We start from the raw sequence: 72,089 nt of genomic DNA on the forward strand, positions 1-72,089 counted from the left end.
TTTTATTTTTTGTCTAGTATCGAGAGAGATCATGATTTTATTAAATAGATAGTGAATTAAAAAATGGAATGCCCAACTCCAATACCATGAGAGAAAAGTGGGAAAAATAACATAAGCTAAATAAAAAAAGTTGCACAAATATTATATTATGCTTCTGTGGTAGCGGGAAAAGCGAGACCGGGTGACTAGGACCTAATCCCACTTTAGCCAACACATCGAGAATACAAAAAAGCCTAGGGAGATAGGTCACTTTGGCTACTTCTTGTTGGAAAGAGAGACAAGGATTATCTCTTAGGTTTTCTATTCCTCTTGTTGCAAATGATGAGAAAAAATAGGGTTGAATTGATCAACTAGACTAGGAGATGAAGAATGAAGCATAAATGAACTTAGATTTTTGAACAAACTTGCAGATTTGAAACTGAGATACTGAAAGCATGAAAGTGGGAGAATTATAGACATGTACCTGATGCTACAAATTGAAATAAACTGACCTGGACTAGGGTGCCATGCCACTATCCTGTTTTTGCAGACAGGAGGCTGCAACTGAAAGACTGCAAATCTGATGACCTGAAGCTGCAACATGCTAAAAATCATTGAAAAGTAGAGGGAACATGGCACCATGCCACTATCCTAGGTAGGACCAAGGTGCCACACCCCTATCCCAGGCAGATTAGGGCAGATCTGATGATTCTGGGTGGTTCCTGTGCCTTTTGCTGAGCTGAAAGTGCCTCCGGGTACCTGTTTTTGCACTTGCAACTGAAAAGGGAAGGTTTGGGTGGCTATATGGGGTTTTGCCTTAGTCAAAACCCTATTTTGGTGATTTCCACCTCCACAAATAGCCGATAATGTACTGAAAATGTGTGTGCTAGAACCTTCTGTGTATGCAAGATCCTAAAGTGAATGCAAACAATCTAGAGCAACCCTAAATGCTTGTAATTGACAAAGTAAATGCTCTAAATCAACGATGCAAAGTGATCTAAAGCATGAATGTAAGTATGCAAGCTGATGTAAAGAAGCTCATACAAAGACATGGAAATAACATGAAATCATACCAATCCCCAAGGGAAAGATATCGCCACTAGATCTCCTATTACTCTTCAATGTCTTCAAGGCTCCTAATTGATGATGAACGCTTGACAAATGCTTGATGAATGTTGTTGAATGTTGTTGAAGACTCAACATAGGCTTCTCTTTCACTACATAGAAGGCTCCTTATGCTCACTCCAACAACCTTTTCCTCTATCTTATGAGATATCCCTTCAAATGAAGAAAGAGAGCTCTTATGCATGAAACCCTAGATCTTAATTTTGACTTAATTCCGCCTTTAGGCCGACCTAGGAATTGAATTTCCTGCCAATCTTTTGTGGTTAAGCATTATAATATCATAGAATTGTGCTCTCGAAATTTCGGGAAAATAACCGAGGACCATGTGCATTCCCGCCACGGTCCAACCAACTTTTCACCAAATTTTCAGGGCCGTTAGATATGATGATATTAGAGCGAATCCCAAAGTTACAATTGATTTCAAGGTGTTTTGATATGCACTTAAAGGTTGAAATAAGACATAATTAGGGTTTATGATTAAATGATTCATTGGAGGAATAAGATGAAAAGGGGCACACTTAGGGTAAAGGGCCCAATTTTATGATGTGGCGAGTGATGAAATATGACTTTAGATTTAATTAAATTAATTAATTAAATGCTTAAAGGGAAATTACAATGCAAGATGCAAACACACTAAGACGGGTGCTAAGCTAAGTGTGGAATTGTACCACCCTAGCAAGGGTGTTACAATTTACAACACTACACTTCTCTCATCTTCGTTCAATACAAATTTTATATATATATATATATATATATATATATATATATATATATATATATATATATATATATATATATATATATATATATATATATATATATATATATATATATATATATATATATATATATGACTTTCATATCCTATATTATAGGAGGGTTGTTCTACCCCCTATAACCACTCCTAAGTTTATGAGTTGTTAAAACAATTAATACAAACTAATATTCATACAATCTTGATATATTATCCTACACATAATATTTAACAAGCTTAATATTCCTAACACCCATAATAGCTTCATTAGTTGTTACTCAACACACTTTTATTTTAACATAAAACACATAATTATTCTAACCCATGTGAACACTAGCATAATTTCCTAACTTATGGCCTAGAATTAAAATGACTCTAGTGAAGGAGACAACATTCCCATTTAATTTTTTATAACAATCCTAATTGTCCCTTTCCTAACTTATGGCCTAGAATTAAAATGACCCAAGTGAAGGGGAGACAACTTTTCCATTTAATTTTTATAACAATCCTAATTGTCCCTTAGATTGTGCTAAAAAATGATGCCAAGGTTAAATACAATTATGTAAGGTGAAAACTAATGGATTGTGGTAAGGCCTTCATGAACACAATATAAGAGCTGACTCACAAACGTATTGTTATTCTATGAAATCACTTATTATTAACCATTAAGGCTTGATTTTAGTGTGTAAATAGTACCTAGTTTGTAAAGTAGACTACTACAAGAACATAGGGTTGTGCTATAGGATAAATAAAACCAAAATTATAAGGGTATTATTATTATTATTAATATTATTAAAGTGTGTATATATTCATATAATATTATAATGTCTGACTTACGTATTGCCCATACTTTAAGCAAGTTTGTTATTGTTGTTATATGTCTTTTGAAGTTCAAATGATTTTTATGTGGCATTATAGAGATATCTTGGTAATTGTCATCCTATGGTATGATGTGATGAAATTTTCTTATATTGATCATGATGTTATGCATTATTTATGCCTATGGATATGATTATGACAATTTATCTTTAGAGGACACTATTGTTAAGGTGTGTTTTTAAGATGGGTGATATTTTAGTGTCTAGTTAACTAGAGATGGTCGATAGCTGGGACCATTGTATGTAGAGGTAGTACAAGAATCTTATTCATGGTAATGTGTCATATCAACATATTGAGTTGATTTATTAGAGTAAAATTATTTATATTGGTGTTTTATTTTATTTGAGTGACCTTTGTTCATTATGGAAACTATCTATCAAGGTTGAGTATCCTTGAGGGTTACACCTCATTGATAGGTGTGGCAAAATCTTCCTTTGTAGCATTTGTATGGATTATGTTAACCTAGGAAAATGCAAGTTCTCATCTTGATATTTGAAATCTTAAGAGAAGTACATGGAACTTCAATCCCATCTGGAAGTAGATACCTAGGTAGTCCTTAAGTGAAGGATACCCTTGTGAGCTAGGTTTGTAAGGGAGGACCCCAAGAATAGCTCCAAAGATTGAGGTTGTTCTGGAAATAGATTATCTCCCTCTTTATTATTCTTTGTCATGTGAGGTTGAATTCTACATCAAATGACCATGATCTCATCTTTCACTTAATATGCCCCCATTATATAACTTTGAGCCATTGAAAAGCAACTCATCATTGTCAATCTTATTTACTCTAAAGGTTGTAGTATTTGGATTTCCAAAATCTACTTCAATCTTGGATGAGATTTTAGAGCCACTATGGATGCAATGTGTTGATTGTACATTGATAATTTGGTCTCAATTCATATATGACTTTGTCTGTAGGTTTATGGATCACTTTATGTGACATATAACTAGGTTAACTCAACCAATATTTGTGAATCCTTGTGATGTGTGGATTATGTGTACTTGGATGTAAGATGACCCCACATGTTTGAATTAAGTTTGATATAGGTGCAAATAGTCAACTATCATTGGTATAGTGTAGGTGACAAATGCTAAGTGTTATCCATTATATCTTAAGGATTAACCAACTTTCACTATAGCATGGAGGTAAATGATGCTTAGAGCTACCCATGATATGATGTAGAGATGGTTTAGACAACTATCACTAGTGTTGTGCAAGTGGTACATATGCTAAGAGGTAATCATTGTATCTTAGGGTCTAACCAATTATTGCTTGCAACATAGAGGCAATGGATGCCAAGAGCTATCCATGATATAATATGGCTTAGCTATTTTTTGTCATAGGTGGTGCTGGAAAATGGTGCAACATGGGATGTAATGATATTCTTTTTTTAAAAAATGGGATGTACTTGTGGACTTATGTGTTAGTGAATTGAAAGGAGGGGAAGATGCTTACAATAAGGTTGCAAACACTTCCTTTTGCTACATGATTTCTATACATACTTCTGAGGTTGTTAAATCATTTGCATTATGTATATATTGGGTGATTGAGCTAATCACACTATGTATATGTGATGCATGCACAAGTCATCATATTGTGTAAATGAGATGTACATATGAATTAGTCACACATGCATACGACATATTTATAAGCTAGTCATTGTGTTTACTTGTGGTGTGTGTATAAACTAGTCACATTGTGTATATTTGATGTATGTCTAAGCTAATCATTGTATGTACTTGTGATGTGTATATTAACTAATCACTGTGTGAACATGGGATGCTAGAATGATATGATCCCTAGGTGGTTTTGGATTTGTTCATACATTAACAATTGATAGGGAACCAACACTTGATAAGAATGTGTTTGTTGTTATTCCATTATAGTTTGATAATTAATTTAAAATCACAAGTTCCGTGAATAATTATGGTTTAAAATTGAAACTATAAGAGGAACTATGGGGCCTCTAACTTTGAAAAATGGATACATAAGCATGGTCATCACAAATGAATCTTCAAAAGATTAAGGTGTCGGTCTATGAATAACCTTAACATTGGGAATTTACCACTTTTTAATGTAAGCATATTAGGGGTGGCGTAAAATCATTGCCACAATTACAATTGAAGAAGTTATAAAGTTGACAATTCTAAATTAGATGGAAGATCTTTGGTCAACTAAATTATAACTAATTGTGAAAATAAAAATATTACTAACTAAAGAATGGTTATTACAAACGAATCATATCTAAAGAATAATACAATTTTAAATTATGAAACGAACATAAACTATATCATTATGTAGTAGCTATGAGAATGGGAAAATTTTTGATTAAATAATTTCCAATTGTTTATGATGTTGCAAACATTTGTATTGAGAGTAATACTTATGATTATGATATTCTTTACAATCATGAATGTGACTGAAATACTATGAAGAATTATTTTCATAAGAAGAAAATGAAAGCATGTTATGATTGTTTATTTACCACTCAAAAAGATAAATTCTATTTTAACATCTGTTTGTTATGATTTTCTTAAATTAAGGAATACTAGAATTTTTAACGATTCCTTACTATTAATTCATTTTTTTAATATGTTTTTGATTAATAAAGCAGTGAGAACAAGGGCACTGACCTTTTATATAGCAGAACTATTAAAAATCATAGCAAAAAAACAGTACTATAACAGCAATTAACATCAACCATCATAAAAAAGGAAACAAGTCTTTAGAAATCAGAAAATAAAAACTGTTAACTAAAACACAAGAATAAAATTTAGTGGTTATTATGTTCTGTAAACTTGGTGACAACATCACAGTTCTTCTAAACTGTGATATAAAGATGATAAGTAAATTAATTACATTATTATTGAAACTACCATATTCAAACAAATAATTGATGAAAGCTGCAAGAGCTTCCACTTTGCCACAATGGTGAATGAACAGATCAATAACCATAATGGTAAAAGTTTGCATATGACTTGAATCATACCGTAACTTCAGATATTAATATAGTCTTTATTTATGCTGGATCAGGCTATAGATCATAGTATTTCTTTTTTGGATCTTTTTGCTGAGGTTAGAGGATGTGGTTGGGACACTTGAATTTTGCAACTTGGATCAAGATGCTTGCAAAAGCTATTCCAAGGGCACATTTGCTGCTAAGGATAGTGGCATCTGAATGCATATCAAAATTCAAATTTCTTCCAACTCCTTATCTATTCGGGATCTTTAACATTTGGATACAAAAGCCAAACATAAAATTCAAATTTCTTCCAGCTCCTTATCTATTCTGGAAATTTAACACTTTGATACAAAAGCCAAACATAAATGCAAAGAACGCAGTAAAGAGCACAAGAACTGCAACAACAGGACCCATGAAATCCTTGTTAAATCCGAAAGTTTCTTCCACATACTGGTTTAGTGGTTGTCCTGGCTTCTTCCCATCTACTTCTATGAGATCAGTGACGTCTCCATACTGAGAAATAATGAGTCCATAAACTGACCATGCCACTGGACAGATCCAGTAGTACCAAATCCAATATTTTGGGATACTCTGCATCAGTATAGAGAAAATTAATCTCTTGTTATTGCTACATGGTAATGTTGTAAATGCGAATTCACTAACATTAGTTGTACATTTTCTTTTGATTTAATAGAAGTTATCATTTTGGTTTAAATAGCATATTCTAAGCTTTGACTTGTTTAGTGACTCATCTAAAATTATATTATGTTTTTCAGTAGAACCCACCTATTAGCGTGATTGTGTGATTTCAGATGAGTCACTTAAATAAATCAAAATAGCTTCTGAAATTACATTGCCTTCTCAAATAAATGAACCACCTTAATAAATCAAAACTTAAAATATACTGTTTAAACTTATGAAAAATTATCATAATATTCTGAAATTTAAAACAAACTAAATAGCACACATACAATTGCCTCTAAGACAACAAAATCCTTGGAAGATTTTTCTTTGCCAACAAAATATGAAGACAACGTTGGTTACCTTTCTAGGAATGAAGAAGCCTGAAAAGAGATTGAATAGAGAATAGAAGGCTGCACCGACAACTGCAGCCATTTGCTGGTTAGGTGTAACAGAGACTGCCATCATGCCATAATAGGTAAAATAGAGAAATGAAAGGAAACTTATGAGTAAGAACAAGAAGAATTTGCGAGCCACCCATTCAAAGCCAATCATGCTGTAAACAAGAATGACATAAGCAATTGTTTGGACAAGCACATATGGTATCTCAATGGCCACCTGTTCAATCATATAAGTAGTATTAATAATGGCATATGTTGCTCAAATGTGAAAGATTTGGAAAGAGGCAGAATGTGTCCCTAATACTTTGAAGAGGAACATAAGCAAAGGAAGAATGTAAAAAAAAAACTGCATGCCTGTGCCAAAGCATATGGCATAGCAGAGTACATTCCTGCTCCCCTTTCTCTGTAGAAAACTGTTCTCTCAATTGCAACCACAGGCTGCGCTGTTGCACTATTGAGTGCTCCTACGAACAGAACTGCTGAATACATGCCCCCAATGATGCTAAGGAGATTTACATTGGTATCTCTGCCATTCAAACACAATGGTTTTTAATATCTTCAATACTAGAGGCAGGTGGAATGCATTTAAAACTGTAACTGATTTGTCTTGACTATGTTGTCTATTAGGCAAATACATTTGACCAGAATTAGGAATCAAAAGAGGGTTTTGAAAGAACCACAAAACCTAGTTATCAAGAAAGACTACAGCATGAAATTAGAACCTGCAACGAAACTGACCTTAAGACTAAAAATAAAACATACCGTTTTGCACCAGCTTTCCAAAATATAGATCCGAATATACTACCAATAATAATAGTTGATATAATTCTGACACAATTGTATTCTGGATTTCTCCAGTACGAACACCTTTGCTTCCACAGGCAAGACTTGAACTGTGCAAAGAATGATTGTGAATATCGGTCAGGGAAATAAAGATCACTTGCACCAGAAGTTGGAGTACTAAGCTCTTTTGCTAATAAATGAGTCCTCCTGCGTCGCGAAGTTTTGCATGGTCAATATGGGTGATTTGAAAAAAAGCAAAGAAACAGCTTAAATAGAGATGTAAAGAGATTTCATGTTTCAACTGTTGTACTCACTTGCACAGAGTTGAGTTCTTGTAGAGTTCAGCAAAGTCTACTCCCTCACGAAGTTCAACAGCAGTAGAACTCACTTCTAGCATCCATGTAGCAGGATTATATTTATCCTTTATTTTTGTTATTCCAGGAATAGCCTGTGACATAGCACATCGATAAGATTAAGATTTCGAGATTGTTAGATTTAAACATTCTAAGTATTGATTTGTTTAGGTGGTTCATTTATAGAAAACGCAAGTGTGAATTCAAATGAACCACTTTAAAAATCAACGTTTAAAATATGTTAAGTCCATCCCTTTTAAATCACCGTTGATATAGAACTTCAGATGATCTGATAATTTTCTGTTTTAATCTAATAGTGAACAATTTTCTATAAGAATAGAATATCGTGATAAACAAAATATTTCTTTAATATTTAAAGAATGCATAGAAAATTCACTTCTAGTCCCTTCCTACCCATGTGAATAGTTATTTCCAATTAATCTTCCTCTAATGCTCTACTGAACTTACCTCAAAATACTCAATCACCTTAGCAGAGTTTTGACCTAAGGGTCCTGCATAAATGACTTGGCCACCTCTTTTCATTAGGAGCAGCTGCACCCGGAGTGGACCAGATATTAATGTCAATCTTTTAAACAAACAGAAGACTAAAATGTAGCTATTTTAAGAATTGTTCACCTCGTCAAAAGCTTCAAAAATGTCAATGCTAGGTTGGTGAATAGTACAGACAACAGTTCTTCCTGTATCAACTGTATTACGTATAGTCCTCATTACTATAGCTGCTGCCCTGGCATCTAGTCCTGAAGTTGGCTCATCCATAAAAATAATTGATGGATTTGCAACGAGCTCCACAGCGATTGTTAATCGTTTTCTTTGTTCTGTTGACAGCCCAGTCACACCAGGCAGACCTACCAGTCCATTCCTTAAATTATCCAACTCTACCAGTTCCATAACCTCATCAACAAAAGCCTACAATAATTTGAATTAGTGGGGTCTGCAAGAGATAAGGAATTTTTACAAAACAAATCAAGTTAGAGTTGATGAATGAGTGAGAAATAGAGTCCATGACCTACAATTTTGGTGTTGTCATCAATCTCCTTTGGAAGGCGAAGAAATGCAGAATATATTAATGACTCTCTTACTGTTACTTGTGGAGAATGTATATCATTCTGCTCACAATAACCAGAGATTCGAGCAAATGTTTCTTGCTTTTTGGGAAATCCAGATATTCTAATATCTCCCTCAATATATCCACCGGTTTTCCTTCCAGCCAATACATCCATAAGTGTTGTCTTTCCAGCCCCACTGACCCCCATTAAAGCAGTGAGAACTCCTGGCCTAAATACCCCGGTCACATCATGAAGTAGTCGGAGTCTGTCCTCTGTTACTCCCTGGTTTTTCATTTCCTGAAGAAACATCAATGCTATAACTTTCAGTCAGACTAAGAGATCAAGGAACTTACTTAGCTGATTATTCATGATGCATGTTAGCAGTTTGATTAGCCTCTTTTATGTAATCTTCTTTCTTTATCTCTGATATTATTAGTGTAGTTCAACTAGTCTCTTTTTAGCTGGTCTAATACATTCTTTGGATTATAAGTCATTTAGAACTAGCTTACCCAGTAGCTTAGGGATACTGTAGACATTTAAATGTCAAAAGACATACAATAGAGCTAACACATGCAATCAACTGTCACCCTATCGAATGGGCTTAAGAGTTCAAAATGAGTCATACCGGAGGCATGTCAACGGAGTAATCCACGCCAATGAAAGACAATACCAATGGTGTGAATGGAAGAATCATTCCTTGCTTTGGAGAAACACCAGCTACTGCTTCCAAATCTACAGAATTTATCTCTGATTTTATTGTTTTGCTATTCATGCGATGGATCTGCATTTCTACTGCATAACCAAACAGCACTGAGTGGAGTATCATACGGAAGATTTTGATAACTATTGAATAATAATTTAGCTATCATAGGCCTAAAGAAATTTTGCATCTTGATCACTGTGTGTCTCTTATAATGATTCCCTATAATTTAGAGACTTGCCAAGTGAATTGCCAAGTGAAAAATTGTCTGCTCTTGAATTTTATAATGGAAGAATACATACATTCTAAAAGTGAGAAAAAGTATTCTTACCCGTATTATTTCCATCTTTTGAGGGAAGCCGTTGAAAGGATCTTCTTTTGGATCTTGATGGAAGAAATTGGGGTTCTTGATCCTCTGTGATATCATCGGACCCTGTCCCTTGTTTAGCCAACTTTTCTTCTGAGAGTACAGCCTGATGCTCTCCAGGTGCTTCTCGAAATGAAAGACCATTGTCAGAATGCAAAAAGTTACAGTTCTCCATTAAATGAAGGAAGTATGAAATAAATGTCTGAAAATTATAGTGAACTCACGTTTCAGATATGCAAGAAACATTGTGAATAAGAAGTTGAAGAGGACTGAAAAGCCCAATGAAGCGGCAATTCCTATCCAATACCAGTATCCTCTAGGGATGATGCTACGCCTCTCAAGAACACCAAGTGCCAAGTTTGGTGAAGCATCTGTGCTCTGTAATACAAAATAGATTCAAATAAAGAAAACAATGTGAGAAAGGAGGCAAGTACTTAATCTTGATTCTGTTCTTTCAGTACCTTTATTCATCTGAGTGCTCAAAGAAAACTAAGATTGTATTTTGCTAATCTTGCAACTGAATTGTTACAGTCTTAACTATACATGCTGTTGGTTGAAGTTCTAATAGATAAAGCCTTACTTTATTCCATCTGGGAGAAAGCATCTCATTCAAAACAATGGCATTTTGGGCGTACACTAATGGGGAGCACCAGTAACCCCACTTCCACCAATTGGGAAGACTATCTGCAAAGAAGTCAAAAAATTTGAAGTAGATGAGGTCAAAGAAATATCCTTTTACATTGACACTTTGAAGAATGAATAAGAAGGTTGATAGACCTTTAGGAATAATGAATCCTCCAAGCATGAAAATTATGAGCAAACTGAGTGCTCCTGCAGTATTAGCCATTGCATGTGTCCTGCAGATTCCTGCTAGCATTCTGAACATAGACGATGACATCTGATGCACGCAAAATAGTAGAAGTAATTGCCGGAAAAACCTGCATTGGCAATGGTTCTGTTCAAGTGAGAGAGAAAGCGAAACATAAATAGTAAAATCCTCAATAAAAACATAATTCTTGGTGGGACATTGGCTGAAATTCATTTGGTCCAAGTTTATAAAAAGGGTCAAAAGAGTCATATGAATCACAGACAAGGAAATAGAAGTGTCTGAAATATATTTTGGACAAATTCTTGAATTTAGTGGATACAACCATGTAGTAAGAAAATAAAATAAAAGATCCAATCAATCCATTTTCACTACAACAAATCCCAAAAAATTCTTGTAAAGACCATTGGACAGTTCTCACGGCAAATTCTGGTACTCATCTAGGAATTTTTTTTTCAAATATATAATTAGTAAACAAAATGAAAAAGAGAACGGGTGAAAATCTTCAGGCCTACCTCCCAGGTTCAGGAGCAAATCCTATTCCGTAGTAAGTTATGACCACCCAAACGGTTGATTCGAGAAGTGAGATTGGAATACTCAACAATAAGGTGGGGAGAGAGAAAGACCATGCAGGATATAGCAGAAGGTCTCGTTGCTTAAAAAATACTGGTAGTCTGGCAAGTGTGAATTGGAGCTCAGAAGCGCCATTGAACATGTTTACAAGCAGGGTGAAAAAAAGGGCTCCAAGATATAAGTTTGCATCTTCTTCGTTTCTCTGGTGCATTCGAGTTCTCAGGAACATTGTAACTGCTACAAATGCTAGAAAAGTAATCTGCATAATCAAGCAGGCTCCATGAGGCCTATTTACAACAAGGATAATCCATTATTGTGGGCAGGTTATCAATGGACATAAAAAGCTTACTTGTAAAGTCTTGAATATGTAAATGAACGAATTACGTTTGAAGAGAAGCCATTCTTTATCAAAGCAGGCCTTGAACAGCTCCATTTTTGGGACTGCGTATTTGTTCAAAATCAATGATGCTTTGTGGCTTGTAAGCTTGTCATATGGAGCTGCTAATTGGGTGGAGAGTGTTGTTCCTACATGAAATCTCTTATACATCTCCACAAATTCCTTCACAGAGATATAGCGATATGGCATTTCCCTGTCAGCCCAATAATGCTCTTGGTCCTTGAGTGAAGTTACCTGCAAATGTCACGTAAGTCACATCTGTACACCTTGGAGAAAGACAATGAAAGCGAAAACCTTGGAAAGATTTCAGTTTGATCTTTTGGTTAAGAATCCACATCAACAACCAAAAAAGGGCACACGATACATAAACAAAGAAAATTCGATGTAGGAAAGGGAAATCCATTGCCAATTTGAATAGAATTGTAATTAATTATTCATTCCATGTTTAAAAAAAATTATTCTGTATTCAATAAGTTCAAATTTAGTATACCGAGGTTCTAAAAATATGTATACCTCTTGTAAAAAATCTGCTGTGCCCTTTCTCTCAGGGCATTTAAATCCACAACTCTCAAAAAATTCAAGAACATTTTCTCTTGGTCCATAGTAGACAATTTGCCCTTCTGAAAGGAGCATAACGTCATCAAATAATTCATATGTTTCTGGAGCAGGCTGAAGCAAAGACATGAGAATGGTTGCATTCATATTGGTACAAAATTGCTGCAGGCACTTCACGATTTGATACGTTGTAGAACTATCTAGGCCTGTGGATATTTCGTCCATCAAAAGAGTTGTTGTTGGTCCGACAATCATCTCACCTACAATCAAGCAATTTTCTTAATTTTTTTTTCAAAGATTGCAGTCTGAAACACAGAAAAACACGGTAAGTTAGAATTGAGTGCACTGCTTGAGCTGCATACCAGTTGTAACACGTTTCTTCTGTCCACCAGAAATTCCCCTAAACATTTCATCTCCTACAATAGTATCTGCACAAATATCCAAACCAAGTATCTGTTTCCAAGTTGACATTAGTTAAAGCAATCCTGCATTTTTTGAATCAGAAAACTGAGTCTTATATTCCGACTCAGTAAGGACAGCGAGAATGCCAATGAGCTTAGTGAAACACATATGCTATGTAGAGAATAATATTTTTCTATCCTGACTTCTTAAGGAGAGCAAGAATAAGCTTATATGATATTTATTAACATGAATTTGATTCTTTGTAAGACTTGCCAACGATCTGATAGACTGATAGGCACTCCTGTATTGATAATTGAACTTGAAGACATATTTAATCATACAAATAAAACAATTGTACCAGTTTCTTATTTCAGAAAAGTACCCTGAAATTGACAAATTCACCTACCTTGAGAGTATAATCAGTCTGAAGGCTACTTCGGACACCTCCCAGGGATGTTGCCTGCAAATACAAAGCAAGAATATAATTCATATCAATGTTGTGGATGTCTACTCGTGCAATATTGAACAATCAGGCAAATATGAAATTTATTTCAAATTTTGTCTATCAGTTCTGGAAAGAGGGAAAAAATATACAATCTTGTCAGGCCTCAGCTTAACATCACCGTCAACATAGTTGCTAAGCAGTTTTTTTATGGAGCCATACAAGAAATTAACATCGCACAAACTAGTTCTAGTTTTTCATTTTGTCTGCTATTAAAATATCCTATTTGATTAATTGTGTAATAGTAAAAACAGAGGAAGGCAATGAAAAATGCCCACTTTCATGAAAAGGTCTACTTCAGCCTCTGGTAAAATTCCAACTTCTTTCTCCCTTCTAACCACTTCAGAAAGCAAATCTGTTCACAAACTCAACATAATAAGACTCGTTCTTTCATGTTTAGAGACATAAAATCCTCTGCAATTAAACGTTATTTAACTTAATAATGTTCTAAGAATATGGTATAGCTGGGATTTCTCACCATATCTACTTCCAACACCTTGACACCTGGCAGAGAAATCCAATGTCTCTCGGACAGTCATCAGTGGTACATGCCGATCATTCTGACTTATATAAGCAGCTGTCTTCTGAGGGACAAAATCCTTCATTGAATGGCCATTATAAGTTATACAACCATTTACCTGCAGTTATAACTAAGTAAGGAGCAAAACAAAGAAATCATCTGAATTTAATGCCTGTGAATGTGATTAGGACAAACGTTTGACCTTTAAGTCCTTCTCTAATCTTCCAGCCAAAGCTAACAGTAAAGTAGTCTTTCCAGATCCAGGCGGGCCTAATAACAAGGTCATTCTGCACCAGTCATATCCAATTTGGTTACAGATGTAAAGAGATTCAGCTCTCCTTTTTTTTATTCATTCTATTAGTCAATCGAAAATTCTTAGCTACTTATCACTTATCACCTAGATGGCTTTAGGATTCCGCTAACACCGTTGAGGATTGTGAGTTCAGTCTTCTTTGTCAGTGACAATCCAACCGTACCCAAAATTCCCTGTAATTCATTCATTGAGCAATCTAAATTATTCTATATTTTTAGGCCAGTTCAAAATTTCTTTCATTCTAAAATATAGAAATTTGAAAACAAAGAAGAACAATGCCTTGTCTAGAGATGCTCTGTCTAATAAGAACATTCCAAATGTAATCTTACATACCTCTATAAAGTTCCTACTTGAGTTCCAAAGTGTAGGAAGCGATTTTTTACCGACCAAGCACTTTGCCTCTACTGTCAAATCTTCAAATCGAACTTCTACTGTGGGGAGCACAATCCCAACTCTATACTCGCCAAAAAAAATTGGCTAATCAGAAATACAATGGGGAAGCTGAAAGAAAGTTTTAGTTGGATATAGTTATAAGCATGGTATGATATTCCTATTCCTGTTTTTGGATTTGATTTTGTGATATTTTTCATCAATGTTTCAGATAACATTTTATATTAGAAGACAATTAAAAAAGAATAAGAAGTTCTCTAACATCTTAATATAGATCATGGAGTGTGATCTGAAAACATTGATAAAAAAATTCACTCAATCAAATTCAAAAACAACAACAATAGTATCTCAAGAATTGTAAAAATCTACTAACATTTATTTATGATATTTCAAACAAATTGTAAAACTACAACTAGCTAATACTTAATCCCGGCTAGCTAATACTTAATCCCTTCTCCAATGAAATAAAATGGGAGACCAGGCAAAAATAGCAAGCTAAAAAAGTACAAACCAGTCACCATGCATCACAACAAATAAGTTCTCTAAGCACCCAATTGAAGATTTGAAACTGATACAACTCAACTTACCTATCAACACGAGCTCTCAATCTCCCCAAAAACTTCTCATTATCCTCTTCAGTTAACTTGAAGACCTTCTCAATGAAATTGTGTTTCTCTGTGGGTGCCATGCTCGTAACATCAACTTCCTTGAGAATTCTCTTAGCTTCGCCTTCCCCTTCCTCATTACAAGTCTCAAACACAAGACTGGTTCTCAAGCGGTCATATGTTGGCAGCTTCTCAATGGCTGCCCATTTCAGAGCCTCTTCATCATCATTCACACGTTCTCTGCTTGATGAACCCAACAAGTTAAACTCTTTTGCTATTCCCCAGCTATTCCTACTACTTAAGCTTCTCAAGCTTCTCAAGCTCAAACTTCTTGATGATAATTTTCTGAGGGATTCCCCCCTCTCTAAATTTTCCATCCTTCTACTCTCAAAACTCCCTATGATCTTCCTATATCTATTGTGTTATTTGCACCACTGAGAGATTACAGATTTATTTCTACAACCTTTCAAACTACAAAAATCTAGTATTGATATTTCTTCAGCCTTGGCTTATACATTTGTGTAATACTAAACCTTGATTCACAGCTTCCCACTCAATCTCATGCATGCATTTGATATGTTTTGTTTATATTGCTCATGAATCTGATTCATTGTTTGAATTAAATATAGGAAAAGCTGGTTGTAACGCTCATCCAATTTTTACATGTATTTTTTCTTTATGTTTGTATGTAGTGGATGAAGACCTAAAACAATACCAGTCAACACTACACTTCAATATTATACAATCAGACAAGGCCGGCTAAAATTTTAATTTTGTTTCAGTCCAATTCGGTCTTCCCTCATCACTCATGAAAATTTTAGTTGTTTGGCATTTTTAACAAAGCTACGTACAAATGTCAGTCACTCCCAACAATTTATTTCCTTTTCTATTAAAATTTAGTGTTTGTAGTTATAGGGTTTACAATTTTGACATATTTATATTATATAGTTAATAATTAGTTATGTAAATTTAGTGTTTGGTATGGTATATGTGGTTATATGATCTAGTTTTGTGACATTTTTATATTATGTAGTCAATAAAGCTCATATGAATATTAAAAAGTAATTAAATGTTGGTCAAGATAGACCAACACATGAATACATAAGAACTTATGAATGTTATATAAAAATACAAATACTTTCAAGAAACAAATGAAACAATTTAATTTTTTGTTTGGTGTAAATTATTATAACCATCTTGTTAGTATAAAAATGGTGTTTTGCCTAGCTAGTTCATCACTTAGGTCCTCTTCACATATGTTATTGAAGTTTACGTAGGCTACACATAGGACAACTATCACTTTATGTTTCAAGCCATAAGAGTAAGACACATGGCATAATCTTATGCAATCCCATGTTCAACTTGGCTTATATAACCAAGGGGCATCCTTAGTAATTCAATTTAATCTATTGTAATCTATCAAATGAATGTCCTTTGATAGATTGACATTATTCTTTCATAATTGATGTCTCTTGTGCTTTCATCAAGTGCCTAGATCTTGGGGCTACCATCTTAAGCCAAATCTTGCATGGTATAGAGCATTGCACTAGTAGTTCAACCCACCATTTTGCACCCCGCCCCCCTCATAGACATTGTTTTTTATTTTTGCACTCCAACTTTGCAACCTCATAACTCAGTAATCCAATCTTTTTTTTTTGAGCAAGTTTTTTAATTTGGTGTGTACTTTTATGCATTTTGCATTGGTTCATTTTTAATTTTTTTGGGTGCTTAGTTTTTTTTTTTTTAAATTATAGATTCTCACAGGGGTTATTGAACAATTCTCATTTTGAGAACTTATGAGGCTATGTTCTTATTCTTATAGTAACATTTTTATGTGTCAGTTTTTAAAAAATTCATGATTTTTTTTTGTGATTTATAGTGGTTTAATCAAATTGATCCCATTTTGTGTAAATATTTGTACTTTGAGCTTGTGGTCAAACTTGACATCTATATGTACCCGGATAAAGTCTTGCTCATTATTTTTGACATCTAGCAACTGTAATTACATTAAGCATAAAGTTCCAAATCATATATTGTTGGGGGGTATCATGTTTGTGTAATTTGGGAGGGGGAGATAATTATGCTTTTGTTAGATCAAATATCTTGATTGGTCTATTGTGTGACCAAAGTTAAGAAGTTAATCATGGGTATCAAAAAGTATCCTATTGTAATCATATTGAATAGAGGGAACTATAAGCCTTGGGGAGATGGAAACCTAACTCATTGTAGGTGGCTTAATCTTTTTCCATGTCTCTATGTACTAGCTCATAAACCATCATCATAGTGGAAGGGAGTTGTATGGGACATAAAAAGTGAATATATCCTATGATTAATTGGTTGTAGTTGTGATATTAACATACAAATGCCCACTGATGGTATTGTGTCCCCTCGTGACCTTATGACCAAACTTTGTGAGATATATAGAGAATTGAATGAAGCTCTATTCCCAAAGGATTTTGTTGTGAATTATCTTATTCCACTTGATGATTTTTGACTAATTGATGATAAAGCAACTACAATTCTTGTTGAATGGGGACATTATTATTGTCTTGACGATAAAGAGAATTGTCCTCATCCTATATAGACTTTGAATTAGACTTCAATATTTATGGCCCCTAATCCAAATCTCATCTCCTTCATGACGACACTAAGATCTCATAAGTGTCGTTGAATGACATGCACTAAGATCTCTTCTCCTTCATCTATTATTGCTTCTAATGACACTTATGTTGAGATACAATTTTGGCTTCTTGTGATTCAATGCAACATGACGCACATTGTCTTCCAAGGATGTCTATATGTGATGCAGAGAGAACTTCAAGACTCCTCTAACCTTAGCTCTCAACTAGGCTGCAACAAAACTTATAGACGCAAAACCCGGGAATAAAACATGCCTTTGAAAATGAAAATAGTATAGAATACTTCATCCATCATTAGACAAAAAAGCAAGCTAAATTAAAATACAAAAAATAAACTCAGATCTGTAGAGGAAACGATAAATATCAAGAAAACTAAGTCATATCATTCCAAACTAAATCATATCGTTCCTTCATATTCAACAAAATAAAGATTACACAAAACCACACGAAAATAAATATTTTTCCACACCAAACGAATAAACTTTTTCCTCCAAACAAAAACAAAAACCCCTCCCGAAAGAGAGAGGAAAAGCCAAAACTAGCATATGCCAAAAATGGATGTCTGGTTACAACCCGAAAAAGGGTATGAGACAGAAGAAAGGCAACACAAATAGTTAGTGGGACCAATTATAGATTTCCAGTTACAATATCTTCCCTTCCTCTAAAAGGTTTTGAATCTACTAATTTAGAAGAGTCAAATCTTGTATAAATTTTCAGCCATAATTTTCCTTCCAACAAAGTAGATATTTTTACAAATCATCATATTTTTTCTTCTTTCGCTTCCAACCTCTTGTTAGGACAAAGATCCTCTTCCTTTGTTTATTTGTTCATTTTCTCTTTTTCTTTCCCCTTGAAGGCTTAGTAGACCCCCTCCACTGAAAATAATCATCGCTCTTTGCATCACTCCTACTAGTTGTTATTACACCATAATTGAACATATCTCTATTAGCAACAACAATGGAGGAAAACTGAGAGGGGAGAGGAGGGGGTAAATCCGTTTTCACTGGGTCTATAAACTTAATCACAAAAATAGATATGATAAACTGCATCAATAACAAAGATAAGCAAAATTATAACTCAACACACAACACCAAGATTTTGACATGGAAAACCCGGCTAAGGGAAAAACCATGGTGGGAACCTACCCACAATAAGATGATACTCTGTAGTAGTATGTGAAATTACAATGGGGAATGCACATGCATTCAAACACACTGCCTAGAGTTCACTGATCAAAAGATAATGATCCAGAAGGCTACAACCCTCAGGGAAGTCTCACTGACTTACAACAAGATTCAAACTAGAATCTGGAAGAAATGAACTAAAAGAATAACATCTCCAAATGCCTGATTATAGCTCCCATTAAGCACAATTGTCTGCTCTGCAACACCAATCTCTTCTCAATCACAATGCCAAAGGATGAATCAATTGATCACACATACACCACACTCTGATAATGTAGACACAACCATGATACTTAATTTACATGACTATATCACCTATTTATACAATTCATCAACCTTGACAACAAGGTCGGCTAAACCCTCAACTCATAATTACAAATTACATCAAACGATACAAAGATCGACCACCAGACCAATATAATGATATACATGACATAACATGGACCTAAATCAAATCTCCAAGCATGCAACAACACCAAAAATCATGCCAAGATCAATCACAACACGCTACACCATCAGGAAAACACATAACACGAAGAACATCGCCTGTTCAACAAGATCACCAAAAAATTGCATGACGATCAATGCAGATCATCAGAATAAATAGGACACAACTAGGAAACACCAGCAAGCATGTTTCAACAACAGCTGCACCAACACCACTTATCAAATCTTCATCAATCAACATCTGAAACTCAAGAACACTCAACCAACAACAAATATCACGAAGAAAAGATAACTCATGGAGCACCAAATCATGAACCATCAGAAATGAAGATACACAAGACCATCCCAAACAATTTACCAAAATGTCAAATCAAGATCTAATCACACCGAAATATACCAGAGGAAATACTGAACTCTGCAAAGCACTGATCAGATAAACAAACTGCAAAACCGACTCATATGATATGATCAATTAAGCTTCTCGGATCACCAACACTAGTACAGAAGAATATAATAATATTAAAGATACTCCATACATCAAACCATAATTATAATAAACCAATCTGTTGTCACCGGAGCAGGAATATGTTGACATCAATGACAACAACATATCCTAGCAGCAACAATGTCCAACAATCTCCCCCTTTGGCATTGATGGCAACACATGAATGTGAAAAATAATCAATACAAAGAAAGAAACGTCTCCAACAAACTCCCCTTAAGATCAAGCAGGTAAAACAATTTTTCACATGCTTCTCTCCCCCTTTGACAACAATGCCAAAGACAAAATACAGATAATGCTTCTCTCCCCGGAACTCATCCTCATGAATCTCTCCCCCTAAAACACATAACCAGACTACTCCACCAGAGGAGAAACACCAACTTATCAATCCGGATAAAGAGATAAGACCTCTCCCTGAATCATTCTTATTCTCTACCTATGGAAGTGTTGATCTTCTACTCCTTTTTCATCGCCAACGAGATTCTCTAAACAGTCTTCTAATTTTTTTTGACAACTTGTGTTCTCTAAAAACATTAAATATTTATCACATATGGAACTCCCAAAGACCTTTGTCTCTATTGCAGTTTCCTCTCCAACGTGGACTACTTCCACTACTACAACATTTTGGGTCTCCTCTTGTGATTAGCTGCATTCCTTCTCATTGTAGTCTTCCAACTCTTTTCTTTCTACATCGTAATATTCAATGGCTTCCCCTTCACATATGGAGCTCTCAAAGACCTTTGTCTCTATTGCAACTTCCTCTCCAATATGGACTGCTTCCATTGCTACAACAATTTGGGCCTCCTCTTGTTATAGGTAGCATTTTTTCTCATTGTAGTCTTCCAACTCTTCTATTTGTGCAACATAATATTCAATACATTCCTCTTCTTTGGGGTAACACAATTCAATAGCTCCATCAAACTCATCTATCTCTTCATTTGTATCTCGTTCATCTATCTCTTTATCTTCGTTCCATTCATCTATTTGTGCTCTTTGTACCTCTTGGAAGACCATATTTAAGGGTCTTCTATCCACTGATATTTTTGTCAACTCTTCAATAGATTTAATGTTTTCTTGCTCTAATAATTCCACTCCTTGGTTCATTCTTAACCCAATGGATTTCCTCTCTAAAAATGGCTCTTGCTCACAAGGCAAGTATTGATCTACTCCATTTCTTTTCACCTTCTGAAAATTCTTTAACACTTTTCTTGTAGCTTTGTTTTTATTTGGCTTCTTGTTGTTGCATGCCTCGTAATCTTCCAACATACACCAGAAGTCCTCCAACTTAAACTCTAATTATTGCATCTCCTTTTGTTGGTCCTTTGTTAGCTTCTACCTTTTCCTTTTCCTTATCTTTTCTTCCACCTTGGTTATCCTCTTTCCTATATTATAATAAAACTCCATATCTAGATCCATAACCATATACTTGCAACTCCTTCCTTCTCTTACCCATCACACAACCATACTTTCATGCTCAAATTAGCTACAATCATAGGAAGATAGCAAAATATTAACATAACACAATGAACCTTTGTAAATTTCCTCTCAAAAGATTACATCCCCAACATCTTAAGATGCTCTCATACCAAAACTGATGTAGAGAGGAGTCCAAGACTCCTCCGCCCTTAGCTCTCAAACAGGCTACAATATTACTTATGGATACAAAACCTTGGAATAAAACTTGCCCCTCAAAATGAAAATGACATAGAATACTTTGTCCATCACAAGACAAAAAAATAAGCTAAACTAAAATACAAAAGGAAAATTAGATTTGCAAAGGAAACAAGAAATATCAAGAAAACCGAGTCATATCATTCCAAACTGAATCATATTGTTCTTTCATATTCAATAAAATAAATATTGCATGTAACAAACACATCAAAACAAATATTTTTCCCACACCAAACAATGTTTTTTTTCCTCGAAACAAAAACCAAAAACCCTCCTTAAAAAGAGAGGAAAAGCCAAAAATAGCATTTGTGCAAAATGGATAGTTACAACCCAAAAAAAGGTATGAGACAGAAGAAAGGCAACACAAATAGGTAGTGGGCCCAATTATAGATTGTTGGCTACATTAATATGGAATCATCACTTGACAAGCATTGTAAGTTTGTTCAGAGTCCTACATTTTAGATTTGGGAGACAACATTGATTGCATACATCTTCTCTTCGATGGAGATTATCCTTCTTTTGTTGTTGTGAGGGAACACTCTAACCCTCTTGTTCATTCTCTACATGATCATTCCTCACAGTTTTTCATGACCGTGGATACTTTTGAGTAGCATTTGGAAGAGGTCTTTTTATCTTCAAATGAAATATTCTTGTCTTTGGATTGTGCTCTACATTAGTTTTTAGAAGATACTAGATTTTCATCTTCATTAATGTGGTTTAGAACACCTAATTCAATGGTGCCAACTTTCAACATCTACATGGAGACACTTCAATAGAATTTAGAGATATCACAACTTCATCCTTTTTCCCTCATCTTCCTTCCAAGAATAGGAAGACATATTGCACCCCATATTGTATTTTTCTTCCTAAGGGGATGAACATTGTTCAACAACATTAGATCATCTTTTTCACTCAATGTCGGGCATCTACCATCATTGTAGGAGACTCTTCATCGAGGGGGGCTAGATTGGATAGGAGTTATGTCCCATTGGGTAACCACATCTCAATGTGCGGTAGTGAGTATTCTTAAAAAACTAAATTAACGTTCACATTGTAAGTAATTTCTTGTTTGAAAAGAGATTTTATCGCAACTTACCATAATTATAGAAGATAAATAATTAAATAATTAAGGTAAGAGGCATATTACACTCACAAATGAATGTAAAAATATTTGTTAATAAACACTAAAAGTACTTAATTAGACATGCTTGTGATTGTTAATGAACTTAAATTAAATAATTACGGTAAGAGGCGTATCACACTCACAAATGAATGTAAAAATGTTTGTTAATAAACACTAAAAGTACTTAATTTGACATGCTTGTGAGTGTCAATGAACTTAAATTAAATAATTAAAATGATGAAATTAAATTACTCAAATTAAGTGTAGTCACTCTTCATTTAAACTTGAGATGAAATATCAAGATTCTAAGTATGTTGATTTCATGATTTGATACATTAAAATGAATATCATAATTTAATTTTTAATATAGAATTAAGAGAAAAATAAGCTAATTAAAATTTAAAAATTGTTTAAGAATTAAAAAATTAAATTAAATAACTTTAAAAAATAACTTAAGTCAAATTAAATTAAACAAGTTAGATTAAATTAAATTAAACATTTTTTTAAAATTAAATTAAATAACTTATATACTGAATTAAATAAAATGATTTAATTCAAGTCATTGGTTATCTAAACTCGAGATGGAATATCAAGACACGAGATGAAATATCAAGACTCCAAGTTTGTTGATTTCATGACTTGATACATTAAAAGGAATATCATAATTTTAATTTTAATACATAATTAAGAGAAAAAAAAAGCTAATTAAAGTTTAAGAATTGTTTAAGAATTTAAAAATAAAATAAAATAACTAATATCAAGACTCCAAGTTTGTTGATTTCATGATTTGATACATTTAAAAATTAAAAAAAAATAACTTAAATTAAATTGAATTGAACAAATTAAATTAAAATAAATAACTTAAAAGAAATTAAAATAGCTTAAATGAGATTAAATTAAATAACTAAAAAAATAAAAAATATAGAAACAATTAAATATTTTAAAAAAATGAAACATTCCACATTCGAAACAATAAAAATATTCCAATTTAATGATTTTGATTTTTTATCCTAAGATGGAAAAAGATGGGATAAGGATAACAAAGAGACAACTAAAGATAAGAACTTGTAAACTATCCATCAGATGGGTAAATTTTCCATTTTGGTTTGAAATGAAATCTATAATTCTTTTTTTTTTTTTTTTGATCGGTAAGAGGCCGAGGCCAATAATTTTATTAATTATTTTGAAATTTACATTGCTCCACTCGTGCGGGTGCCGGTAGGAAAGAGTGGAGGCGAGAAAACCTCCGGCCTTGCCCAGGACCATAGTCCAGCTAGTCCTGACTTAATACAAAAAATTCCAAATTTTGATACAACACCACCTCGGGCCAGGGTGATTAGGAGGGGTGTTTCTATTTTACCCCTCCCTTACAAGCCCTAATTTACAAATTTCAGGTTTTGAATTTCAGAAATCATTTGTCCCTTCAACTCCTCCTTCATGGCTCTGAAGATATTCTTTGATTGTAAATACTATCCTTTAATAGCTCAAAAAATACCTGTTTGGCCTACATGGTTAGTAATTAAAACACTAGATAGATATGTTAGTATTGATCAATCCTTTATCATAAATGAAATTTTAACTATCCATCTAGAGAGATTCTTTAGTAAATTATTCTGTGAAACCTATCCTCACAGAATATGCATAAGAGATGTGAAACTCGAAACTGAGTGATTAGCCAAGACTTCATCAGATAAGGGATCTCCAGCTTACCAACTCTTGTTAATGCTCCTAGATGTGCTCCTTGAGAAGGATGAGATCCAGGCTACAATAACAACAGTAGGTAAGTGGGATTAAGTCAGTCTCCCTTCCCTATCCCCATTATTTCTAGCAAAGAGGATGACGGAGTATGATTATACCCTGCAGGATATAAATTTCTATCCAGACCCCGAGTTCTGCATAGCTTCCTTTAAACCATAATCTTAAGATATGACAGGCTAGTGGTACTAGAAATACTCACATAGATACGGATTCTAAAATAAATATCATCAGAGTGAGTAAATACCAGTAAATGCATATGTTCAAGTGCTTTGCTAATGTCTGAAGTAAATATACAATTTACTGGGTATGCAGAACAAAATGCTACAATATGACTATATATACATTTGTCTTAAAGAATCAATACACACTACCATATTGCCTCATTCAATGTTAACTATAGGTAAAATCCTATTTTACTAGATTTGGTAAACTGCTTTAAAAAACCAGTTTAATCAAACATTTTAGTGGAGAAATTATCTCCTGCCAAAGTGACCCTGATCTATTGTCGAGAGTGATACCCTATTAAGACTGAAGATAAGAATGTAAGAATGCGATGTGGGAGAGGAGTGAAGTAAGCATCGAAGGCTGCATATTAAGAGAAGGCAAGGCAAGAACAACAAATTTTCCTCACTTAATGTAAATATAGTTGTATAGGTTGATGCTTAAGAATAATCTTGAAAGATAACCGAGAATATATATATATATATGTGTGTGTGTGTGTGTGTGTGTGTGTGTGTGTGTGTGTGTGTGTGTGTGTATGAATATTTGTATATCTATATTAGAATATGAGTATATATATATATATATAAGAATATATATATATATTTATATATATAAATACATATACATATGTATATATGTATATATATATATATATATATATATATATATATGCCAATATATGATTTTATGACTAAATATGAGTATAAATATGAGTATATATATATATATATATATGAAAATATGTTTGTATATATATGAGTATAAATATGTATATATATATATATATTTGTCTATATATATAGGTATGAAGATATGTATGTGTATATATCTGTAGAACGAAATTGTGCTAATGAGGGCCTTAGGATGACTATTGGAAACTGAGACTATCAGTACCCGTATCAGAGCAAAAAACCCTTATAAATGCAGCCTCAAAGCATAATTGACACTTCCCCCCTTTTAGCCTAGAAACATAAGAAAGACTCAAGAAAGTAGATTTCTTACAGAAAAAACAGAGATTGAAAGATCCATATTTTGCCTTTATATAAACACCTACTGTATATTTCTTATGGATAAATAGCTTCATGTCTTCGTAAATAAAAAAAAAACTAGAGTAAAAAACCATCTCAAGTCTAAATGGAAAAGTTTTGAAAGATCATCTATGCAGCATTCCTTTTCAAAAAGGATAAAAAGGTTGTTAAGCGTAATGTCTCTAAGTATTCTTTAACTTCTTAAAACAAAAAAGATTATTTCTGATAACGTGACCTCATCCTTGAAGAATACCATTCCAGGGGCCTTCATCCTTTCTTGCTCATCTTGTGGGGGGGACGAGGCCCGGAGCCCTTTGGTGCATCTACTGAGAGGGCAACAGGGGAACGAGGGAGAGACATGTGATCAGGGACGATCATGATATTTTCTGCCTCCAGATAATTCTGCAACCACTTCTCCCGAGGGGGCTTCTTGACCTGGAGAATCCAAGAGAGAAATAGGAAATTCCTACTTCTGATAGAGCGCAGAGCTTAGAAAGCCACTAGGTCTTCAGTTACTAGAATAGGGAAGCGAGGAACCAGGTTATTTTCCCTGATTAGGACATCATAGTCTCATGGTTTGGGAGCAGTGAGTTCTTCATCTATATTAACCATAACCCGTTCCAATTCACCAAGAATGTCTTTAATGAATACCTTTTTACATAATTTCACCATCGTATCCCTATCCCTCTCAAAATGCATTGCTAGGGCTAGAAACATTGCGGCAATATCTGAGTTGGCTCTGGTTCGATCCTCGTTCATAATGAAATCCCTCCCAAGAAATTTCATTACCGCTCCAGAAATCAAAGGGTTCTGTTGGACAAGAATACCTCTCAACCTTTCGTCTTTAATCTTACCGACGAAGGCCATCTGACGTTTCAACCCCAAAAGTCTGAGCGTCGTATCCATTGTTGCTTAGCAGGAAGAAACTTAGCATTCCAAAATAGGACTCGCACTCTTAAAGCTGCATAATGAGCAACTACTAAATAGTAAATATCAAACATGGAGTGTGAATTTCAAGGCGTAAGATCATTAGTATTAACCCTGCAGCCATCCAGCATAGGGTACCTCAACTATCCCATCACTGCAGAGACATAAAATCAACTTCACAATTAGCCGTCAAAAGGCATTGATCGAAAAAGGAAGTTGATGTGTGATGTCCGACAATAATGTTTCATTCGGCCACTGAAGCTCTCCAGCTAAAGGGGTTCGGACAATGGGAAATATAGCAACAGATACCTAGAAAGGCTTAAGTCTTAGAGGAAGGCCATCTTTACATTAATAATATTAGCTTTATATCCATGCCACATATACTTAGATAAGATATGAAATCATGTTTATAAACCTATACTTATTTAATGTATGGATTAGTCTTCTTCTAATCCTGAAGCTTATCTAGGCATCACATCGTGGCAATAAAGCTAAATTTAGGTATAGCCCAATAAGAAAGGAAAATGATGCCAATTAAATCACAAAGTATCTGTATGATTTAGAGCCTATCTGAGTGAGGTTAAAGGAGAAATTCTTAGAGGATTAATTAAATAATTGAATATTAAAACAATGGCTCTGAGGGTGTTTGGATAAGTGGTTTGGAGGATTTGAGCAATTAGAGATGACTCTAAATCTAAATATAGACTAGTTGGGATCCGAACCTATCTAGACATAAATAAGCTTGAAAATATATGTTTATATATATAAGTTTATATCTTAATAAATATAAATATATATATATAACTTATACATGAAAATGTATTTATATGTGTATGTGAATATATATATAAATATATCTATCTCAAGGATATATATATATATATATATGTGTGTGTGTGTGTGTATCTGAAGAAATATATGTGTGAATGTATATAGATACATACATTCGTGCATGCATACATCCATACATACATACATATAATTGTATATATATATCTGTATATGTATATTTATGTATGAGTGTGTGTATGTATTTGTATCTATGTATATATACACACACATATATATCTAAACATGTATATATATACTATATATATTCATACATCCATATATATATTAGAGAAAGTTTGAGGTCGCCCCGAATCTCCTTATAAATCTGAATATGGAAATGTAAACTATCTAGATATGCCTAGATATATCTGTGAGATTAATGATTATCTGAACTGCAAGGTTCAAGGGATGGTTTGAATATGGAGCTCAACCGAGGTGACTAAGATCCAGACACGTGAGATGTGAGGGAATTATGAAGACAGATCTTGTCTTAGGTTGGCATAGATAGGAGCTTGATGCCATCAGCCCACAAGTTGGCTAGCTCATCTGCCCTTTTATTACCTTCCCTATAGATGTGATTAATTGTAAACCTATCAAAACCTTTGCATAGGTCCATAGCCTTTGATAGCAAGGTATTAAGTTTCCAATTGGGCATGATACCTTTTCTTAGAGCATTGACAACTATAGTCGAATCTCCCTCAATATCTAAGCATTTAGCTTCAAGTTTCTTGCATAAAAGCAAGCCTTCCACCAGGGCCAACAATTCTGCCTAGTTGTTTGTATTGATGCCAGCCGGAGAGGCAAGGGATGCTATTTCCTTGCCTTCCCAGTTATGAACAACGCATCCTATCCCAGCTTGCCCTGGGTTGCCCCGGGCAGTCCCATCAAAGTTTAACTTCAGCCACCCTTCACCAGGGGGCTGCCATTTGCATGTTGCTCTAGTCAGAGGCTGGCCGGAGGGCCTTCTCCTACAAAGGGAGGAAAGGACAAGCCCCTCCATCATTTTTTAATCCTTTCATCCCAATAAGATATAGAAGCGTTTTTAAGTGAACCTGAGGTGAGTCTATTGTTCACAAGCTTAGTGATAGCTGACTCTATCTTATTGATGATTCTTAGGACATCTAGTTTTTCATTCTTAAAGATGCGTTTATTTCTTTCTTTCCAGAGTTCCCACATTATGGATGATGGGAGAGCTCTCCATAAACCTTCAAAGAGACATCCACGCCTAAGGAGAGGCCAAGCCATGAGCATCCCTAAGATGGTGTTGGGAAAGGTTGCAGACCATTCAAGTTTATTGGTGAACCAGATCCAACATTGATGAGAAAAGGGACAGTTAAGGAGTATATGATTGGTGTCCTCCTCTTCTACTTCGCATAGGGGACATCTACTAAGACCCTCATAGCCCATACGCTTAAATTTGTCCACAGTGAGGAGTTTTCTTTGGAGTGCTAGCCAGGAAAAAATACCTGCCTTAGGCAAACAATTTCTATCCCAGCAGAGATTCAATGGAAGTTCTACCTTAGGTCTTAAAACTACTTTGGATATGTGAGAGTACCCATCCTTGGAATTGTATTCTCCTTTTAAGGATCCCTCCCATACGAGCTTGTCCTCATCATGACTTAAGACAAAGTTCCTAGAATTAAGAATTGACAAAAGTTTATGCTTGTCCCTCTCCGAGATGGCTTCATCATCCCTTTCGATCCACTGCCAGCCAACCCCTTCCTTTGAAGGGGAGAGATAACTGTTTAACAAGGGGCCTCTTTTTGCTTCAAGAAGGGCCTCGGTAATCCCAAAGTCATGGATGTTTTCAATGGCTTTATACCCTCCCCAAGAATCTGACCAGAAGAGGGCTTTGTCCCCAGACCCCAGGTTCCAGCTTAACCTATCAGAGATAATCTTCCTAAAATCAAGCATAAAATTCCAAAGGCAGGAACCTTTGGGAGGGTTGGGCTCCTTGAAGATTTGGGTTGGATCATCTCCATTAAGGTACTTGAGGTTAAGTAATCTTGCCCATTTGAGGTGAGGAAATCTGAATAATCTCCAAACTAGCTTTGCCCCCAAAGCTCTACCTTGATCTCAAAGGTTTTTGATGCCAATACCACCGTCCTCTTTGGGTGTACATATCTTGTCCTAGGAAATGAGTGAGATTTTGTGGTTACTATCAGTTCCTTGCCAAAAGAAAGTTCTAAGATGCTTATTGATCTCAACAAGTTTGGAAGAAGACAGTCGTTGAAGGGAAAGCTGGAAAATGGGCATAGCTGATAAGATCGATCTAACCAAGGTAGCCCTGCCAGTCGAAGAGAGCCATTTCCCTTTCCAAGTGCTAATTCTAGACTTGATCTTATCCACTAAGTTGTCCCATAAATTAGAGGGTCTCCTGCCTCTGTCAAGGGGAATGCCTAGATATTTGCAAGGAAGGGATCCTATACTAATTTCCAAGACTTTGCAGATTTCTTTTCCTAAAAGGGGGTCTATGTTGAACAAAAAGACGACAGATTTAGCTAGATTAACCTCTTGACCTGAGGCCATCATGTAGGAATCGAGAATGTCTTTAAAGGCACAAGCCTCCCCCATGTCACCTTCCCCAAAAAGCATTGTGTCGTCAACGAATTGCTGGTGGGTGAAGGAGGGGAGGCCACTGGTGATGGGAATACCATGGATCTTCCCCTTCTCTTTGGCCAATGAAATAGATCTGCCTAGGGCTTCAACCATAATAATAAAAAGGAAGGGAGACATAGGGTCACCTTGCCTGAGCCCCCTTGAACTACTAAAGAAACCTTCCGGGGAGCCATTAACTAGAACCGAGAATCTAGGGGTGGATATGCATTCGAAGATAAGGTTGATCCAGGTTTTGGAAAAGCCAAAGGCCTCCAAGCATTTGCAGAGGAAGCGCCAATCAACTTTATCATAAACTTTACTTATGTCCAATTTGATTAGCATGCTTGGTGATTTGTTAAGCTGAACCGAATGAATGGCTTCCTGGGCAATAATCACCCCATCATAGATTGATCTGTCCATTACGAAGCCAGTTTTTTCCTCGCTAATAATTAAGGGAAGGAGATTTTGGAGTCTGGTTGCTAAGGTTTTAGTTAAAAGTTTATACAGAGTGTTGCAGAGAGTAATTGGTCTGAAGTCATTGAAGCTCTCCGGGTTTTCTTTTTTTGGAATGAGGGCAAGGAAGGTATTGTTGACTTCTTTAAGAATCTTTCCCGAATTCCTTACCCCCTCCAAGGCCTCCGTGATTTTTGTTCCCATAAAACCCCAGCATTTTTGAAAAAAGCTAGTGGGGAAGCCATTCGGGCCCAAAGCTTTATCTGGATTCATCTTGAAGAGGGCAGATTTAACCTCCTCCACTAAGAATTTCTTTAAAAGGGTTTGGTTTTGGTCATTAGTAATAAGTTTCGGGATACTCCTAATGATATCGAGTTGGCCCTTAAGGTCAGAGCCTTCAAGATTGTTTAAGATATTCTCATAGAACTTAACTGCCTCAGACGCAACCTTATCTAGTTTAGACAGAATGGATCCTTGGCTGTTCATGATCTTAGAAATTCGGTTGACCCCTCTCCTTTGCTTGGTGCTATTGTGGAAGAACTTGGTGTTCCGGTCCCCATCATTCAACCAAGTCTCCCTAGATTTTTGTTTCTAGAATATCTCTTCGTAGGATAGTATCTTTTCATACTCTGAGAGTAGGACCTTCTCCTTAAGGAAAAGATGCTCATCCATCCCCTTCTCAAGTACCTCAGTGTTAACCATATTGAGATCATTCTTTAGTAGGGTTTTTTTGTCAAAGATGTTACCAAAATTGGTCCTATTCCACTCTAAGAGCTTCCTTTTTATAAGCTTTAACTTACTAGCAACAATAAACATCTTCGAACCTGAGAAAATGGAGCTACTCCACCATTTCTCAAGTAAGTTTAGAAAGTTGTCATCTCTAAACCACATATTCTCAAATTTGAAGGGGCATTTTTTAGGGGCGTTGTCGGATGATAAGTTTAATTGGAGTGGGAAATGGTCCGATCCAGATAAAGGGAGAGGCTCTGCCTTCAGGGAGTAATATAGCTCTGAGAGCCCTCCATAGATAAAGAACCTATCAAGTTTCTCTGCTATATTATAGAAACCAGATCTTCTATTGTTCCAGGTAAAGGCATTCACTGCCGTCTGGATTTCCAGCAAGGAATTCCTATTGATCCAAAGGTTGAAATCTACAGCTGAACGAGGAAGCTTGATAATTCCTCCTCTCTTATCTGATGCTTTAGTGATGGCATTGAAATCTCCACCAATGATACTAAGGTCATTTGGGAAGCTTTTAAGAAAGGTCTCAAGTTCCTACCACACCTTCACCTTATCCTTGTTCTGGATGGGGCCATAAACGTTAATAAGTTTGAATCTAAGGTTATTTTTGTAGCTTACTACATCTCCTCCTATCCAATTTTGCTGAATCTCTAATGGTGTGAACGAGAGGGTTCTAGAATCCCAAAGGATAGCTAAGCCCCCTAAGGCGCCTGTGGCCAGGGAATGTTTTAGTTGTCTAACCCCTAGTTTTTGCTCAAAGAGGGAAATCTCAGATACGTTCATTTTTGTTTCTTGAATTAACATTAAGTCAGGTTTAGAATCAGAGATACAATGCTTTAAGATGCGTTGTTTGTTAGGGGCATTCAATCCCCTAACATTCCACGTTATGATTTTCATGGCTCTGTGGGGAGGAACTTCCCCTCCCCTACATTAAAAAGAGTAGATATTTTGGATTGACCTCTAGCTTCTCCATCCTCCAGTCTCAATTTAGCAAGGGATCTCCTGCCCCTTCTTTTATTGAATTTAGCACAATTCAGAGAGTCTTTGCTTTTAACAGAACAAAGAATGCCAAGGGTGTTAGGTTGCTGATTTTCCCAGTTCTCTGATGCTATGAAGAGTTTATCTGTTTCTAAGTTAACTCTAGTAATATTTACTAGATTATTAACGAGGAGATCCCTTTGTCTTTCCAATTCCTCATCATCACAGATTTCATCAACCAATTGATCCATGAGGTCGTTTACTACTTCTTCCCCTATAAAATTGGCAATGATGTCCACTTCCTTAGACACTTGGTCACTCTCAGAAACTACAGTTGTAACGGGGTCAACCCATGGTGAAGAAGGGAAAGCCTCTTCCCCTAGAGGGGTCTTCAGATTTGAGACTGGGGAGAGTTGTTGATACTGCCAAGAAGCCTTTTCTAGATCTTGGGGAGAATTATCCTTTTCTTTTGATAGCGATAGGGTGATGAGATTCCGCAGAGGGGAAGTTTTTGAGGAGTTCTCTCTCTCTAGTGGGGTAAGAGAGCACGATGGTAACATATTTGTCATACCGGGCTGTTCTTTCTGGGGGAGCCACTCACAGATTTCCCCCTCTTCCAAGTTATTAACCCCGAGAGAAGGGTCACCTCTAGTGGGGATAACAGAGGGAAGTGGTTGGGGTGGAGAACAGAGGGTCTTAATTAGGGGTCTCTGATGACACAGAACCGTGGCAGGGTGAATATTGCTAGAATTATTAAAACCCTTAATGGAGAAACCCCCTCCATCCACAAATCTAATTGGAGCTATTCTCGACTCAAAGATTGATTTAGGGAAAGCGTTTTTAAAGGGAGTCTTCCTTGGTCTTTCAATTTTGAAAGGACCATTGTAGAAGGGTAATTCAAGGGATAAACATAGATTATTGTAACATAGTGTTATTGGTTCAATGGTATTAATGTTCATATTCATGTTAACAATCAAAAGATGGTTAAAGAAGCTTAAGGCTGATTTTTTAACTTCTACAAATTTACCTATTTTGTTTCCTAAAATTCTTAAAAAATCATTATTTCGTAATTCAACCGGAATTTTTTCGAGTGATATAGCTCTATTGACCATGCATGAATTTAATTGCGAAGGATGAAAGAGGGTTTGCCATCCCCAGCAGTCAAACCCTAAGCCCATGAACTCTGATAAACCCTTATTTAGCAATGAATTTCTTAAATTTTGATTACCGCATTCAATAGCTAAGAACTGATCAGGAAGGATGTCAATTTTTACCTGGTTATTGAGAGACGACACCACCCAGTTAGCAATTTGTCCAGTCGGGATCCCCCAACCTTTCCATCGTGCAAAAAACATTTTGTCATTGCAATGCATTTGATACATATCCATTGTTTGGGAATCAATATCAATGATTATCCCACTGGGGCTAGCTTTGGGTGATTTGCCAGCGGACATTTTAGTAATGGAAGCTGAGGGCCTATTTGTTCGGTTAGGTTTTACAGAACCTTCCTTCCACCCAAGGTTGGGATTTCGTTTGAGATGATTTGATTGCCCTTCTGCCTTGTTATTTCGGCGCCTTACCAACTGCCAATTTCGATCCCTACCTTGGAGCGAAGGAAGGGGAACCCTAGCTGAATCAACCAGTGAGTATTTTGTTTTTGTGAAGAAAGCTTCTTGCTTGATGATTCGAGATTTTACTCTGCTCAGTTCGTTTGCCCTAGCATCACTAGCCAGAACTGCAAAATGATTTCCATAGCCTTGATAAACACCTCGCAGTGGAAAGGGATGTTCGCAGAGAGAAAAAGACTTGATTCTGCTTTTCGCACGCAGAGCCATCTGAATTTATTATGAGATGCATGCAATCAAGAAGAATCTATAATTCTTTTTCCCCTACATATGATAGAGTCTTATCTTTTCAATCTGGGCAATTGATATTGATGCCCTCCTAAATGACACAATGTTAGTTTATGATCAAACAACACAAAACACACAAGACGTTAGAGTTAGTCAATCAAAAACCAAACACATGAAGGCATTCCAAAGGAGACACTAAAAACATGTTAATGAATCTAACTAAAGAAGTAAGACAATGAGATATCTCCAACTATCTCTCAACATGATATTAGTTCTTTCTCCCTTGTTCCTCTCCTCTCCAAGTTCCAAAATAGTGTAGCTCTCAGCAGCTTTTTGCACTATGGATGCTTATGGAGGATTGAGATTGTAGTATAGCTCCAAATATGAAATAAAAAGCTATTTTTATGCTAAAATGATGTATTTTAACCAACAAGACAAGATGTTAGATTGCTTATGCTAAAATGCTCTCTAAAATGCCTATAGCTTAGATGCATACAAGTTTTCAGGATCTGGATTATGAAGGAATGGGCTCTATTTATAGGAAAAATGGAGCAATGGATGGTTGAGATTGAGCAATCTCAACAAGGGTCAGGATTGAATGATTTCAAATCCATGTGAGGGCTTTCAACCCAATCCCAGGATGACAAGTGTCAATGTAAGATAGGTTAAGAGGAGAGGGAATAAGCATTAAATGCCTGATATGACCTTGGAATTTTGAGTCAAGGTTGGTTGAATGAATAAACTCTTTATTCAAAGAATAAAGCTTTTATCCAATGGATAAATTCTTGTGCAAATGTGAAATGGATGAATATGGTCAAACAATAAATGTTTGGGGAGACAAGATTGAAATAACCATAAATGGTTATGTAAGAGACATAAATGGTCATGTAAGAGCCATTAGTGGTCTTGGAAGATTTTGGGGGTTAATTTGTTGAACACACAAAGCATTAAATGCTTTTCAAAGACTTTGGAGTCTTTGAGAAGTGACTCCATTTTGCTTAGGAATGTGACAATAATTAGGGGATGGATTAGACTAATTAGGAAGGGGTTAGAAGAATCTAGAAGGGGATTAGGTTTGCAAGTGGATTTGGTGGGTGAGGGAAAATAGGATTTTATTAAAATAAAAATTCATTTATTTCAATAAATGTGTGCAAGTTGCATTTGTAGGAAAATGCAAGTGGGGGGGGGGGTTTAAAATGATTTAAATAAATGTTAATTTATTTAAAAGGGGGATTTTAATTAAATAAATTGATTTTATTTATTTAATTGATTGAAATTTGATTTAATGAATTAATTAAAATAAATTGAATAATTTATTTAATTAATAGAAGAATGTTTGGGGATAAATTAATTAAATATTAATTTAATTAACTGATGGCTAGTGGATTTTTAATCAAATAAATACGAAATATTCATTTAATTAAAATGGACAGATTTATGTGACTACATTTGCCCCTCTTTGAGACGGTGCGGTTTATCGCATCGTTTCAAAGAAAGAAAAAACTGGTGTGAAGAAATGCCCCATAAAATGTAAATTTAATAGGTGGTATGCCCCCTCGAGAGATAGGCCGAAAAATTTCGAAAAATCGGGCGATCTCTCGAAAAAGAATGAAAATTGGCAGGGTGGTAGAAGAGAAGAAGTTAGGTATACTGGGGAAAAATAGAAGAAATTGGGGGAAACATGGAGAAATGGGGGGCTCAAGAAGTTCATGGGGACCGCGACGATGAGCGGGGCGAAGTTACGGTGACGGTAGGGGGTATAAATGGGGTGAAAGGGGTGAAGATAGGATCATTTGTGACCGCGACTAGTTGAAAACGAGAGCTCTGATAGCGACATTTGGAGGAGCAAGGAGGAGCTACGATGCCGTTTCCGATCACCGAGCACCGATTTGAGCGAGTGCGACGGTTCCAGCGCCCAGCCGACTACGGACCAGTGGTACGCAAATTCGAAAACTCACTTTTCAGGCATTTTTAATATGTTTTTAGCTGAGTCCAAGTCAAGTCGGAGCAAGAGTGCTGGAACTATGGTTTTAGCGCTTTTGCTCCATGAATTAGAGCTATTGTGCCGCAATAGCGCTTTTGTAAGCTAGTTTGAGCGCTTTTGCAGGCAAGTTTTAGCGCTTTGGACAAATTAGCGCTATGGTAGGGTCAATTGAGCGCTATTGATGGGTAATAGTGCTATTGTATAGCGTTTTTAGCGCTTTTGGTGTTGTAGCGCTATTGTAGAGAGGTTTGAGCGCTATTGATGTGATTGTAGCGCTATTGTGTATAACTAGCGCTATTGTAGATAAAATAGCGCTTTTGCCTTAGGATAACGAGATGCCCCAGTTTCGGACAAAATAAATCTCCTGATGCTTAACGATTGATGGATGGCGAGGTGAAGTGGGAGTTGTTTTGAACCATAGCAGCCCGATGAGACTTAGGTCATTTGTTAGGATAAATGCCTGTTGAAGTCTAGGCGGCCATGATTGCTTACCTGTTGAGACCCGAAGATACTTGATCAAAGTATCTGATGATAGTCTAGGTTTAAACTTAAGAAAGTTTGATAACAAAACAACTGATGGTGGTTAGATGAATGCCTATGTGCAGGAGGATCTGCGTGTGTTGCAGTTACGCGAGCGCCACCCCGCGACACAGGGATTGCGAGATCGGTTGACACAGATAGAGATAGACTGTATTGCAGCTACTGGCCTCTACGAGGTGATGCATATGCCCGTGATTCGGATGAATCACGGCCTGATCACAACATTGGCAGAGCGATGGCACAGTGAGACGTGCACGTTCCATCTAGCTCAGGGCGAGATGACGGTGACTTTAGAGGACGTGTGGCGTATCCTTCGGATTCCGATTCGGGGGCAGCTGGTGACATATGATAGATCCTGGGGGATGGTATCTTGTCAGCGGATATTTGATGAGGACGTATACATCGATGATGGCTCGATCGCATGGGAGGATATAGCGGCACTATATGAGCCCCTTCCAGCAGTATTGTCAGGGATCGTTGGAGGACTTCTGTGTCCCGACAGGCGGTCACATGGATTGACGGTGGGATGGGGACAGGTGATAGAGATGATGGTGACTGAGGGGACCCGATATGCCTGGGGGCCGTGCGTGTTAGCGCACATGTATCAGGAGTTACACGAGGTAGTGTACAGAGGGCGGGGGTCGCTAGCAGTGGGCATGATGCTGCTGCATGTGTGGGCATGGGAGCACCTACCAGTGACTCGACCAGTGAGTCTCAGATTCCGAGCCGTGGACCAGCCATACATGTTTATGTATAGTGGCATGATGAGTTAGCCCCACTTGGGGAAGTTAGAGTGGTGGCGGCGAGCATTAGATGACCTGGATGCAGTGATCTGGCGGCCATACTTGGAGTGTGAGCCATGGGAGGATGATGCGGAGGCACTACCTTATTGCTTCATGACCCGATTCCTCATTGGGAGGACCTCGTATCATGTAGAGAGACAGGTGCCGGGACGGGTGATGAGGCAGTTTGGACGGCAGCAGGGACTACCTAGCGGATCAGGGGAGTATGCATGAGTGATCCGAGAGCGGTATGCATGGGGTCCAGTGCTACCGTATGATCAGGCACTGGCAGAGTTCCGGACACTGCAGGCGAGGCCATGGGACTTACGACCGAGGGTCGTGGATGCAGGGGTTACAGCAGAGTATACACAGTATCGGGCGGCGCACCCGATTCTACGGATATCAGACCCAGCGGAGCCGATCCCAGCTTTTGAGGATGAGAGGGGACGGGGACGAGGACAGAGAGCAGGAGGTCGAGGAGGAGTAGGAGGAGGAGGTGGAGATGGAGGTGGTGGAGGAGATGGAGGTGGAGGAGGTTTGGGGATGCCGAGGCAGTGGAGAGGGAGAGGTGGACTACCTCTGCAGATATCACAGGGACCTTTGATGTAGGGAGGAGTGCAGCTGAGTGGGAGGGGGATGGAGAGAGAGATCCCGATGGATATAGGTGCAGGGGAGGGACCTAGTGGTGGGGGTGATACAGGTGCAGCAGCCATGGATATGGGGGAGGGAGCTACTGGGGATCTGCGGGAGCATATGATAGGTTATTTGCAGACCCGGGTGGAGAGATTAGAGGCGGAGGTAGCAGCTAGGGATGTGCAGCTATTTGCACGTGAGTCGGAGCTGACAGTGGTGCTGCGGGAGAGAGATATTGCAGTGGAGAGATTGGCGGAGCTGCAGGAGAGAGTCCGAGCGGGAGTAGGAGCACAGGGTCCTACAGGGGAGATTATGAGGCAGTTTGGGCAAGCACAGGTTGAGATAGAGTATTGGCGAGGTTTATATGAGCAGGTTGTGCCATTCAGTCAGCAAGCTCTCAGTTATACCCAGATGCGGCAGACGAGATCCGAGCGATCACAGAGGATGCAGAGCAGTGGGGGAGTGATGGGTCCTTTGAGGCGGGATAGATTAGGGGATGCAAGAGGGAGTGGGGGTTCGATGAGGCCTCCACGGAGAGATGGATCAGGTGGTGTGGGTACCAGTGGTGGAGCAAGTAGGGGTGGTGCAGGTACAGCATCTGGTCAGAGCGGCATTTGAGAGAGCATTTTTGCATATATGTATTGTATCATTGTCTATTTTTGGACTGTATCTTGGATGGCTCTTGGTAGCCAATTTTGTAGACTTCATTGTACTCTGATATATGAGTTGATATATATGAGGAGATCCCATATTTGTGATGATTATGCATGTGATTATGTATGGATGTTTATGCATGATGATGATTTTATTGTTTAGATGGATATGTGTACATGTATGCATTTGATGAGATGTTTCTTTTATGCATGTTTTTATGATGATTTATGATGTTGTATACTGACATATGAATGCAGGTTTATATGTGTATGATGTATTTGATTTGTGATGTAATGCTTTATGTACGGAATGCCATGATGATGATGTATGCTTATGATGATTTATGAACAGGATTTATAGTGTTTCCTATTGCTATGCAATGATAAGATGATTTTAATGCAATGGTTTAGATGAATGATTTTATGTATGGATATGCATCTAGATGTGTTTAGATGAATGTAATATGGAGAAACAAAATGTAAAGTACAAATGTGTATATGATGATGTGGTAAATGAATGTAAATGGATAAACAAATGTAAAGTACAAGTGTTTATATGATAATGTGTTTTAAATGCATGCATACGTAAAATGGATATATGAAATGGTATGAACCAATGTTTTGTAAACAAATGGTCTTATGAAAAATGCGTTAAATATGTTTGTAAGTACAAATGATAATGGGATGATACGATAACTAATAGGTATAATAACTGCACCTTAACGTAATGATAATGAATGCAATGTGAATGAATCTTGCAATGAGCATAATAAGATACTTAGTAATGGATGAATGCATCTTTTAACTATAAAGAAATGAATGCAAATGATGAATGATGAAAAGATAATAAAATGATAATGGATAATTGATATGAAATGAATGCTTATTAAATTATTTAATACAATCAAAGACAATTTAATCCCATGAATGGATCTAATTATTGATGATTGATACAATGATGAAAATGATTTGAATGAAAACGAATGTCCATAATGATTTTAAATTTTTAAACGACATGAATGGACATAATGCAAGATGCACCTAAATGTGATGATGATATGATCATGAGGAATGCAAGGTTTTTAAGACTTTGCATGATGCATTGATGATGTATCAGAGTACTCGGTCGTGATTGTATCCAAGATCAGCTTTTATTAATCATTTTTGCATGTAATAACCTATATATGAATGAATGGATGGGTGTTATGCAACAGAATGCAAGATATAAACAGATGAGGTGAAATGACGATCCATAGTGCTCTATTTTCATCATTGAGCTTTAAAATGTTGGAAGAGAATACAAGCATCTTGACACAATGATTCAAGATGACCTGAGTATTTCTTTCATGGATTTTAATATAGCAAGTTAATACAAACGACTTGATATAAGGGTCAAGTCGACCAGAGTATTGCTTGCGGAACAAACAAGGATTATCTCCTTTCATATATGACCTGGATCGTCCTCCTTGATCTTAGGCTGATCAGATCCTGAGACAAGTGCATACCGTACTAAGAAATAAAACCTTTATCCAATTTGGAGGAAGAGGAACCAAAGAAAGAGCATTGTACCTGCAACCAAACAGTATATATACATAAAGAATAAAGAATAAGGATCCTTGGTAATGGTTCATGCTCATATGGTCGAGGTATACGCTGTAGTCAGCAAGCCGTAGTGATCTATGACTGCATTTTGCATAAGATCACGTAGCTTAGTGAACTTCCCACGTAGACACCATTAGTACATGCCCCAGAACTTCATCGAAAATAATGCACAAACGATACAAAACAATGCTAAAAGATTCCGATACAGATAAACGAACGATTGTACTCACAAATCAACCAAGTATTTGATAGCTTAACATAATTTTCTTGTCAAAGAAAATGTCATCTTGCCTTTGTTTTGGTAAGGAAGGATGCATCCTTGTTTAAAGACAGGTTTAGATTGTTGAAGTCGATTGTGTTGGTTTGATTGGTAAATGGTCAGTGTGTGAGTAGTTGTCAATGTTTATTTTGTATCTGATCGGATGAGTATGTACAAGGTGTTGCCATGTTTTTGTGTGATTCTTGATGTTTTCTGATGTTTTTGGATTTTGTATTGTTTTTGAATGTTGTTGGTATTTTGTGAGACATTTTTGAATGTTTTTGGTATTTTGTTGAGACATTTTCCAATGTTTTTGGATTTTGATGATTGCTTGAATGAAGAACTGAATGAATCATAAGACAATGTAGAATCCACTTCCATCAATAGTTTAAAGGCATTGCCCCCAGTTTTAGACATGACTTATGAAGAAGCGGGATGCAAGATGCATGAAGTATTTATCATAATTGCAGAGAAATAACAAGCCATGTTTTTTTGGATGGATGTATGTGTGCATGAATGTGATCGCAACGAGCCTGAAAGATACTGGAGCCATTGCCTTTACGAGTGGCGCCTGTTTGCCAGGTTTTCACCATCGTACTTACCCAAGGTGCCACCGGAGTGTTTGTTCACCGTTTGGATGCATGATTTTTCTTTACTTTTTTGAATGTTTTTGTATTTTCTTCAGGACATTTTCTGAATGTTTTTGGTATTTTCTAGTATGTAGGGGAGCCTGATGCTCTGTACACCTTAGGTATAAAACCGTTTGAGGTGCATGCTATTGATTGGATCTGCGAGTGGTTCTCCATCTGATGTAGCCAACTGATATGCCCTGGACCCAAATACAGCAGTGACAACATATGGGCCCAACCAGTTTGATTCAAACTTGCCTTGATGTTCTCTGTTTGGTTGGTTGCGAGGATTCTCTCGAAGAACAAGATCACCTACCTCAAATGTACGAGATCTAACTCGGTGATTGTAGCTTCTACTCATGCGCTGCTGATAGGCTTTGAGGTGATTGTATGCAGCTTGTCGCTTCTCATCAAGTAACTCTAAGTCCTGAAGACGTGAGACTTTGTATGCTTCATCATCGATGAGATTATGCAAAGAAACCCGTAAGGATGGTATCTTGACCTCAATAGGTAAGATAGCTTCAGCACCGTAGACCAATGAATAAGGAGTTGCACCTGTAGGGGTTCGAATGCTAGTGCGATATGCCCATAATGCTGGATTCAATTGAACATGCCAATCACGACCGACATCATTGACTGTCTTCTTTAGGATTCTCAATATGTTTTTATTGGATGCTTCGGCCTAACCATTGCCTTGTGGGTAATAGGGAGTGGAAAAGCGGTGTTGGATATGAAATTTCTCACAAAGCTCACGGACATCCTGATTTTTGAAAGGGAGACCGTTATCTGTGACAATGGACATGGGTATACCATACCGGCAGATGATGTAATTGAGGATGAATGAGGCGATCTGCTTGCCGGTGACTTGGGTAAGTGGAACAACTTCGATCCACTTGGTGAAATATTCGGTGGCGGTAATAATGAATTTGTGGCCATTGGATGAAGATGGGTGAATCTTACCCACAAGGTCAAGGCCCCATTGACAAAAAGGCCATGGTGTTGTGATTGGTTGCAGTTCTTGTGCGGGTGCATGTATTAGGTCACCATGAATTTGACATTTCTTGCATTTCCTGACAAAGTAGTAGGAATCCTTTTCCATAGATGGCCAATAGTATCCAGCTCACATGATCTTCTTGGCTAGTGATGGACCACTTGAGTGAGTCCTGCAAATTCCTTCATGTACCTCTTCCAAAACCTTTGTTATCTCACCTTGTTCCAGACATTGAAGGAGAGTACCATCAAGACTACGTCGGTATAGGGTTTCGGCAATAATGGTATATCGAGCAGTTTGGCGAATGAAGGTTTTACGTTGGTTATTTGATTGGTTAGGAGGAAGGGTGTGATCGCGGAGATAGGTGTAGAACTCACCATACCATGGGGATTCAGAACCAACAAGGTGACATATCATTTCAGATTCGGGGATATCATAAGCGAGAATCCAAAGCTATTCTACCAAGAACTCATAGCGTGTTGAATTTTGTGGAAGATCTAGGAGAGATGCGATGGTAGCCATGGCATCAGCAGCTCGATTCTGATCTCTTGGTATCTGCTCAAAGGTGATAGTAGTAAATGATGTCTTTAGATTGTCCACCATTTGCTTATATGGCATGAGTTTATCATCTTTGGTCTGATATTCATCTGTTGCTTGTCGAATGACTAGTTGCGAGTCGCCATATACTTGCAGTTCTTGTAATTTCCATTGTATGGCTAGCCTGAGTCCTGTGATCAAGGCCTCATACTCTGCTATGTTGTTTGTGCATGGAAATGTGAGCCTGTAAGACTTCGGGATGCTATCACCTTGAGGTGTGATAAACAGAATGCCTGCCCCCGAGTCGTGCCTAGTGTATGACCCATCAAAATATAGTTTCCATGGCTGTGCTTCTGTGATCATGAATATCTCTTCATCTGGAAAATTGGAAATGAGGGGATGATCACCTATGAGTGGTGCATCGGCCAACTGATCTGCAATAACTTGCCCTTTGATAGCCTTACGGTCCACACACTCAATGTCAAATTCACTTAGAATCATCACCCATTTGGCCAAGCGGCCTGTCAATGCTGCTTTGTTAAGTAAATACTTGAGTGGATCAATCTTTGCGATGAGTTGTACCTTGTGTGTTAATAGATAGTGCCGCAATTTAGTGGCTACCAAGATTACTGCTAGGCAAGCTCGCTTAATAGGTGTGTAACTGAGTTCATAGCCAACCAGTGTGCGAGAGATGTAGTATATAGCACATTCTTTGCCTTCTGCATTATGTTGTGCCAGTAGTACACCTAATGCTGTACTTGTCGCTGAGATATAAAGTAACACTACTTGGATTTGGTGGCATCAGCAATGGTGGATTCATGAGATAGTCTTTAAGTGCCTGAAATGCTTGCTGGCATCTGTCATCCCACTGAAAGCGGATGTTCTTGTGTAGCAGGTGTGTGAATGGGTGACACTTATCAGCCAATTGTGCAATGAATCTTTGGATGGATTGAAGCCATCCTTGTAGTGTTCTTAGCTGACTGATATTCTTTGGAGGTGGCATGTCCATGATTGCTTTAACTTTTGCTAGGTCGACCTCAATACCTTTGCTTGAGACAATGTATCCTAGAAGTTTCCCGGAGGTTACTCCAAAGACACATTTCTTTGGATTGAGTCGAACATGATATTGTTCCAGTCTATCAAAGATTTGATCTAAGATGTGGAGATGTCCTTCTCTAGTAAGTGATTTTGCTAGTAAGTCATCCACATAATCTTCCATCATGGTATGCATCATGTCATGGAAGATGGTGGTCATTGCTCTCTGATAGGTCGCTCCTGCATTCTTTAGACCGAAAGGCATTACATTCCAGCAGTATGTGCCCCAGGGACATGTGAAGGTTGTCTTATGTTGATCTTCGGGGGCGATCTTTATCTGATTGTAGCCGGAAAAGCCATCCATGAGTGAAAGCATGGCATGTCCTGCTGTTAGATCCACTATGATGTCAATATTTGGTAGGGGAAAGTCATCCTTAGGACATGCCTTATTTAGATCTCTGAAGTCAGTACAAATGCGGATGCCCCCTTTTGGTTTGCCGACAGGCACAATATTGGAGATCCATTCTGCATAATCAATTGGTCTAATGAAACCAACATCCAGGAGTTTCTTGAGTTCAGTTTTGACTAGCACGACAATCTGAGGATGTATCTTACGAAGCTTCTGCTTGACAGGTTTGGCTCCTTTTGCTACTATGAGATGATGCATAACTAAATCAGGATCCAGCCCAGGCATGTCTGCATATGACCATGCAAAGTTGATCTGGCGCTTCTGGAAGAACTCTATGAATTGAGGCTGTTCCTCTGGAGTAAGAAGAGATGCCAGATGTATGATATGAGGGTTTTCAGGAGTCCCCACATTGTATTCTTTGGTTTCCTCGATAAGAATCGTTGATCGTTCCTGTTGTGTACTAGCAGGGAGGATGTCAAACCCTTCATCCTCAGGCGCCTCAGAGAGGTTTTCACAGTTGGATACACTCTTTCTTTTTACTTTTGTGGGATCAAACAGTGCCACAGTGTGGTTTTCACTGGAAGATCCATGTTTCATTGTTATATTTTTGCAGCTGAAAGGTTTGGCATCCGCCCCGAAGTATGCTGCGCTATTTCAATGGCGAATCCAGCTTTGTGATCCCCACTTGGTAGATTATCCCGTAATTCCAAAAAGTCAATGATAGCCTCATCGTTTTGGAAGAGATCAAGACATGGGGGATTTGGTTGGTTCCATTCGATGAGTTCAGGGTGGACAATGGGCATTACTTCATCGACTAGATTAAGTTCGTTAGAGGTATCAGTGAGGGTTAAGACAGTGTGGTGAAGGTCGTTGATGGTACTTTCCTTGTCAGAATCAGGCGTAGGATGAGACGTAGGGTCTGTGGAAGATGTTTCCAGCTCAGGAACCCAAGTGGTCTTTATCTGTGCTTCTCCGTAAATAGGGATGTCTTTGCATGGTGGAGGTGGTGATGTGTCTTCCTCATCTGAATTATTAAGCTGTACAGAATCAAATTCCCACTCATGTGAGTCGGTCTCTGAATCACTTTCCAGCATCCGATTGCTATACCATACTGGGATGTCTTTGGAGTTAAACACGGCAGGTGTGATTGGTTTATGTATCTTTGTAGTGATCGGTGCTGCAGGAATCGTGATGGGGTTTAAAGGATCTGTCACTGGAAGTATCGGCAGTGTTGATTTAGTGACTTCTGTTGGAATGGCTGGTGCCATAGATGCTACTGCAGGTTCTGATATAGTTGCTGCTGCTATTGGTGTTATTGATGGGATTATTGGTTCGTTTGGTGGGATGATTGGTATTGTAGATGGTTGTGATGGGTTTGGTTGCCTCGATGGGGCAGTGGGGATAGTGTTTGATGGTGCTTTGATTATGAAAGGTGTCCTCTTTGCAGTAGGTGGGCAAAATGGTTTGCTGGGTTTTCCTTTGAATCTGAGTTTAGGAAGGATCTCTTTTTCAAAGCCAAGGCCTGTATTACCTTTGGGCTTGAATTCTGGTAGCAGAGGTTCATGTCGTCCTTTTTTGCAGTATCCCAAAGCACTCTGACCATCATATCCCATTCTTTGCATAATGAGGAGGCCTTTGCCATATTGTTCCGTAGGAAGTGTAACTTGCAGTTTGTCAGTGGTGATGGGATCTTTATAGATCCATTCCTCTAGGTCCTCATCTTGTGTCTCTTCCTCTTGACTCTTTCCAAGGATAAAAGGCGTCAAAGCACATGCGGGCGTGACTATGGGTTTTCGGAGTAACTGCTGTGGTTTACCATGTGTTCTAGGAGAAGTGGGCATTTGTCCCACACAAAAGAGCTGACTCAAGTTGTATTCTCCAGGACCTTCCTCTGCGACTTTCATCTTAAGCTTTTCTTGCTTGGGTATAGGGGTGTTTGAACTGGCAAGAGAGGTGGGATTTACATATGATGTGGAGGAAATGGCTTCCCTATTATTAGGAACAGTAATTTCTGGTTGATGGCTGATATTATGGCAAAATGCAAAGGGATTTGCATCGCCCAGGATTGTGATCTCTACACCATTATGTGGGAACTTGATACATTGATGGTAGGTAGATGGAATGGCTTGCATGGCATGTATCCAAGGTCTCCCTAATAATAGATTATATGGCAGAGGAAGGTCTAGAACCTGACAAATGATATGCTTTACCACAGGGCCTACTAGGATTGGTAGTACCACAGCTCCTTTGGATGAACGCTCTGCATCATCATAGGCCTTGATGGTGATCTTCTTGCGAGGATCCACTGATTCTATTGCATATCCCAATGCTATGACCAACTGTAGTGTACAGATGTTTAGGCCTGCTCCATTATCTATCAAGACTCGCTTGATCCTGTGTTGGTTGACAAAGCCTTCAATGTGGAGTGAGGCGTTATGAGGTTGTTGGAACGAAGAGTTGTCACTTTCGGAAAAAGTGAGACAAGGTGATGACTTTAGATTTCCAACCATGGCTTGAAATTGGTCCGTGTTCAGGTTTGCAGGGACTGACGCCTCTTGGAGTGCTTGATCCAAGATTGTTTTATGAGATGGTGATAGGCGTAATAGCTCTAAAATGGATATAAGCGCAGGCGTTTTGTCTAATTGTTCCACAAGATTGTACTTCTTTGGGATGGAGGTGGTGCCTTGTGGAGCTGCCTTTATGATAACTTTGCCGCGATGCGTAACAACATTGCAATTGGAGTTGGGATTTTTGAAGGTTATGGTTGCAATTTGTTCACTGGCATCATATAGATGATTTACAGTGTAGTTATACGCAGCCTGCGTATAATCAGTGGTATCAGTGCCTCGTCGGGAAGTGGAAGGACCCCTTTGATCTTGTGATGGAAGTGGATTTTTGAACATCTGATGATCATTATTGGTTGTTTTTGGGTCATGCCCTTCAATTTCAATTTCTCCTCGATCAATAAGATCCTGAATGAGATCTTTCAATCGATGACAATTACTTGTCTTGTGTCCTCTTCCTTGATGGAACTCACAATGTTCAGTATCTCTCCACCATGTCGGTTTGACTTGAGGCTCATAATTTGATAACTTAGGTAAAGTGATCAAATTCTGAGAAATGAGTTGTCGCATCACTGTTTCAATGGGTTCCCCTAAGGGAGTGTATGTGTGTTTTTGTTTTTGTGGACGAGGTCTTGGTTCATCATGAGATGTGATGCGACCTTGATTAAGAGGAACATTTGTGTTATTTTGAGGTGGAGGATTTTGTCCTGCAAACCGAACCACAGGTTGTGCATTTTGGACAGTCCGAGCATCCACAACTCCATCGTTGACGATATTCTTATTCTTGTTCCAGAAGTTCGGTTTATCGCTATTGAAGCGCGGGCGAGGACCATCTTTTGGTTCATTAAAGATTTTGATGAGTCCTTTTTTGATGAGTGCCCTTTCACATTTTATACCTTTGGTGATCATATCGTTAAAAGAATCTGTATCTTTGACATCCAGGTGAAATTCGATTTCTTCGTTTAAGTTGGAAATGAAAATTTCCACTATTTCTTGTTCAGGTAACTGAAGAGAACGTCTGCTAGACATTTGGCGCCATCGTTGTAGGAATACTGAGAATAATTCACCTGGTTTTTGTTTGGTGTTGCATAGATCAGCCATGGTGATGTCGCATTCAATATTATAAGAGTAATGAGATAGGAACTTCTGGATGAGTTCCTCAAATGTTCTTATGCCACCTGGTAGTCGGGAAAACCATGATGTGGTTGTTCCTCCCAAGCTTTGGGGAAAAAGGCGCATTAAGTATGTGTCTTCATATGCGACTTCGAGACAAGCGGAATGAAATTCTCAGACATGATCGCAGGGATCTCCCTTTCCTCTATATTTTTCGAATTTTGGTGTTTCGAACCCACGTGGAAAGGGTGGCATATAAAGATTCCTATCAAAAGGATAGGGACAGATGTCGTTAAGTGAGAATTGATTGGTCTTAACACCACTATGAAGTTGTTGGGCGAGATTCTCAACTTGTTGCCGCAACATCTCCATTTCATTAGGAGGAGGAGGTGGTGGGTTACCTCGAGGGATGTTATATCTGATGGGATCTCTAGGCCTTTCCTCCTCATGGCGACTTTGTCTTTCTGATGCTTGTCTTAATTGGGCAAGATCAAAGTCTGAGGGGAGTTTGGCTCCTTCTTGAGCGAGTTTTAAGAAGTGAGCATCTGCGTTTCTCCTTAGTATTTCATCAAATAATCTGTTAAAATGAGGATTATGCTGAACCCTTTCGATTGTTGAAGGAGTGGGTGTACCTGGGTTTTCATCATTCCCATTTCCTCCAAGTGCTTCTTGAAATTCATTGAGGTTGTCCTCTTCTTCCTCAATTTCTATTTCTCATTGCCTTGATCGTGATCGGGTTTGAGCCATTTTGTTTGCAAGTTTGTTTTGAAGTTGATTGAAGATGATGATGAGTTGGTGATGAAATGAAAGATTGATGATTGGTGATTTGTGTTGTATGGGGATCTCTAGCACTTTAAGGTAAATGTAACCGAAATTCCTTCTTTGAATTGCTTGTTTGTTTTGATAAGATTTGATGTGATAAGGTGTAGAGAAATCTGAGATGTGTTACAGATTTTGACTACCTAGCAATGAGAGGATTCACTCATGAACTAGTTTTAACCTGCGTAGATGTGTCTCTTAGGATGAGCTTATCCTAGATGTAGAAACAATCTAAAAAGTGATGTGATGTGTTTGATTTCAAGCAATATCTAAAAAGGAATCTTGGGACAAGAACCTCTTAATGTTTTGAGAGTTTTGGGATGGATTGATGATGAAGTGATGATGTATGAGTGAGATGATGGATGAAAATGTTTTCAACTTCAATAAAAACTTTGTGTTACAAACGGGACAAACTCTATCTCTTCCCTTTCAGGCGTTGGTGGTACTTCTCGAGCTGTGTTGTAGGTGATACAGATGTTTGGGAAGAATTTGGGGTTAATCTTTCCTCCTTGATTTTTGTGATAACTCAGAGCTCTATATTGCATAAAAGCTCTGCTGTTCAATGATTCTGAATCAAACTCGTTTGTTTTACCTTGAAGGTATAGACGCATGCGATGTAGAAAGACTCTATGTGAGACAAAGATTTGTCTATTGAGATAGAAGAATTTCCTCCTTTTGATCAAAGCCTTTGAGCTTAGTGGTCTCCTTTTCAAGGTGATATTCTGATGACACTTCTTCTTTCGCAAGATGTGAAGAATGGTCATAAAATTTGACTCTTTGTTGTTTGCACTTTGTTTTTGGTATTTTTGGTTGTGTTGATAGATGTTGGATGAATACTTTGTTTTTGGGATTGATTTTCTGATTTTTCTTTGACAAGAAAACAAAGCAAGCACACAAACACAAAATTGTAGCCTCAAAGGCACAAATGAGTATGGGTCTAGATCAACCCAATTCTTGGACTTGTTTTTGACCCTTCCTTTAGATGTATTTTAAGGTGTATTTCCAAAGCCTGAAGTCGGCTCAATCCGCACTAGGTCTGTAAAACGAACACACTTCAAACACTCTTTATCCCTAAGGTCAAATGGCCAGTTGTGATAAATTTAGCCCACATCTTGATATTTCTTCGATTTTGGTACTACATACCTTATGAATCCCGCCGTGGCAGGTAAGGATGTGATATACTAAGTCTTGCACGAGCATAACAAATAGATGATCCCTATGATGGGGGAGTCACCACTTTTATCAAGCCACAAGTGACCTTTCAAAAAGCTATGTTTCTACTCAAGGAAATATGTATGGTGAGTATCTTGGGAGCAAAACCATCTATGCTCTTGCACTAAATTATACCTCAAATATCCTCAATCAATAGAACAGGTGGGCTACTACTTAAAGGTGTTTAGTCATGTTCGATGGCTTTGGACATAAGTTCATTCTGCAGTGACTCACTTAAGAGCCTTGTAACTGGTGGTGGGGCCCATTTGTCCTTTCGGCCAGTTACACTGTAGGAACAGCTATACCCAAGGCTACAGCTTTCGCTCTCACCTGATTTCTATAGCGGCTCGAAGGATTTACCGCTCGAGGTTGTTCCCAAGAGTATCGATCCCTTGGCAGACCTCTCTTAAAAAGATAAAATGTGAGTGTTACTAACACTTTTCTCTTGCACCTAGGACCACGAGAGCCAAGGGAGAGGATAGTGTGTGTTAGAAGTAGGTCCACTCGACTGACTTTTGTGCACAAGCGTGCCAAACACGAAATTCACTTGTTCTTTTTAATCCAACATTTGCAAAGATGATCTAACTATTTGGAGATGTTGCTCCAACAGCCATGGTGTTCTTTTTAACTTCAAAGGCAATGTGTTTTGTAATCTAGAATTTTGAAAATCCTGGTCAACTTAATGAAAAACACGTTTTGCTTTGAAGGAAAATTTGTTTGTCAAAAATAAATCAAAAACAAGTGGTTTGTTAGTTTTATTTGCACCAAATTTTTGAAATGTGGATTGTAAATTTTAGGTCCCAATTGATGCAATGAAATCAAATTTTGTGTTTGTTAATTTTAAGCACCAAAGAAAATGAGGCCTAACTAGAAAACAATGAAAAATTGTTTTTGTGTTTTTAAGTTCTTTTTAAGCACTTAAATGAAAATTTTTGTGATTTTTGTTGGGTTGTTAACCTGCACAAAGAAAAGAAACAAGTTAATAAAATCAATGCTCAAAGGGGGGGCTTCCACAAGCCTAAATTCTGATTTTTTGGTTACAAGTCAATTTGGGCGACACTCTGTCGCAATAGCGCTATTCTGTGTTTTTGCAGAAGCGCTGATTCATACAATAGCGCTAGTCTGCATGAGCAGAAGCGCTAATTTAAACGGTAGCGTTGAAAGAAGAGAAAAATCCGAGGAGACAAAGGCGTTGGAAGTGTGTCAATAGTGCTGAAACTGTGACAATAGCGCTGGAATGTTGTCAATAGCGCTGAAACCTTTTCAATAGCGCTATTTTAGGGTCAATAGCGCTAAAAGAAATTGTTGCAACAGCGCTAAAACGCGTTCAATAGCGCCGAAGCGCGACCTGTGTGGCAATTTCAACAAGCAAAATGTTAATTTCAAAAAAAATGATCAGAAGGTTGCATGTTCGATTCACGTCGGGTTCACCAAATGATGCCCTCCTAAATGACACAATGTTAGTTTATGATCAAACAACACAAAACACACAAGACGTTAGAGTTAGTCAATCAAAAACCAAACACATGAAGGCATTCCAAAGGAGACACTAAAAACATGTTAATGAATCTAACTAAAGAAGTAAGACAATGAGATATCTCCAACTATCTCTCAACATGATATTAGTTCTTTCTCCCTTGTTCCTCTCCTCTCCAAGTTCCAAAATAGTGTAGCTCTCAGTAGCTTTTTGCACTATGGATGCTTATGGAGGATTGAGATTATAGTATAGCTCCAAATATGAAATAAAAAGCTATTTTTATGCTAAAATGATGTATTTTAACCAACAAGACAAGATGTTAGATTGCTTATGCTAAAATTCTCTCTAAAATGCCTATAGCTTAGATGCATACAAGTTTTCAGGATCTGGATTATGAAGGAATGGGCTCTATTTATAGGAAAAATGGAGCAATGGATGGTTGAGATTGAGCAATCTCAACAAGGGTCAGGATTGAATGATTTCAAATCCATGTGAGGGCTTTCAACCCAATCCCAGGATGACAAGTGTCAATGTGAGATAGGTTAAGAGGAGAGGGAATAAGCATTAAATGCCTGATATGACCTTGGGATTTTGAGTCAAGGTTGGTTGAATGAATAAACTCTTTATTCAAAGAATAAAGCTTTTATCCAATGGATAAATTCTTGTGCAAATGTGAAATGGATGAATATGGTCAAACAATAAATGTTTGGGGAGACAAGATTGAAATAATCATAAATGGTTATGTAAGAGACATAATGGTCATGTAAGAGCCATTAGTGGTCTTGGAAGACTTTGGGGGTTAATTTGTTGAACACACAAAGCATTAAATGCTTTTCAAAGACTTCGGAGTCTTTGAGAAGTGACTCCATTTTGCTTAGGAATGTGACAATAATTAGGGGATGGATTAGACTAATTAGGAAGGGGTTAGAAGAATCTAGAAGGGGATTAGGTTTGCAAGTGGATTTGGTGGGTGAGGGAAAATAGGATTTTATTAAAATAAAAATTCATTTATTTCAATAAATGTGTGCAAGTTGCATTTGTAGGAAAATGCAAGTGGGGGGGGGGTTTAAAATGATTTAAATAAATGTTAATTTATTTAAAAGGGGGATTTTAATTAAATAAATTGATTTTATTTATTTAATTGATTGAAATTTGATTTAATGAATTAATTAAAATAAATTGAATAATTTATTTAATTAATAGAAGAATGTTTGGGGATAAATTAATTAAATATTAATTTAATTAACTGATGGCTAGTGGATTTTTAATCAAATAAATACGAAATATTCATTTAATTAAAATGGACAGATTTATGTGACTACAGATATAAATGTGGATTTTTCTATTACTTTCTTGCTATGAAATCCATATATTCAGTCTTGTTGTGAAAAGTTACCAACCAATCTATGAATAACAAATAAATGACATGGATAATGCAATAGGGCATCAATTTGATTCCTCTGTTTTTAGTTGAGGAGGAATAGCTAAGGTCAAGTTAAACAACCAAATGAAGGATCAAATAGATGTATGAGCGATTATAGATAAGATCAAAGTAGATCCAACTTCCACAGTTATTGATAAACTCGTCTTTAAAATACAATGTGTTAGCTATCATAGGTATCCATAACATTGTCATTATGACAGTTGCTTTCATCAAACGTAACAAGGTGTTTCTTAAGGGCGACATCAACGCACCCATGTAGCTGAATTTGCAACTCAAGGAGGAGTTGGATCTCTTCATTTCACTCATTCATTGTGCCAACCTCCCTAGCCTTTGCACTAGAGGCATGATGATGTCAATATTTTCATCATTAGGGAGAATACAAATAAGTAGTATTATGTCATCAAGAGTGAGGGCATTCTTTGGATAAGTGTTAAGGTTTAATAGGGTACCAAGTATGCTACAGATGGTTTCATTGATAAGTATAAGGATCGTCTTGTTTGTTAGGATTCCCACAGATACTGAGAGGGGGGAGGGGGGGGGTGAATCAATATCTAACCGGTTAAATGATTTTCTTAACTTAAAACATGTAAAGCATATCAATACTGTATACTGGTAAATAGAGAGTATTGCAATAAACAGAGATAGCAACAACCACATGAAAAACACACCATAACATAATAGTTTAATGAGGAAACCTGGTGTGGGAAAAACCTCGGTGGGATTTGTGACTCACAATATTCACTTACTGGCCAATAAGAGAATATTATTGGTACAATAGGGGCCTACACATGTAGGAAGGCCAAGTGCCTAGAGCTCACTGCTCAATTACAAAATGGGAAGTCTCACTGACTTACAAAATGGATTATATAAATCCAATATCTTGTATTGCTTCAAAATAGCATCTACTATGCCAGATCCAGTACCGGTTTATAGCTTTGCTTTATACATAAACCCTTAACCTATAATTTGCATAATAGGTCTGCCTTATTTCGCCTAATAATCTCCTTCCATCTTCTTTCATTCTTCCTACAATGTTCTACAATGAAATCTTATATATATGAGTCATTTTACAACTTGCCAAGTCAGCTTACAATGATTTTACAATAATTAACAAAATTTATTATAAACAAAATTCCTGTCGGCTTCTGTGCCGGTATGCTTCCTTTCACTGCTGGTGCCGGTGGTCTATGTGTCGGTGTAGAGTCTGACCTTGCTAGTGCCAGTAAATTGCCTTGCCGGTGTCATAGGATTGTAAGGTTGCCATCAATGACAAAACCTTCAATCACTTACAATATCTCATTGGAGTGTGCATTTGCCAACATTGTTGCTAAGGGGTTCTCACAATTTGTGGGCATTGATTATTTTGAGAATTTTGCTCCTATTGTCAAGATGGATTCTATTCACCTTGTACTTTCTCTTGTAGCTTCACAGGGATGGCTAGTATATCAAATGGATGTGAAGAGTGTCTTCTTTCGTGGTGATCTTCATGAGGAGAGCAATATGGAGTAGCCACAAGATTTTGTGCAAGACTCTTCACTTGTTTGCAGGCTTCGACATTCGTTGTATGGTCTCAAACAGGCCCCTTGGGCTTGGTATGAGAAGATGGACACATTCTTGCTTTCTACCATGTTGCCTCAATTTTTGAAATTTTCATTATTTTCGCCCTAAGCCTAAAATCCAAGTTCATATCTCACTCTTTGCCCTAACATGTTTACTTAATGTTGCAAAGTTTTGTTTGTAGTCGGGCTTTTTGTCAAACCTTTGTACCCAATCGACAGGTTAACAAGTCTCTGAACCTTTCCCTTGGGTTCGTAAGTTCAAGAAATCCCCGATTGTCCAATCCTCCTTTAAATGTTTTTGGTCTTTATGATGTATTAATTCTTGTACTTGATCAATCAATAAATATTGGAACCCATGTATCCTTCGCTAACTTGGTTCACTAGTTCAACATTTTGCCAATTGCTTGACTCAAAGCATTTTCGACTCTCCAGGCACTATCTTTTCGTGACATTAGCTATTTTGGTTCATTAATGACTAGGAGATGATAGAAGACATGAGAAGTGTGTTAGCACAATTTTCAAGAGAAGTTGCATTACCTTAGCCGCCAAAATTAAATATATTTAATGCCTTGATCTTTGAAATGACCGCCATATTTTTAACTTCTTTTTCATCCCAAACATGCAACAACAAGAGCTATGGGCTTTCTACATCGTGAAGGAGGTTGCAGAGAAGCAAAGAGATAGGTTAGAATCAATTTATCCCATTACTTTACCCTCACCTCTCTAGGGTGTCCTTTTTAGGCAAGTTGTCTTGAAGGCCTTAAATGTTCATCTCATGGTCCCATGCAATGTATTTCCCTTGAGCCTTTGCAAACTCACTTGCTAAATTCCAGTAATACAAAATTATTTTGGTTGATTTTTTATTATGCTTTAAATTATGGTCCTTTGTGATGCCACGAAGAGTAAGGTATGACCTAGATGGTATGAAGAATGTAAATGAGGAAGACACATGTCCTCTAGATATTCAGAGAAGAATGTGGCATTACTTTGCAAGGGTTATTTTTTTAAGTCTTTTTTAACTCTCTCTGTTATAGTTGTCCTCAAGAAGAACTCGTTACCTTTGATGATAGTTATTAAAATCTTCTCTATAAATAAGAATGGGGAGATTCTTTATAGGGAGATAGATTAAAAAAAAAGATATAATACAATTACTGAAGGAGCAATTATTTAAAATTATCTGAATTTAGTTCTTGAGAATCATAAACTTTGCGTTATGATGATAGAATAGTTTATTTTTCTTATGTGGAATGTACCTTTGTTTAGATAATTTCTTGTTGTTTTTAGACGTGATTAAATTTTTTTATTTGAGCATTTGTTGTGAATAATTCATTTTTGAATGGATATTATAACAATCATTTAAATAGAGGTTGTTGCAATTTGGTTGTTCAATATAGAATCTTTGTATTCTATCTTGTTCTAAATTTAGTTATTAATTACTCCATGTTAAAGCTTTCCGGTTAAAAGCTCTACCTTTACTCTGCTTTCTGGTTAAAAGCATGCATGGTTTTCATTTATTACGTTCTACTTGAAGGTAGTTGCACCTTGTTAAATAAGTAGAGAGTAGGTGTAAAATATCATTGCACCTGACTCAACTGATGGTTTCAATTGCCATTTATTTGGGCATGAGAAAACAAAGTTGAGTGGCAAATTTGTTAACCAACATACTGGTTTCACACATTGCCATTCCGATCCCACAGTTTACACTCAACGACAGGAGGGAGATCTTTTGATATTAGTATTGAATGTGGATGATTTGATTCTTATAGACAGTTCTTCTTCCATGATTTAGAGTGTTCAAAGAGCATTGATGAAGCAGTTCAACATGAGAGATCTTGGTCTTTTGCATTACTTCCTTGGTATTCAGGTTACTTAGTCTTTGGATGGGATTTTTATTTTTCAGCAAAAGTATGCTCTTGATATACTTTAGAGATTTGGCATGCTTGATTGTAAGCCTGCCCCCACACCATTTCAGTTAGGGATTGTGTTGTCTTCCACTTGTTCTACTCCTTCACTTGATGCTACATTGTATAGGAAGTTGGTTGGTAGTCTTTTTTTACCTAACACACATGCGTGTTCATATTTCCTTTACGGATGGTCTAGTCTCTCATTTCTCTCATGATCCACATGAGAGTCACTAGAAGGCTACCAAATGTAGGTTGAGGTACATCCAGGGAACATTGCACTTTGGCATTCATTGTACATCAAGAGACTCTAGGATTGTTGGCTTCATTGACTCAGATTGGACCGATGATGTTAATGATCAAAATTCTACTTTTGGTTTTATTTTTTTTGTCTTGGTTCCAACCCCATTGCATGGTCTTACAAGAAGAAATATTCTATTGCATTATCATCTACTGAGGCTGAGTATTGAGCAACAGTTCTTGCTAGCTAGGAGGTTTTATGGCTTTGTCAGTTGTTGATAGAGTTTGGTTTTTCTCTAGATGGTCCCACTATTCTTTGGTGTGACAATCAGAGTGCCATTCACATTTCTTGTAACCCAGTGGAGCATCAACAAACTAAGCACATTTAGATCCACATGCACTTCATTTAGTAGTTGATTTAGGATGGTCTTATCAACTTGGATTACATACCTATAGAGGAGCAGGTTGCAGACATCTTCAATAAACCCTTGGCCTCCCCACATTATATTCAGTTTCGATCGATGCTTGGGGTGAAGGAAATTGTCCTTGGGGGCTCTACCTGAGGTATTCCTTCCTTTTTTTTAGTAGTTCATGTTTCTTTTCATGCATTGTATCTCTCACTTTTGGAGAGGGGTTTTTCCCACGTGGTTTTTTCTCTTTTTCTCTGCTTAGAGAGACTTCATTGATTGTACACAAGTACCTAATTAGGCTTTTTGTTGTTGGGACCCATTTATGCATTCATGCATTTAGAGTTTTTCTACTCTCCCTAAGTTTCACTTAAGGGGGGGGGTGTTAGAGAATATTTAGCTATTAGTTGCTTTTTTACAAAATTAGTTATTCTTTTTTGCTTAAGTTCACTTAGGAGTGCTTATTTTAGTTGTGCACCTAGTTTAGCTTTTATGCATCTAGTTTAGCTAAAGTAGAGATTTATTTAGCTCCTCATGCTTTCACTTTAGTTCTCCTAAATTTAGCTATGCGATTTCTTTATAAGCACCTCATTGTACAATTGTAACACATTTTGTATTATTTTATTTTGAGTAATATAACATTCATTTGTGCAACTCTCATTTGTAGAAGGTGTTCTTGTTTGTCATTTGATCTTGTAGGTGCTTGTGTTGCAAAATTCAACAAATGATTTGCCAAATTTGTTTGGTTTTTTCATTTACTTTTTAGGGATTTTCTTCCTTTTTAATAAATTTGTCAAATATTAGGTTTAATGATAAATATTGATGGAATATCATTGTCTATGTCTACTCCAACTATAATAATAATAACTCTAATTGAAATCTCAACCCGAAGTTTGGACATTCATCTGGTAAAGTTACTATTTTCATGGCTAGTGTTCATTTAGTCATCAACCCAGTGACGTAAAACTTGAAATGGGTCTGCACTATATATGCACTAAGTTCCTTCAATGGCTATTCTGCATTGCTGCAGTAACTAACATTATGAGGAAAGGAAAGGCAAGCATGGAAATTATAGAATGCTACAAGAAAGCTTATAAAAACAATGCTGGAATGATCTAATATAAATAATAGAAATCACTCTGTTCTGGCTTAGCTGTAGGAACAGTCAATGGATCTATTTCCAATGGTTGCAGGAACAGTCAAGGTACGGACTTCTACTGCAACTAAAGAAGAACTAATTTCAATGAGCATATACACAGGATCACTCACCAAGTGGGCCCCCTTGGATGAGTGATATCAAGCTTCCAGAAAAATACTTTTAGCAGATCAGAACAACATATCTTTTATTCATTGCTTCCTGAAAATGAATACATGTTTAAAAAAACTCCAGAATACTTATCAAAATTCTCTGCTCTATTCCTTTCTATTCTGTCTAATCTCTAAGAAAAAAGGAAGAGCTTGTTAAAAAACAAAGATCAACTACAATGGACAACTCAAATCACGCCCAGAAGAAGAGGCAGATGATTGACTGATGAAGAAGATAACTAGAGCTTGGCTGCAGGAAACGTGGATCTAGATCGAAACATAGTCTTTGCATGCCGTAGTGATATTTTATGAATTCAATGCCCACTAGAGTTAAACTTTCATAGTGCTACTTGACTGCTCCACTCATGCCGTACCTTGCACTCACTCGACTCCTCTTCAACTTGATCTCAAGTTATTTCTTTCATGATTCTTCCTTCTTCAGGCAAGAAAGGAGAATATCCACTATGGCATCATTTATTATCTGCACTACAACAAAAACAACATACAAGGACATGCATACGTATTTTATTTAATTAATACATTCATTAATTCACATATGATATTACCCTAAATAATCCGCATAGCAACTGAAACAAATCATTTGGCTGTAGGAATAAATGGCATGGCTGTAGGAATAGACCGACAAAGTTCAAGCACGATTTCATAAGTTCAGGTCTAACACATGGAATACATATAGTCAATTTACAATACTTCACTACTACTATGCAAACCAAAAGATGTCAAAAACCTAAGAGTTTTGATGATAAAAACATGACAAAGTCTCAACTTATCATGCCCCCCAACTTTAAGAGTTTGCTGATCCTATAGCAAAAGGAAAATTTCTGACTCTTGTTGTAACTCTTAAATCACCAACGGTGCCCTGAACTGTCCCCCTTGAAGGCAAATTCCAATAAAATCCTTTCATTTTTTCCAGATTGGACCATCTAGTTGTTTCTTCTGTGACTGCATCATAATTCTGCTCTATAGGCTGACATGCCAAAAGCGGCCACATAAGGATTGGGGGTTGAAAAATCAATGGTAGCCAGTTGTTGGCTTTCTTCCTGCCTAACTGTATGTATCTGGGGGCTCTTTGCATGGCTGCATGAAAATTTTGTGGTGAATAAGGTTCTCCCTATTTTAACTATTCTGATAGGTTATTCCAGCACTGAGTTAGCCCTTCTATTGCAGCTGTCCTTGTCAGTCTGAATCAAATGCTCATATGCTTGATATACTTCTTCTCTCATTGGAAGCACTAATTTTCTAACATCATCTCTTACCAGTAACTTATGCCAATCATAATAAAGAACTTTTGGTCCTTCTGATTCCCTTCTTAATGGTAATGGACAGTCAAGCTCTAATTTTTCATACTCCTTGGCTTGTGCCCCCATGACAATCTCATTTTGGATCCATGACATTAAAGCTTTTATATGGATATCCCCAATATACAATAAAGGGTTCCATTCTCTGTCTGAGGGTACAACATAGTTATGTAAGTATAATTCACATAGCAAATTCTTCACAGCAGGTGGAGAGGTTTGGTAAGCATAAAAGAATTCTTCAGGTGTTTCTAAAGAGGGGTTAAGGTCCCTAACAATGCGGTTTAGTTTGAAGTTCAGATACCGCTCTTTCAAATGTACTGCATAAACTCTTGGAGGTGCCCTACACTGCATCAACTCAGGAACCATGCCATAAATTATTTCTACCTTAGCCTCTAATTCCTCAATTCTGTTATCTCTCTTTTCAAATTCTTTTTGCTATTTATCAATAATTCCCTGCAACCTAGCCTTCTCTATTTCCCATTGTCTATAAAATGTTAAAGCAATAGATAAACTACTTAGGGATGAAGGAGGTCTAATAGGTACTACCTTAGACCGCATGATTTCTTCAATAAACTCCTCAATCTGAGCTGGTATCTCTCTAATATTTTCATCAGGCTGCTATAGAATATCTTCAACACTTTCTTCAAATTGATGTGCCACAGAAGCAAGATTTGCTAGTTTATCCTCAGCAACATTTTCTTGAATTTCATCCTTTGCAGGGCTTCCTTCTTCTGAAGTTTCCACTGTAATAACCTCTGTCAGATTACCCCCAGGATGAGTCTTTTGTGTCTTGCTACGTGCTCTTCTTACATAAACTTTCAGAATGGCTACAGGAGTTGCTTTAGTTGGTGCAGGAGTTTTTATTTTTGTCCTACGCCTCTTGGCTGCAGGAGGAATATGAGTTACCTGTGGCTGGGCCATAAGTTCTTCATCTATTTCATCCCTTTCCATCTCTTTCCCTTTCCTTCACAGAACTGGCGAATCTCTTTGAAGAGAAGTAGAGGGTTGTTCTTCACTTGATTCCATTGTCTTTTCTTCCATAATAACCGTGACTCCTTCAGAAACAAGAAAATCCTCATCTGCAACAACTATGGGGGAAGAGGGTTCTGCAACATTTTCTTCCTCAACCAGTGGGTTATCTGCAACAGGGGCATCTTCGACCCTAAATTGTTGTATATCCTCAAATACACCCCATTCCATTTGTGAAACATCTCTTAGGGACCGCTGTACAAGCAACTTAACTAATCCATGATGGCCAACAGAGCGATTTCCATTTTTCTGCGTCTCCTTAGCACTTGTAGAAATGAGGTGGTATAAGAAATTAGGAACATTCACTCGCCGGCCATGCCGTAGATGACTAAGTAATTTAAAATGAGGTGAATGCAATTTTGAATATCGACCTTCACATGTAATGTATTTCATAACATACAAAGCTACTTGAGGCCAATGTGCTGGTAGAGAAACCCTTCTAGTTCCTTGTTTGTCCACCATTAAGGGTTCATCTGTGGGAATTGTGAATTATGCTCTGGCACTCCTTGCATCTTTTGATTTTGGAAAGAGTTCTCCTTCCCGCGGAAACCCCGTTACTTCTTCTATTCGCTGCTCCATAGCAATAATCCTCAAACCTTTAACTGTAGCCTCTCCTTCATTAAAGGAATGCACAAATTCTACAACAATTTCTTTGTTATAATCCTTGATTTTCAAGAAGTAATCCAACCAGTCGTGGTGTCTAAAATAATGTTCACAAAGAGCATCCTGCAGCAACACTTCATGAACCGTCGACTCCTGAAGAATTGGATCACCACCCATCTCTTACTCTGCTATTTTTCTATCTCTGCAGCTGAACCAAAATATTAAACAGTCTTGCTAAATTGAAATTCCCTTACATATCTCAATTCTGGTGGCAGAGTTTATTATTCACTTGTGTGAAATAATAACATAATAAGTAATGATGGGGAAAAATCAATTTGGAGTACCAAAAAGGACTGATAATTAATCACTTTGGAAACTGAACCATGAAGCACCCCCCCTCAACTTAACCTAGCACGTGTCCGCACAAGCTGATAAGATTTTAGGTAGTGGAACGGATTTAAATGGGATATAATCATAATGAACAAATAAATGCATAATTAAAATAAAACACAATATACACATACCTACAATTGTACGAAAATGATGGTGAAATGAAATGAAATGACAGGTAAGAATGTGGGATGGAATGTCGTGGATGGGATTTTATGTACGGAGAAGAATATTCCCATATAATATGGAAATATTTTATTATGAAGCGGCAAATATATTCACTGCAGTGGTTGCAAGAACTTTACCTCTATTACCTTGCTCAATTGCAACAGGAAGCTCATGAATTGCTGCAGGCCCATTGTCAGTTGCTGTAGGAACCTTGTCAGTTGCTGCAGGAACCTTTATGTCACTTTGTGGAGTAAACTGTTGCAGGAACTCTTCTTTAGTAGCTGGTTTATTATATAGACGTAGTCGGTGACCATTTACTAAGAGTTTAAATCGAACAATATCAATTATGGACAAACGAACAACTCCATTCTGGAAAACTTCTTCTATCTCATATGGACCTAACCACCTGGTTTGAAGCTTTCCCATAGCATCTTTATATCTGGAATCATACAGTAGTGCCCAGTCACCAACTTTGAATTTCTTTTCTCTGATATATTTATCATGCCATTTTGCTCTTTGATTTTGAATCAATTCTATCTGTTGAACAACTATCTTTCTCCATTCATCTAGAGCATTTAATTGCTGAATGTGTTCTTTCTGTGCTTCAGACAATGTCATATTTAATTGCAAAGCTGTCCTCAAGATTTTATGCTCAAATTCAATAGGCATGATTGTTGATTTTCCATTAACCATCTCAAAAGGTGTGAAACCAATTGGTGTTTTCCAAGTTGTTCTATATGCCCAAATTGCTTCTGAAAGCCAGTGAGACCAATCTTTCTTGTGAACAAACACTGTTTTTGTAAGAATAGCCTCAAGCTCTCTATTTGTAACTTCTACTTGTCCATTAGCCTATGGATGATATGGAGTAGATTTTTTGTGCCTTATATTATATTCATTGACCAAAGCTTTTATCAATGTTGAAGTAAATTGAGGTCCCTGGTCTGAGACAATTTCCCTTGGTACTCCATATCTTGTAAATATCTCTTCATAAAGAAACTCAACTACCTTATTATCTCTTGCATCTGTCATGGCACAAGCTTCCACCCATTTTGTTACATAGTCTGTACATACCAAGATATAAGATCTGCCATTAGAAGGTGGATCAATTGGGCCAACAAAATCTAATCCCCACTTGTCAAATGGGGCAACTGATATTTGAGGATATAGTGGCATCTCATCAAATTTTGTAGGTCTTCCCATACGCTGACATCTGTCACATTTCCATGTGTATTGACTTGCATCCTTATGTAATGTGGGCCAATAGTATCCTGTATTGAGTATTTTTAGTGTTGTTCTTTTGGCAGCAAAATGACCTCCACATGGCTCATCATGACATGCATGTAGGATGTCATATGTTTCATCTTCTCTGACACATCTTCACATGACTTGGTCAGGTCCAGTATAAAATAGACAATCAGCAATCCATGAGAAGTTAAAACTTTTTTCAACTAGCAACCTTCTTTCCTTAGGAGAGAAATAAATTGGCATCTTAGCTGCAGCTAAATAGTTGGCAATATCAGCATACCAAGGAGTGTGAGCTTGAATGAGAAACAAACGTTCATCTAGAAAAGTGTCATCTATTATTGTAGAATCTTCTTACAATTGAAGATGTGAAAGATAATCTGCAACCACATTAGACTTCCCTGGTTTATCAACAACTGTGATATCAAATTCCTGCATCAACAATAACCAGCGAGCTAATCTACTAGTGATTGATGGCTTATTCATGAGATATATAAGTGCTGTATGACCTGTATGCACAAAAATGGGATATCCTATGATATAGAGTCTAAATTTATTAAGTGCATATATGACAACTAGCATTTCCTTTTCAGTAACTATGTAATTCAATTCAGGTCCCTGCAAATTCTTGCTAATATAATATACTGCATTTTCCAATTTGTCAATTCTCTGTCCTAGCACTGCTCCTATTGCATAATCAGATGCATCTGTATGGATTTGGAATGGTAGAGAACAATTTGGCCCTTTAAGAACTGGTGCTTGAGTCAAAGCATGCTCAAGCTTTAAGAAAGCTTCATTGCATGCTGGGTCCATTTAAATTCTGCATCTTTAGTAAGCAGTGAGTATAAGGGACTTGCAATTTTACTAAAATCTTTAATAAACCGTCTGCAGTATCCAGCATGACCAAGAAAACTTCTTACATCTTTTTGCTTCACCAGATCATTAATATGTTGAATGACCTTAATCTTTGCTGGATCCACCTGGATGCCTTGTATAGATATATGATGGCCAAGGACTATTCCTTCTTCCATCATGATGAAACACTTTTCACTATTTAAAGACAAATTGTAGTCTTCACATCGCTGCAAAACTTTCTTCAGATTACCCAATGCTTGATCAAATTCAGAACCATAAGTTGTAAAGTCATCCATGTAAATTTCCATAATATTGAGAAATATCAGAAAAGATACTGCTCACTGCTCTTTGAAAAGTGGCTGGAGCATTACATAACCCAAAAGGAAGAACAAAATATGCATATGTGCCCCATGGGAAAGTAAATGTTGTCTTCTCTTGATCCTCGAGAGCTATCTGGATCTGATTGTAGCCACTAAATCCATCAAGGAATGAAAAATATCTATTACCAGATAGAGAATCTAATACCTGATCCACAAATGGCAATGGAAAATGATCTTTTCTTGTTGCTAAGTTCAGAGCTTTATAATCAACACATACCCTCCATTTTCCTCCTTTTTTAGGGACTATCACCAGAGGTGATACCCATTGACTGTCAAAGATAGGATAGATAAACCCAACTTTTAACAATTTCTGCAATTCTTCTTTAACTATCTCCTTCAAAGTAGGATTGATTCTTCTTTGAGGTTGTCTGAGTGGGCAACACTCATCCTTTATATAAATATGGTGGGTACAAACTACTAGATCAATCCCATTCATATCCTTGTAATCCCATGCAAAAGCATTTTTATGAAGTTTCAGCAAGTCCACAAGGCCCTCTTTTTGAGTATCTGTTAGATCTCTATTGATATTCAAATATCTATTCAATTCCACCTCTATCTTAGTAGTAAGATCAATCTGGTTTATATCAGAAAAATGAGAAGAAGATAATTCCTGCGACAACAGAGTATGCAATATATCAGTGGCTGCAGGAAAGTCCAAACCTGCAGTATTCTGAACCAATTCCTGCAATTTTTTCTCTTCTATGAATTCATGTTGGTGTAAATAATTATTCATCTTGGATATTATTACACCTTACTTAAGTTTACTTAGGTACATGTATTTCATAGTAGTTTGGGTATGAAACACTTGGGTGTTTGTGCCACATTGGGATAGTATGTGTAAGAGAATTTCCACCTCTTATGGTGTGATCTTGTTGTTACACTCCACATTCAGTGGGTGATCCACCTCATGTGGACTATTATATTATTTCTCCTACCTACCCACACATATTTCCTACCTACCCTTGTTTCTTATTGAGCCACATGTCATGTTTGTGTGCTCACATATCCATATAGCCTTGCCTATATAAGCAGGCTTATATTCATTGTATGTAATGCTTAATGATCCAGTTGATCATATTTTTCATCTTGATAGAATACAGTTTATTTCTATCATCTATTTTGTTCTCTCTTATTTGTGCTTTCCATTGCCTCTTGATCTTGGCAAAATCTCACAATTCATTTATCAGGATTTTATAAAGAATTGATTCGTCATCATATAACTGCATGAGTGGTCCTCGATTAATCATCATAAGGTGATTAATAGAGTCAATTTCTTTAGATTCTTCTCCCAATATAGGCCAAACGGCTTGTTGTTGTTCAAGCTGGGGCTGTGCTGGAGAATACAAGGCTAATGTTTTTGTAGAACTCCCATCTGAAATAGTCATATCCCTGATCTACACCCAATATATGCATCAGCTGTGGCAAGCCAAGGTCTACCCAAAATGTCCGGATATCCTCCCAATGTTGCCTTTGGAGATAAAATCATAAAGTTTGCAGGATACTCCCAGGAATCTAGAATAACCACTACATCCTCTATGATACCATCAGGTCTCACTGTAGAGCCATCAGCAAGCTGTAGAACGATGGGTGTAGGCCTTAAACTATTGATCTCAAGATGTTTCATTACTTCCCTTGTCATTACATTAATGGTTGCCCCTAAATCAATCAAAACATTTTTTATTTGACTGCCATTAATGACTATACTCACAACAGGACTACCTGGATCAGAATACTTTGGGATGACAAACTTACCTAACATAATATCAGCCACTTGACCCATACATGCACTGTTTGTGGATCCTCTTTCTTCCGACCATGTTTTTTTAGACATGCTTCTCTCAATGCCTTACCATATATGGGAACATCCTTTATTGCTTGCAATAATGGAATTTTAACACAAATGTGCTTCAGTTGATCAATAATATTAAATCTTTGTTGTTGTTCACTGGGGACTTCTTTTTCTTGCAATCTATGGGGAAATGGTAACAATATTTGATTCTGGGGTATTGTATTTGTTGGATTAGAGATTTCTTGATCCTCTTGTACCTCAATGATAACTGGATGAGAGGGATTAGGTAAAGTTGTTCTAGATCGGAGGTGAATGTCATCTAGTGATAAAGAATAGGCTGGGTACTGAATAACATCAGCTGAATAAGCTTCTTGTTGTTGTTGAGACTTGATATTTGGATTTGGCAATGGTTGAGTAAGTAACTGTGTTGGTTTAGGCGGTGCAGCAGTAGCTGCAGGAGGATGCATTAAAGTGGGAGATTGTGGCTACTGAATAGGTGGCTGATAACCAGAAAATTGAGCTGGCCGTGGTTGGCTTCCCCTCCATTGAGAAGTAGGTTGCCAATTCCCTTGAAACTGGTTTCCTTGGCCCTAAGGTGTGTACCAGTTCCCCTGTGTCTACTGCCACTGTGGCATTTGATTAGCAAAATTCTGCCCTTGGCTTTGTGAATCATACCAATTTTGATAGTTACCAAGATTTTGAGAATACTGTGGTTGTCATTGGTTATTTGGTGCATAAGAATTTCCACTATAACCAGAAAAAGAAAGTGGATTGGGTGGCATACCTTGTCTTTAAAAATTTGGTCTTCTTTGAGCAACATAAAAGACTTGCTCGTCCTCACCTTGAATTGGCTTGAAGTCAGGTACCTCCACGTTTGCAACCATCTTACATCTGCAATCTTTCTTTCGTTGATGAGGACAGAATTCTGCAAGGAATGCATCAGCTTCCTCATGTTTCTTCTTAGCTGCTAGTGTATCCAACTGGGTAGCCATATTGTTTATAATGTCCTCCTTGAAATCCTTTAATAGATGACTAAGTTCCACTCTAGAAACTCCAGTTCCAGATGTTGATAATGGTGCACCTAGTTTAAATCTCCTATTCTTCTTAGAAGTAGATCTGGAATACTTCTTCCAAATTTGTCCTATTTCAACCCAAGTGGATTGTGTAATGTCACCTCCTCCCATAAGATCCAAGGAATTAGTTCATTCATCACTGATTCCCCTCAAAAATATCAATTTGAGGGAATCTTCATTGAGAGTGCTATGCTTGGACTTTTTGACACTAAACAGAAACCTTTCCAAGTAATCCTCAAGACTCTCATCTTCAGTTTGTGTCATTCTAAAGATATCATCCCCATGATGATCAGTACCTCTACAATAATCTTTGTATTTTGCAAGAAACAACCGTTTCATCTCATCCCATGTATTGATTGTGCTACTACCCAAGCTCATGAACCATCTCAAGGATGACTCTTTCAAAGTGGCAAGAAAAAATTTGAGTCTATGGGCATCTGTAGTATAGTCAAAACTCCTACAGAGACCATCAAACTCAAACGGAAATGTGTCCAGATCCTCTGTCACCAATCCATAGAATTTAGGGAGTGAAGATGCTGGTATGTTCTTGAGATTAGCGTTATCATGGTGATCAGAGACAGGAAACTCAAACATTGGACCTAGTGGTGGTGGTGGATTATTCCCACTAGGAGGAGGGTTCCCCTGCATTAGACTTGTGGGGGTTGTTACTATAGGAAATTCCTCTTCTTGAAGATTAAAAAGGAACTGAAGACTACCTTCCGGAAATTCAGATTCAGGGTGATTCAAATTCTGTGGGGCTTGGTAAAGTTTAGCAAAAAAATTTATATCTGGGAAATTATCTTCTGCATGATTAGGATGAGTGGGTAGAAATCTACCTCTGGGGTCTCTTCTTCTTCGATGCATGCAGATTCATGAAATTTTCAAACAATAAAGAATCTCAAAAATAATTAACTGGAAACAATAATAACCATAAAAGGTTCTTAGTTTGACACCATCTCCGACAACGGCGCCAAAAATGTCTACTCCAACTATAATAATAATAACTCTAATTGAAGTTTCAACCTGAAGTTTGGACATTCATTTGGTAAAGTTACTATTTTCATGGCTAGTGTTCATTTAGTTATCAACCCAGGGACGTAAAACTTGAAATGGGTATGCACTAAGTTCCTTCAATGGCTATTTTGCATTGCTGCAGTAACTAACATTATGCGGAAACGAAAGGCAAGCATGGAAATTATAGAAGGCTATAGGAAAGCTTATAAAAAAAATGTTGGAATGATCTAATATAAATAATAGAAATCACTTTGTTCTGGCTTGGCTGCAGGAACAGTCAGTGGATCTATTTCCAGTGGCTGCAAGAATAGTCAAGGCACGAACTTCTACTGCAACTAAAGAAGAACTAATTTCAATGAGCATAAACACATGATCACTCACCAAGTGGCCCCCCTTGGATGAGTGATATCAAGCTTCCAGAAAAATACTTTTAGCAGATCAGAACAACATATCTTTTATTCATTGCTTCCTGAAAATAATTACATGTTTTAAAAAACTCCAAAATACTTATCAAAATTCTCTGCTATATTCCTTTCTATTCTGTCTAACCTCTAAGAAAAAAGGAAGAGCTTATTAAAAAGAAAAGATCAACTACAATGGACAACTCAAATCATGCCCAGAAGAAGAGGCGGATGATTGACTAATGAAGAAGATAACTAGAGCTTGACTGCAGGAAACGTGGATCTAGACCGAAACACAGTCTTTGCATGTCATAGCGATATTTTGCGAATTCAATGCCCACTTGAGTTAAACTTCTATAGTGCTACTTGGCTGCTCCGCTCATGTCGTACCTTGCGCTCGCTCGGCTCCTCTTCAGCTTGATCTCTAGTTATTTCTTTCGTGATTCTTCCTTCTTCAGGCGAGAAAGGAAAATATCCATTGCGGCATCATTTATTATCTACACTACAACAAAAACAACATACAAGGACATGCATACATATTTTATTTAATTAATACATTCATTAATTCACATATGATATTACCCTAAATAATCCGCATAGCAACTAGAACAAATCATTTGGCTACAGGAATAAATGGCATGGCTGCAGGAATAGACCGGCAAAGTTCAAGCATGATTTCATAAGTTCAGGTTTAACACATATAGTCAATTTACAATACTTCACTACTACTATGCAAACCAAAAGATGTCAAAAAACTAAGAGTTTTGATGATAAAAACATGACGAAGTCTCAACTTATCAGTCTACTAAATCACTTTCGTCGGATCTTTGGTTTAATGATAAGGTATGATGGGGGTATTCCTCCAGTCAATCTATCCAAACCTTAGTTTAATGTCAATATTTGATACATATCCATTCAACAAACTATGTAGTTCTAACCCAATTAATAATAATTGATCACTTATCACCTCTTTGCATATGACACATTTAAAGTTTGTGTACAAACACACATTCCACTTGGAATGTGTACTTATCGTCTTTGCAATTGCAATCAATTGGTAGATTAATTAAAGATTTATTGATTAGATCAAATCAATTCATTAATTTATTAAATAATCATTTTTAACTCATTAAAGATATTAATCACTTCATTTGGTGTTCCCTACAAATACTCCATGAATATCATATATATGAGATGAGAAGACGAGATAACCTTCAACATCTTATAAGACAACTTTAGAAATCATTATTTTAGTTTAGAAAGTTATTTTAATTATAATTGTTTTTTTTCCAAACTTAGTTAAGAAAGTTAATTTAATTTAATTTAATTTATTTTTTTCTAAATTTGCTTAGAAATTAATTTTTATATATAACTAAAGTTATTTAAAAAATATATGTATTGATTATTTTGAAGTGGTCTATAATATTCTTGATTTTTATTTTTGTTATGTTTTATATTTTACAAACTTTAATTTGCATGCATTTTTATTTGTGTAATAAAATTTAATGTGTGTGTGTGTGTGTCTCATTTATGATTGAGTGTAAAAATATAATACATATGATAAATAATATGGTGTTGAAATTTATTTTCTTATAGTTTTGAAAGTTGGTTATAATGAATATTGCCAAGGATAACTTTAAGAAACCCCCTCGGGTAAAAGTGTAAAATACTGGCAAATCTTTCATTATTTTGAAAAAAAATATTAATTATTTTGGTGATTTTTTATTATTTTTAAGGAAAATAAAAATTATATATATATATAGTAAAAGACATAGGCCACAATTTATATATTAAAGTAGAGGTATTACAAAATGTCATAATTATAGTACTGGCTGTATTCTCTAAAATTGCAAGAAATTACAATTTAAACTAGACTAACATCTTAACATGAAGGAGTGCATATAGAAATCATCCTATTGCAAAACAAACTTTTACCCATTCGAAAGTATGATGACCATATTTATAGGAATGACATATACATATTGTTCATCCACATAGTATATATGTAAATTAAACATGTGAATACAAAAATGGGAAGAAATATTATCATAATCCCCCACACTGACCAAAAAAACTGAAGATTTGATTCCCAAATTTGGCAACCCTAACCACGAACTTGCCTTTTAGAGGAAGAGGCTTCACCATAGTGTCATGTCGTCTTTCACTTTTTGCCTGAATTTTGAGCCTCTACACCTTGAGAAACAGTTTGGGGACGATGGGAAATTAGATGAGATAAAAGAAAAGATATTGCAAAAAAACTTGTCCTTGAGCACTTTAACTCTTGGAGCATCCATCTCCTGTCGATGAGTCTGCAAAATACTATAGAGTTTCCAAGGATAATCATTACGTAGGCCTAAGATAAATGCATAAAAAATATCTCCAGATTTGGTATGTTTCAAATCCCATCTGGGGAACACACCCAGAATATATCCATTTCCTACTCCCAGATTATATTTTTGCACACATTTCAACAATTCACCTTGCTTGAGGAAGCCTGGGACTATGATTTTATGATTGTAGAGCATCCATACAGTTTGAAAGAAAGATAGACAACATATGTGATGGAAATAAAAGTCTAGGAGCCCGAGGAGATAGAATCCCTTCCCCAATAACTTTCTTAATTGCATCTAGCCTATCAGGACAAGATACTTTGAAGACAATCCTCAATTCCCCATCATCAAACAGTTCAACAAATGGAAATTCCCATCATCACACTGATAACAAAAGAAGAAAACCCTGGTTTGAAATATTGGTGTCCCGGAATGTATTGCAGAACAAAAAAATTAGGAGAAGATATTCTTTACCAAGTAAAATGATGAAGCAATTGTAGAAGAGAGCAAGAAAGCTGCTAATTTAAACCTCCTTCGAAATACACTCCATCGGAAGATAATGAAACATTTGAACTGTGCCTCCAAAATTGTCTCTTGCATGAAGGGAAAATGAGCCAAGGGCCAAATTTAAACTAGGAAAAATTGTACCTTTCCAGAAGAAGCAATAATTCGAAGATATGAAGTATCTTTGGAGCATCATTGAGATTTTGGAATTTGCAGTGTAGTAATTGCTTTTACAAGAAATTGTAACAAACGTAGCTTGGTAGATGTACTATTGAATTCCTTTCTATTTTATACATGAGACGATCTATATAGGATTTGATATGTGTGAGTTTTTTGTGCATACCATTTGAAATGAACCCAAGGCGCGCAGTTTGCAATCATTATTTTAACAAGTATCTTTTTACTCTCACTAAGCATGTAGTTTAATGATTCTATGACACCTCAGAATGAAGGATTAGAAAAGGTGGTGTCGAAGAGAAGCCACTTTTGCATATTGAACATGGTTTGATAGCCAGAAAACTGCGAAACCAATTGGTCCTAGTCAACACGTAGACCTCGAGCCAAACAGGAACGGTACATTCAACAGGTCCACTAGTAAAAAATGTCGGGTAGAAGAGAATCCGTGTGTACATGTTGCAGATGGAATGCAAGCCAGCACATCACAAAAATAGGTACCTCCAGCCAATTACAAACTGTAGAATGAGCAGAGTGACAAAGCGAGTATTGCACTTAATCATCTTAATTTATCGACCAAATGTTGTCAACCATTTCTCCAAAGAAAAGACGTTAGAAACCATTGGCAAAAATATA

The 72,089-nt window shown here is 36.9% G+C and overlaps 1 protein-coding gene across 1 annotated transcript; it reads right to left on the minus strand.

Annotated features, from left to right (window-relative positions):
• Positions 1–5,519: 5,519 nt before the first annotated feature.
• Positions 5,520–13,658, minus strand: LOC131050406 (ABC transporter G family member 36). The gene is made up of 19 exons (XM_057984563.2): positions 13,583–13,658; positions 13,209–13,262; positions 12,763–12,853; positions 12,359–12,660; positions 11,798–12,079; positions 11,391–11,707; positions 10,827–10,987; positions 10,630–10,733; positions 10,274–10,427; positions 10,014–10,172; positions 9,608–9,774; positions 8,947–9,279; positions 8,552–8,842; positions 8,384–8,467; positions 7,877–8,010; positions 7,542–7,769; positions 7,134–7,305; positions 6,742–6,996; positions 5,520–6,288 (listed from the first exon to the last, which is right to left on the minus strand). The coding sequence occupies exons 1-19, from the start codon at positions 13,586–13,588 to the stop codon at positions 6,016–6,018; spliced, it is 3,567 nt and encodes a 1,188-aa protein (XP_057840546.2). The 5' UTR covers positions 13,589–13,658; the 3' UTR covers positions 5,520–6,015.
• Positions 13,659–72,089: the final 58,431 nt, after the last annotated feature.

This window comes from Cryptomeria japonica, chromosome 1 (genome assembly GCF_030272615.1).
Source record: "Cryptomeria japonica chromosome 1, Sugi_1.0, whole genome shotgun sequence".
Classification (NCBI taxonomy): domain Eukaryota; kingdom Viridiplantae; phylum Streptophyta; class Pinopsida; order Cupressales; family Cupressaceae; genus Cryptomeria; species Cryptomeria japonica.

What these genes read in the sequence shown, in the direction of transcription:
- LOC131050406 (XM_057984563.2), bottom strand. An exon ending in GTTTCTTGCATATCTGAAAC is followed by an intron (nt 10,173 to 10,273) that starts GTGAGTTCACTA and finishes CATTTCGAGAAG; the next exon opens with CACCTGGAGAGCATCAGGCT. An exon ending in TTGATGACAACACCAAAATT is followed by an intron (nt 8,843 to 8,946) that starts GTAGGTCATGGA and finishes AAATTATTGTAG; the next exon opens with GCTTTTGTTGATGAGGTTAT.